This window comes from Elaeis guineensis, chromosome 7 (assembly GCF_000442705.2).
Source record: "Elaeis guineensis isolate ETL-2024a chromosome 7, EG11, whole genome shotgun sequence".
NCBI classification, from domain to species: domain Eukaryota; kingdom Viridiplantae; phylum Streptophyta; class Magnoliopsida; order Arecales; family Arecaceae; genus Elaeis; species Elaeis guineensis.
Genome location: NC_025999.2, coordinates 32,590,735 through 32,656,682, shown reverse-complemented (window position 1 = coordinate 32,656,682; position 65,948 = coordinate 32,590,735). Strand labels below are relative to the sequence as shown.

The 65,948-nt window shown below is 37.9% G+C and overlaps 1 protein-coding gene and 1 non-coding gene across 4 annotated transcripts; one reads left to right on the top strand and one right to left on the bottom strand.

Annotated features, from left to right (window-relative positions):
• Positions 1-26,304: 26,304 nt before the first annotated feature.
• Positions 26,305-39,192, bottom strand: LOC105035073 (protein kinase PINOID 2). Of its 3 annotated transcripts, XM_073260737.1 has the most exons (4): positions 38,988-39,192; positions 35,483-37,340; positions 26,843-27,741; positions 26,305-26,740 (listed from the first exon to the last, which is right to left on the bottom strand). In XM_073260737.1, exons 2-3 carry the CDS (start codon positions 37,108-37,110, stop codon positions 26,886-26,888), a joined length of 2,484 nt encoding a protein of 827 aa, XP_073116838.1. In that variant the 5' UTR covers positions 37,111-37,340; positions 38,988-39,192; the 3' UTR covers positions 26,305-26,740; positions 26,843-26,885. The 3 variants fall into 3 exon arrangements, with proteins under 3 accessions (XP_073116838.1, XP_073116839.1, XP_010908772.2); XM_073260738.1 differs by having other exon boundaries at positions 26,305-27,741; positions 35,483-37,351; XM_010910470.4 differs by having other exon boundaries at positions 26,305-27,741.
• A 12,793-nt stretch (positions 39,193-51,985) lies between these two features.
• Positions 51,986-52,092, top strand: LOC140859554 (small nucleolar RNA R71). Its single transcript, XR_012143091.1, has one exon. It is a non-coding gene; the product is annotated as a small nucleolar RNA R71 (small nucleolar RNA).
• Positions 52,093-65,948: the final 13,856 nt, after the last annotated feature.

Below are 65,948 nucleotides of genomic sequence, written 5' to 3'. Positions count from 1 at the left end.
AATTTTTTAATTTTTTTTTACCATTGTTCAAAAAAAATATCGACAACCAAAAACATGAAAATATGCAATGTTTGATTTTCTTTCTTTCCAAAGCTCATAAGGGATTTTCTTTAAAATTGATCTAATTAAAGTACGATTTAATATGTAACATGTCATGTTAATTGTTTTGTCCAAAAATATCTTGGAAGGTTGCTTTCATATAGTATGGTACGGCCATTTCTTCAAGAGTTCTATTTTTTTTTCTACTATCCCATTTTGTTAGGGTGTCCGAGGTGCTGAAAAGTTATGGTCAATATATTTTTCATCATAAAATTTTCAAAATCTTAATTTTTAAATTCGGTTCCATGATCACTTCGAATATTTTGAATTGAAAAATCTTTTTCATTTGTGACTTTTCGATAAAATTTTGAGAAAACATAAAAAGTTTCATCCTTATTGCCAAAAAGAAGATCCATGTAAAATGAGAGAAATCATCAATAATTATAAAATCATATCTTTTTCACCTAGACTAGTAGTTCTGTGGGTCCAAATAAATCATGTGCAATAGTTCTAATGGCCTAGAAGTTGAAACAATATTTTTAGATTTGAATGAGACTCATGTTTGTTTATCCCATTTGGCATGCATCAAAATTCTATCTTTTTCAAAATTTAATTTGGGTAAGTCGATAATCAATTCTTTTTTAATAAGTTTTGAAAGTGAATGCATGCTAATATGTGCAAGCCTACGATGCCAAAGCCAACTAGTCTCATTAATCTTCGCATTCAAGACACTAGCATTGCATGTTTATTTTGAAAAGATCATTCAAATCTACCATATAAATATTACCATGTCTATGCCCAATAAATTTAATGCCTTCATTAATAGGACTAGTTACTATGCAAACTGAAGATTCAAAAATGACTTTGTATCCTTTATCATAAAATTAACTGATGCTTAATAAATTATGTTTTAAACCATCTACTAATAAAATATTTTCAATATACTTGGAGGAGTGATACCAATGTTACTATACCGATGATCTTTTCTTTACCATTGTCTCCAAAGGTGACCATCCCTCCATTTTTAGCATCAAGTGTGATGAATTGGGATTCATCACCAGTCATGTATCTTGAGCATCCGCTATCAAGATACCATTCGGTTTGCTCCTTGGATGCAAGACACACCTAACACAAGATCAAGTTTTGACTTTAAGTACCAAGTTTTTTTGGGTCCTTTTTGGTTAGTCATAATGGTTCTTTTTGAACCATATTTTTTTTACATTAAATTTTCAGATTTGTTAGAAAAATATGAATAGAATTTTGTCCTATTCTATCACATTTAAAGCAAGTTATATTTGAAACTTGTTATATGATGAGTTTACAAAGATATTTTTCAGAAATTTTTGTTTCTTTAAAGGGTTATATCAAGACCGACTTTATCATAAATGGCTTTTGATTGTCAAGTATCATGTGAAGTTATTTAAACTTAAAGTAAACTTTCAACCATTGGTTTTAACTTGGCAATCTCATTTTTAAGTTCAAATTTTTTTGAGACAGGATTGATTTTTTATTTGAAATACTCTCATTTTCTTTTAGTAAAAATTGATTTTTGATTTTAATTCTTTATTCTTTACCCTAGCTTCTTTAGTTCATCAATTAGATCATAAAATGCTCATGTTTCAAAGGTAAAGTCAATAGGGGTTTCAATATTTATCATTTTCATGTGCCATAAGGCACAAGTTGGCTTGTTCATTTGAGTCTTCTTCTTCGAGCTTGACTCATCACTTTCGCTCCATATACCATCATGGCTTCTTCTTGTACTTCTTGGACCCTTCTTCAGTTGTGGACATTCAGACTTAAAGTGTCCCATTTCTTGCATTCATAACAAATAAGGATTACTCTTATCCTTCTCTTTGCTATGTTCCCTTTTGTAGGTGGCCTCTTCCTTATTCTTTCTTCTTTTCTTCAAAACTTCTTAAACCTTCTAGTAATGAGGGCATTTCTTCATCCTGCTCTTCATTTTTCGTATCATCGGATTCTTCAACAGGTTGAGCAGTGGATTTGAGGGTAATTATCCTCTTCTTTTTGACATCTTTTTTTGGTATTATTCATGCTTAGCTCATGTGTCATCAGCGATCCTAGAAGCTCCTCCAAAGGTAGGATATTCAGATCTTTAGCTTCTTAGATTGTGGTCACTTTAGCCTCCCAAGTCCTTGGTAAAGATATAAGAATCTTTCTTACGAGATCACTGTTAGAATAAGACTTATCAAGATATTTTAGACCATTAATAATATCAGTAAAATGAGTAAATATTTTAGTTATTGATTCATCATGCTCCATTTTAAAAAGTTCATATTTATGCACAAGCATGTTAATTTTTGATTCCTTCACTTGATTAGTTCCTTCATGAGTTACTTCTAATCTATCCCATATTTTTTTAGCTGATATGCATGTTGAAATATGATTGAATTTATTAGTATCTAGAGCATAATACAAAATATTCATGGCTTTAGTATTTAGTTGAGCCATTTTCTTATCAACCTCATCCCATTTATTTTCGATTTGGTTGATTTCACACCATCAATTATTCTGATGGGTGTGTGTGGTCCATTTACTATGATACTCTACATATCATAGTCAAGTACTTGAATAAAAATTTTCATCCGAGCTTTCCAATAGGTATAGTTTGACTCATTGAAAAGTGGAGGTTGGTTGGTGGACTGCCCCTCGGCTAGTGAAAGCACCAACTTGAGTTACCATAGATCTTTAGCTCTTTGATGGTTAAATCAAAGTAGGGCTAGAGCATCGAGCTCTGATATCACTTGTTGCTCAACTATGCAATCCAAGAGAGGGGGTGAATTGGGTTTTTAAAAATTTAAAAATCAACTTACAACTATGATGATTATTTAACAATGAGTAGGATAAATGTGGAGCGTAAAATTTATACAAGGTGTAGAAGTTGGATGCAAGAATGCAAGAAGATAAAAAAATTTAAAAGGAGAGCAAGTAAGCACAACACAAACAAAAAGATTTATAGTAGTTCGGTGCCAACCTTGCACCTACATCCACTTCCCAAGCTCCTACTTGGGAATTCAAATCTACTAAACTATATTCAACCCGAATACAATATCGAAACCTCCGACTCTAGCTATTCCAAGCTAGAACACTTATTTCTCGGATACAAACCAACCCAATACAATCCGATTCAAGGTTTGGATCAATCTTTTCACATTTTGGAATCCTTCCAAAACAAAAAATCAACTCAAAAATAGAGTATAATAATTAATCACACGAAAATACAGATGTAGCTCCTTTAAAGAGCGAGTAAAGCTTTAAATATACTTTACACAAAGAGAAGCAAGCTTTTCTGATTTCCCTCAAGGTGGTTGAAGACTTGAATGAGCTCTTGAGGGGTTGGTGAACTTGAAATAAAAGCTTCTTTAACTTCAAGAGGGCTCTTGTTTAGGGTTGAAATGAATGCTTGAAGAACCTTTTTTAAAACCTTATTGATTCCCTCCTTTAAGTACCTTTTATAACTTCAAATGATAGTTGAGAGTAATCTGGGCTGAAATGGAGCCGTTAGAGCACATTAAATGGGCATTAAATGCAATCAAAACGAGCTAAAAACTAGTCATTGCAGAATTTTTTCATCGCAAGGGTCGACTCATAGGGTCGACTCATGCTCATGAGTCGACTCATGAGGTCGACTTCTGTGGTATAGAATAGAAAATGACTGTTCTATAATTTTGACCTACACAGCAGCAGAGATCGACTCATAGGGTCGACTCATGCACAGAGGTCGACTCATGGGGTCGACTCACAGAGTGTGCCAGCCAAAAAATTCAACATACCGTTCAGCCCCTTTTGACATGAGTCGACTCATAGGGTCGACACAAATTTATAAACATGATTTTCTTTCAAAATACATATCCAAAAATATTAAAATTATCTTCAATAGATTACAAATCTTCTACTCTTACTCTTGAGGCTTCCGAATCAGAACTTGATAAAATTATAATTTTGCCCCTGAAATACAATAAATCATTTTTCAAGCCAAAATCATTAGTAACCCCCTCAAATATTTTGTAATCATCAAAATCAATTCAAAAAGCAATAAGGTTTAATGAATCAATTACTAATTAGGTTATGATTTTTTTTTATGCAGATATGGCCACTTCCCTATCACTCCGATCATTGTTAGACAATGATAAGTTGGTGGGACCCAACTTCGATAGCTGGTATCGAAAGTTGAAGATAGTTCTGGAGCATAAACGGATCCTATATGTGATAATAGATCCTACACCTAAGGAGCCAGCTGTCAATGCACATGGAACAGTCAGAGATACTTACCAGAAGTGGCTCAGTGATCGGACCACGGTGCACTGCATCATGCTGGCTGCCATGAGCGACGAGTTCAGTCATAAATTTGAGACGGCTCAGCCAAAGGACATACTTCAAGTGTTAGAGGATGCCTTTGGCACACCCGATGACGTGGAGAGGCACAAGACTAGTGCCATCTTCAACGCCAAAATACGGGATGGTGCCTCTGTCACTGATCATGTATTGTACATGATCGAGCTGATGGAGTATTTGAGCAAGCTCGATTTTTTCTTGCAAGAGCAGTTTGAAAAAGATACAATACTGAACTTACTGTCCAAGTCTTATCTCCCATTTTTCACTCATTATAGAATGACAAAGCCTGAAGTAAACTACCATGGGTTACTGGGATTGCTTCAAAACTTTGAGAAGTATCATCAACTCCACAAGGAGTCGGTGAACTTAATGGGAGGTTCATCTTCTGGTTCTCGATCCTTTAAGAAAGGGAAGAAGAATAAGAAGAAGAAAGTGAAGAAGGTGTAAGTTCCGGCTATGACATCAGTGCAGGGCCAGACCAAAAAGATCAAGCCCAATAAGAGTCAAACTAAATGCTTCTTTTGCAAGAAGTGGAGGCACTAAAAGAGGAATTATCCTCAGTACATTGCCTTCCTAAATCCGAACAGGCAGAGAAAGCAGCAAGCTGTTGCTGGACAAGGTATTTATATGATAACTCCTTGCAATTTCTCTATTTGTGATATAACTGACTGGGTATTGGATAACGATAGCCCTTATCATATTTGCAATTCATTGCAGGGGTTGCAGGTCAGTAGGAGATTCGAGCAAGGCGAGAGGTTTCTGAATGTTAGAGATGGAAGATCAATTCCAGTTCTAGCATTAGGAATCTTGAAACTTGTATTTGAGTCCCATACCATTATTCTTAATGATTGTCATTTCTGTCCCAGTTTCTTTTTAAATTTATTTCTATAGGCCTTCTGGCCAAAAATGATTATGAAATTTTAATAAAAAAATAAGTTTGTAATATCATTATGAATGATGTTACTATTTTTTATGGATATTTGAACAATGATGTGTATATGTTATCACAATCTGTTAACGTAGTCTATTCCACTGGCAAGCATCCTAGATTAGATAGTGTGTCAGATATCTACTTATGGCACTATAGACTAGGTCATATAAACAAAAATAGAATAAACAAGTTGACTCAAGAGAAAATTTTCGAAGTCAATGATTGTGAATCACTTCCAATCTGTGAGTTTTGTCTTCTTGGTAAAATATCAAGTCATCTTTTACTGAAAAAGGTGAGAGAGCTACTGAGCTCTTGGGCCTAGTACATACTGATGTATGCGGGCCTATGAGCACAAGTGCTAGAGGTGGATATTTCTACTTCATCACTTTCATGGATGATCTACCCAGATATGGATATGTCTATCTAATGAAACATAAGTCGGATTCATTTGAAATGTTCAAACGATTCTGAAGTGAAGTAGAAAAATAAATGAAAAGAGTATTAAAACTCTTCGATCTGACCGAGGAGGAGAATATCTTTCTGGTGAGTTTCTCACATACCTAGGAGAGAATGGCATTATCTCCCAATGGACTCCTCCAGAAACACCACAGCATAATGGTGTGTCTGAAAGGAGAAATTAGACTTTGTTAGACATGATTCGATCCATGATGGGTTTTGCCAGCTTGCCGATATCCTTCTGGGGATATGCACTCGAATCGACTTGTTATCTATTAAATAGGGTTTCAAGTAAGTCTGTAATTAAGACTCCATATGAGATATGGACAGGACGTAAGCCAGCACTTCCACACCTTAGGGTCTGGGGGGGCCGACCTATGTCAAACGGTTAGTTACAGATAAACTTGGACCTAGGTCTGACAAATGCATATTCATAGAGTACCCCAAAGAGATCAAAAGATATTTTTTCTACCATGTTGATGAACAAAAGGTGTTCGTCAGCCTTAAGGCAATCCTTTTTAGAAAAGGAGTTCCTTGGTGAAGGAACCGTTGCCTCAAAGGTTGAACTTAATGAAGTTCAACAGGTAGAAGGACCGACACCAACAGCTGAACCTGAGTCAGATTTGATTAGATCAGATCTGGAGCTCAATGTACCTACACTATTAAGACGATCCGATAGAGTATCACATCAGTCAGACAAATACTATAGTTTCTTGATTCGAGACGGTGATCCCATCGAACTCGATGAGAATGATGAGGATCCGATCACCTATATGGATGCAATGTAGAGATCTGATTCCAAAAAATGACTTAAAGCTATGAAATTCGAAATGAAGTCCATGAAGGTCAATGATGTATAGACATTGGTTGACCCACCTGAAGGGGTTAAACCCATTGGATGTAAATGGATCTTCAAAAGGAAGAGGGACGCAGATGAAAAGGTGGAGACCTATAAAGCCCGTCTGGTTGCCAAGGAGTATCATCAACATTATGGTATTGACTATGACGAGATATTTTCTCCTGTAACAATGCTCAAATCCATTCGGATAATGCTTGCAATAGCTACCCATCTGGATTATAAGATCTGGCAAATGGATGTAAAGACAACTTTTCTAAATGGAGAGCTGACCAAAGAGGTGTATATGATACAACTTGAGGGGTTTACATCCATAAATGAGTCCAAGGTGTGCAAGCTTCAGAGATCCATTTATGGATTGAAGCAAGCTTCTCAGAGTTGGAACATGCATTTTGATAAGATGATCAAAATGTATGGCTTCATTAAGAATAAAGAAGAGCCCTACATCTATAAATGGATAAATGGTTCAGTTGTGGTATTTCTTGTCTTGTACGTGGATGACATTCTCTTAATCGGGAATGACATCCCCACACTACAGGGAATAAAAATTTGGTTGTCATCACAGTTTTTCATGAAGGACTTGGATGAAGTATCCTACATCCTAGGAATGAAGATCTATAGGGATAGATCTAAAAAGATGCTTGGGTTATCCCAGTCCATGTACATAGATACTATGCTGAGAGGTTCAGCATGAAGAATACCAAGAAGGGCTATCTATCGATAAGCCATAGAATTTCTCTCTCTAAGAAGGATTGTCCGAAACTCCTAAAGAGAGAGAGCGTATGAGTAGAGTCCCATATACTTCAGCCGTGGGATCTATCATGTACGCCATGATATGTACAAGGCCAGATATGGCAAACTCACTAGGAGTAGTGAGTAGATACCAATCTGATCCTGAAAAAAATCATTGAAAAGTGGTTAAAGCCATCCTTAAGTATTTAAGAAATACTAAGGACCAATGGTTGGTTTATGGCGAGTCAGATCTAAAACTTATGGGGTTCACAGACTCCAGCTTTCAATCTGACCATGATGACAGCAGAAGCATGTCAGATTATATCTTTACTTTGAATGATGGAGCCATCTGCTGGAAGAGTTCCAAGCAGCATACTGTGCAGACTCTGTTTGTGAGGCAGAGTACATCGCAACATCGGACGCTACGAAGAAAGCCGTGTGGCTGAGAAAATTCATCACCGAGCTCGGAGTAGCACCCTCCCTCGATGGTCCGGTCCTGCTCTACTGCGACACATTGGTGCCATATCTCAGGCGAAGGAACCCAAAGCACACCAGCGGATGAAGCATATTTTGCATCGCTTCCATCTGGTCTGGGAGATCGTGGATCGAGATGATGTCAACCTTCAGAAAATCGACAAAAAGAGAACCGACCGACCCCTTCACTAAAGCCCTGGCGACAAAAGAGTTCAACAACCACAAGATGGGTATTAGATACTGTGCCGAGTGACTTTAGGACAAGTGGGAATTGTTGAAAAATATATCCCAAAAGTCAATCATCAAGCTGTTGACAGTTGAGCAACCAAGTATTGTAATTGATTTATTAATAAACAAAATATATTTTTGATATTTTTATCATAAGTTTTTATCTTCTAACGAACTCCGTTATTATGATAAAGTCCTTAGGACTATTTAAGTTCAATAAAAGAGGATTTATCGATTAGTCCTTAAAATTATTCACGACCAAATGATAGGCTATTAATAAGGATGACAACTTCTATCGAGCATAGGTCGCTGTAGGCCATATGGGTTGGTTGTCCTCTTAACCAAAGAGTGTGGAGACACTGGTATGGCATACAGGTGAGATGTAAGTGTACATCATCATTGAATGTGACCAACTCCAGAGTATTTTGCTGTCTAGAATATCTCTGATGGGATATAGGTATAAGTGTCCTTTAGATCTGAGATCACCTCAGTGACTTGCAAGCAACTCACTGTGCTTTGGTACTGGACTAACTGAATTTTTAATTTAGTAACGAAAGGCTTCTGGGCACAATCAAGTACTTGCGAAGTCAGAATATGATCAAGATGGGATTGACCACTCCAAGAGTTGGAGAAGAATGAGTCGCTGTATTTCAATTTAGCAAAACCTTGGCCAAGATAATCTATCAGATGGATTTGATATTTTGAAATACAATATGGACGACCTGATCAGAGTTGATAGTTGAACTCTAAGGTGTCCTATGATCATTCTGGTCAAGGGAATGAATTATATGGAAACTATATCTGCATGGATTCTAAGGATGTTGTTCTACACATTCGACCTATCCGGCCATCGGGTACCATTGCTAGATGGTCATTTTGATTGATACAAAAATTTATTCCTATACTATCGACTTAGGTTCAGACCTATGAGGTCAACACATTAGAGTTCACGATCTGATCGGATGGTTGATCAACAATTAAGAATCATTCTAGGGTTAAACGATCAATACGATTGATATTTAATCTAGTGCAAGTGTTCAGGAGGATCGATTAGTAATTCGATTGCTAATTGACTTAATTTGATTAAGCCAATGGATTGAGATTAAGTCTAATTGAATATTATTTAATTAGATTTAGTTTAGACTTGATTGGATCAAGTCCAATTGATTTATTGGATAAGCCAAGTGCAAGGAAAAACTAGTCCTAGTTCAATTAGGACTTGGGTCAACCTAATTTCTAATTTGATTAAAAAATTAAAATAGATTTAAATATAATTTAATCTGATTAAATTAGGTTTTTAATTGGGTTAAGATCTATTTTAATTGGGTTGATTTAATTTTGGTTTGATTTGGTTTGAGAAACCAAATTAAAACAAGTCATAAGATAGAATCCTAGTAAGACTAGGATTCTACCTTGCGCCATATAAGCTCCCTACGCCCTCTCTCTTATTTCACGCCAATTTTCTCTTATTTTATGTGACAAAAATCTTCTCCCATGTCTTCACGATGCTCAAAAGGTTTCCTCTCTTCTTTCTTACACGAAAGATGGTTGTGGATCAAATCAAAGTAGGAATAAGTTCAAATTCTATGAGATAGAGTTTTAGAAATCCAAAACTCTTTCCTTTTTGCACCGATTTTATTCAGATTTTTTTTGAGATTTTCATGGCTTTTATGGCACTTGATAGGTGCCCTTTGCTATTAGTCCATGTATAAAAAGAAGGAGAGGGTGCCAAAGAGTTGGGTGCCCCTTATCTTGCCATGTTTGGATAAATCTTGACTAGGTATTTGACCTAGATAAGGACTCTATCATATCTCTCTGTATAAAATAAATTTTTTTATAAAATTTTTGTAAAAAGTAGATCAAATAGAGACTTTGGGGCATCCAAAAATTAGAGAGAAAGAAAATCAGAGCGTGGAGATATAATAGACACAAGATAGGGTGTCTAGAGAGAGCAAAGAGAAGAAAAAGAGGGTCTTCTTCTAGGGTTGTTATGTTCATCTCTTTCCTTCCTCCATCTTGAGTTTTCTGAGAGCATCTCAGATCTAAAACTCATCCTCCTACTTTTTATCTTTAAAAGAGTCCAAATCAAGAAGAAGGAGGCACCTGATCAACCATCGAAGAAGGATCAGCACAGTACTAGCATACTATGCTGATTTTCTGGAGCAAGACTTCTGATCAGATTCGTGAGCTCGTATGGATGACTCCTAGAGGCTGGATGCATGTGCGGCTCACAATATCATTCTCAAGTCTGGATCAGTAAGGTTAGAATGTCTAACTTGCAAGGTAATAGATCTGATCTATTATTTATTACATACATTAGATATAGCATAGAAACATGTTGATATGATCAACATGTAGTTCATTCTCTATACATTTTATTTTTTGATTTAATGCCATGTAATAATCATATAATAGGATCTTAGATCTAGAGATTCTCTAATTTTATAAAATAAATTTTGATTTATTTTAGTCTTTCGCTGTATGATCTTGAAAAAGTTTCAAGATCTAACTCTGAAACCCTAGATTTGGTTCCTACATCTTCTTCAAATAGTCATCATCCCTTAAAGAAAAAAAAAATAAAAATAAAAAGATGCAAGGTGCTAGGAGTCAGACCCAAAAATTCAAGTTCAAGACTGATCAAGGTTAGGTAGAGTGCTTCTTTTGCAAGAAGTAGGATCACTGAAAAAGAAACTATCCTCAGTATATAGCTTTTCTTAACCCGAACAGACCAAAGAAAAAAAGCAATCGATTGCTAGACAAGGTACTTATGTGATAATACCTTGTAACTTCTCTCTTTTTGATACAATGACCTGAGTATTAGATATCGGTAACCTTATTAATATTTGTAATTCGTTGCAAGATCTTCAGATCAATAGGAGATTTGGAGACGACGAGAGATTCCTGAATGTTAGAGATGAAAGATCAATTCCAGTTCTACCTTTAGGAATTATCAAGCTTGTATTCAAGTCTTAATATATTGTTCTTAATGAATGTCATTACTGTCTCAGATTTCTTTGGAATGTTATTTTTGTAGGCCTTTTGACCAAGTCAAATTATGAAATATCAATAAAAAAATTATGATATCATTTTAAATGGTATTACAATATTGCGTGGATAGTTGAATAATGGTATCTATATTGTATCTAGGCCTAATATAATATATATTTTTAAAAAATATTCTAGAATAGATGATGTCACAGATGCCTACGTTTGATATTTAGACTAGGTCATATCAACAAGAATAGGATGAACAAGTTAGCTCAAGAAGAGATTCTTAATAAAAAAGATTATGAATCATTACCTATTTATGAGTCCTGCCTACTTGAAAAAAATGACCAAATCATCTTTTACTGAAAAAAATGAATGAGCCAGTGATGTTGTTATGTCTGGTACATACTGATGTTGTGGACCCATGAGTACAAGTACCAGAGGAGGGTATAGTTATTTCATTACATTCATAGATGACCTATCTGAGTATCGGTACATCTACTTGATGAAATATAAGTTCAAATCGTTTGAAATGTTCAAACGGTTTCATAATGAAGTAGAGAAACAAATTGAAATAAGTATTAAAACTTTCAATTTGACCGAGGAGGTGAATATCTTTCCTGTGAATTTCTGACATATTTAAGAGAGAATGAAATTCTCTCACAATGAACCCCTCCAATGACACCACAACATAATGGTATCTTAAAAAGGAGGAATCGAATCTTGTTGGACATGGTTGATCCATGATGGAGTTTTCAACTCTGTCGATCTTTTTTTGGAAATATACACTCGAGACAGCCTGTCTTATACTCAATAATATTTCAAGCAAGTCAATTAGTAAAACACCGTATGAGATATAGTCAAAGCATAGGCCAAATCTCACTTACTTTAAGGTCTGGGGGTTCCGGCTTATGTTAAATGATTACAAACTGACAAGCTCAGTCCTAGATTCGATAAGTATAATTTCATAGGGTACCCCAAGAAAATGAGAAGATTTTACTTTTACCTCCCTGCTGAACAAAAGGTATTTGTTAGTAGTAAGGCACACTTTTTGAAAAAGAGTTTTTTAGTGAAGGAATAAGTGCTTCTAAAATTGAGCTTGATGAAGTTTGAGAGGTAGAAGAACCGACACCAATGATTGAGTCTAAAATAAATTTAATAAGATCAAATCTGAAACCCAATGTAAAGACATCTTTAAGGTGATCCGGTAAAGTATCGCATCAGCCAGACAGATACTTAGATTTTTTGGTCGAGATGGAGATCCTGTTGAACTTGATGAGAACAATGAGGATCCTATCACCTATATAGATGCGATGCAGAGGTCTGACTCTGATAAATGGCTTGAAGCCATGAAATTTAAAATGGAGTCCATGAAGATCAATGATGTGTAGACATTAGTTGATCCACCTAAAGGTGTTAAACCCATAAAGTGTAAGTGGGTCTTCAAAAAAAAAAAGTACAAACGAAAAGGTAGAGATCTATAAAGTCCATTTGCTTGTCAAGGATTATCATCAGCAGTATGGTATTGACTATGACGAGATATTTTTTCTTGTGATAATGCTCAAGTCCATTTGAATCATGCTTGCGATAGCAGTATACCTAGACTATGAAGTCTGACAAATGGATGTGAAAATAGCTTTTCTAAATGGAGAGTTGAATGAAGAGGTGTATATGATACAATCTGAAGGATTCACATCTACAGACAAGTCCAAGGTGTGCAAGCTTCAGAGATCTATTTATGGATTGAAGCAAGCATCTCGGAGTTGAAACATATATTTTGATAAGGTAATCAGAACGTATGGCTTCGTTAGGAACAGAGAGAAATCCTACATATATAAGTGGGCTAATGGTTCAATAATTGTATTGCTTATTTTGTATGTGGATGATATTCTCTTAATAAAAAATGATATCCCTGCATTACAAAGAATAAAAGTGTGGCTGTCATCATAATTTTTCATGAAAGATCTAGGAGAAGCAGCCTACATCCTAGGGATGAAGATCTATAGGGATAGATTTAAGAGGCTGCTCGAGCTCTTCTAATCTACGTACATAGATATCATGCTGAAATAGATCAGCATGGAGAATTTCAAGAAAGACTACTTCCAATAGGCCATAAAATTTTTTCTCGAAGAAAGATTGTTCAATAACCCCTTAAGAGAGAGAGTGTATGAGTAGAGTTCCATATGTTTGGTAGTGGATTCTATAATATACGTCATGACATATACAAGATCAGACATGGCATACTCACTAAGGATAGTGAGTAGATACCAGTCTGATGTAGGAGAGAATCACTGGAATATCGTAAAGATCATTCTTAAGTATTTAAGAAATACTAAGGTTCAGTGACTTGTGTATGGTGAAACTGACTTGAAACTAGTAAGGTTCACCGACTTCAATTTTCAGTCAGATCATGACAATAGCAAAAGTGTGTCGGATTATATTTTTATCCTAAATGATGGAGCGATCTGCTGAAAAAGTTTCAAATAACATACTGTGGCTGACTCTGTTTGCGAAGCGGAATATACCGCGACATCCGATACTGTGAAGGAAGCTGCATGGTTGCGAAAGTTTATCGGTGAGCTCGGAGTGGCACCCTTCGTTGATGGCCCTGTCTTGTTTTACTGCGATAATATTAGAGCCATTGCTCAAGCCAAGAAATCTAGTTTCCATCAGCGCACCAAGCATATTCTACACTGCTATCATATTATCTAGAAAATCATGGATCGAGATGACGTCGACCTTCAGAAGATCGACGAAAAAAAAAATCTAGCTGACCCATTTACTAAAACTCTCAGAATCAAGGAGTTCGATGATCACAAGTTGAAGATGGGTATTCGATACTATACCAATTGGCTTTAGTCCAAGTAGGAGTTGGAAAATGTATCCCAAAGTCAATCGTCAATCTGTTGATGATTATGCTCATACTTGTAATTGTATATAAATTTTTATTAGTAAAATTTATTTGATTTTTTCATTACAAATTGACCATCTTATTTTGAACTTCTGTATTGTAATGAAGTCCTTAGGACTATAATTAATCGACAAAGGAGGATTTGTTGTTCAATCCTTAAAAGTATTTACGACCAAATGATATGCTGTTAATAGGATGATAGTAATATCGAGTATAGATCGTTATGTGCTATATGAATTGATTATCCTTTTAACCAAGGAGTATGGAGATACTGTTATAGCATACAGATAGAATGTAGGAGTACATTCACATCAAATGTGATCATTTGTCGAGCACTCTGCTGTCAAGAGTAGCTCATGAAAGGTAAAAATATAAGTATCCCTCAGATCTGAGATCACCATGATGATTTGTAAGCAACTCAGTGTACTTTAATATCAGACCATCTGAGTTTCTAACTTAGTGATGGAAGGACACAGGGTGCAATCAAGTACTTATCAAGTCGTTATGTGAGTCAAGATGGAATTGATCCTTCAAAATTAGTAGAAAATATGCATCAGTGTATTTTAATTTAGTAAAATCTTGGTCAGGATAATCTATGAGATAGATTTGAAAAGTTAAAATATAATATAGTTGACTAAATTAGGATTGACAGTCAAACCCTAGATCACCTTGAGCATTAGGATCAAAAGGATGAATTATACGATAATAATATGCCAGTAGGTTCTAGAATATTACTTTGCAATCCTTCGACCTATCCGGATATTGGGTCACCATTGCTAGATAGTTACATCGATTGGTATAAAAATTATTTCTATACTATCGATTTAGATTCGAACCTATGGGGTCACACGCATTAAAAGATTCGATTAGATCTAATGGTTGAAGAGTCCAATTGGATTGTGACTCTGGTGAGGAATTCCACTGGGATTGGAGCTCTAGAGGAGAGTCCCACTAGATTGAAACTCTATTATTAATAAAAAATTAATTAGTAATTAGATTACTAATTGACTCAATTTGATTGAGCAAAGAGCTTTGGATCAAGTCTAATTGAATTAGATTCAGTTCGACTTAGATTGGGTTTGATATGATCAAGTCTGATTACAAGAAAAATTTGATCCTGATTCAATCAGAGTTTGGACTCAACTAATTTCTAATTGGGTTAGAAATTTATTGAGATGATTGGGCTTCTAATTAGATTAGATTCATTTCTATCATTGGGTTCAAACCAAATTTAATTTGGATTAGAATCGAATTAGAAATGAAGAGTCCCAGTCGGCAGGGACTCTATCCTTATCTCTTGCGCCACATCTAAATCCATGACCATATCTCAACATCAAATTGGATTTGGCTTAAGCCTTTTGGCAACAAAAGAGTAGACCCAGTAAGGATGGGCGGCAATAGGTGTTGACTCATAATCTTATCTTCTATCTAATTTGAATGCGATCCGAATTAGAGATAAGGTGAAAATAAAGAAAAGGATTTTTCAAACAAAAAAAGTTGTTGGTGCCTAATTAAATTTTTTCTTAATTTTCTTGAAGAGTTTCTAGGTGTGTGAGATACCAGATCTCCTCCTCATACCAAAGAGCTCTTTCTGGAAGTTTTGGGATGCCCAAAAATTGGGTTCCGCATGGACTCTATGGCACCTCCTCCCCTTGGATGAAAACCCTAGCCCTAGTCTATAAAAGGGTGGCTCCTCTCTTTGGCATCATATATCTCTATTCCCTTTGCTAGTTTTTGTTTCTCCAAAGCTTCTCTCCTTTTCCTCTCTTCCTCCTCCAAATATCCTCTTGCTTTGGAGCATCCAAGGCATTTGAAGAAGAAGAAAGAAATCAGCCTCTAAGTTCTTTGCAAGCTAGCACTTCCAAAGATCTTGATCTGCATCGATCTTCGTGTGGACTTTCTGTAGAGGCCAAACGACTTCGTGTGGCTGCGAGCAATCTGAAGGAGAGCCTCTCTAAGCATTGGACTAGAAGAGATCAAGAGACTTTAATTTTGTAATGGTTTCTAAACTTTTCTCGATCATGTATGTTAGATCTAATGGTTAGATCTTCATGGCAGCATCGATTAGATCGACGTAAGTTTTTATGTTCAGATCTAAAATGCATCTTAGTTCATATTTTTGTCATAGCATGGTAATCTAGATTAGATTTTATGCATGTGATTTAGATTACATAGTTTAATCTTACTCTTCCACTGCATAAAAATTTTGAAATTGCATGCATAGCGCTACCTATATTTCTTTCAAATCCTTTGCCACCAACCTTACCTTGTAGGTCTCTTTATAGGTCTCTACCTTACTATCAACACCTATTTTTCTTTTGTAGATCCATTTACACCCAATGAAAATAATTTTCTTCAATGGATCCACTAAAGTCCATTTCTGATTTGAGTATATTGAGTCGATTTCTGACTTCATTGCATGTAATTATTTTTCGAAATCGATGTTAGACATTATCTCATCAAAAGTACTAGGATCATCACCATGACCCCCATCTCCCACAAAGAATGCTTTCTCTACATCCTTTTTCAATATACCCATGTATCTTTCAGAAGGATGGGAGATTCTACCCTATCTATGAGGTGGAGGTGGAATATTAACTACTGGCTCATCATGAACAGATTTCTAAGGATCTATAGCTCGTTGCTCTTTAGAGACTTTCTCATTGAGCTCAACTAACCTCCCACTACCGCCATCCTAGATAAACTATTTTTCTAGGAATATGGTATTGTGACTCACAATCATATTGTGATCATGTGGAAAATAAAAGTAGTACCCAATGGATTCTTTGGGATATCCTATAAATCGAGCTACAATTGATCTATCCTCTAACTTGTCAGCTTTCTATTTTTTAATAGAGACTAGACATCTCCAAGCCTTAAGATAACTCAGACTCGGCTTCTTACCATGCCATATCTTATATGGTATGGTAGGAATAGACTTAGAAGGAATCCTATTTAAAATATACATCATGCTAAGTAAGGTATGTCCCCAAAGATATATGGATAAATCAGTGAAGCTCATCATGGATCGAACCATATCCAATAGAATCTTATTTTTTCTTTCAGATATCCAAAAATTCAGCATTCAAGTAGTCCCCTCCTCGATCAGAACATAGGACTTTGATGAGTTTACCTGTTTGCTTCTCTACCTCTTGCTTGAATTCTCTAAACCTTACAAAGGCTTTAGATTTGTGTTTCATAAGAAACATATACCCATACCATGACAGATCATCAGTAAAGATAATGAAGTAACTATAACCATTCCTGACCTGCATATCAAATGGGCCACACATATCGGTATGTACCAAGACTAGCAACTTAATGATCCTTTTCTTTTGTCCTACAAAGGATAACCTAGCTATTTTTTCTCAAAGATATGATTCATAGGTCGGAATCAACTCAAATTTAACTAAGTCAAGGATTCCATCCTTTTTAAGTCTGTTTTTTCTGTCCTCTCCAATATGGCCAAACCTATGGTACCAGAAGTACTTATGGTTAAATTCATCTCTGGGTCTCTTTCGGTCTACGAAACTCACTACTTGCTCATTTAAGTTCACATTAGCATCAATATCTAAGTAATAAAGACCGTTAATTAAAAGACCAAATACAACCAATTTATTTCATAAATAAATAAAATAAAAATCTTTAGTAAATTAAAAAATAAATCTATCCTGTGCTAGTACAGAGATCGAAATCAAATTTTGACTAGCTACAGAAATAAAATAATAATTTTTTAAATCTAATCTAAAATCTGATGGTAATTGAAGAAGATAGGTTCCAACAGCTTTTGTAGCAATCTTTGTTCCATTGCCTACCCGAAGGGTCATGTCACCTTTCCTCAACCTCCTACTTTCATTAGATCTTGTATTGAAATATATATATATGAGCACTAGAATCAGAGTCCAATACCAACTAAAATAAAAGAAATCATTATGTTAGATTCTATTATGAGCATACCTTCAAAGGTTGATCATCCTTTTTCATCTTCAGGCTCTCCAGGTAAGACAGACAATTTCTCCTTTAATGGCCGTCGAGTTGTGGTGGAAATATTTTTCTTTCTCCACAGTTTTCTTCGGAGTGTCCTTCTTAGGCTTGCTTTTCTTCTTCTGCTTCTTTACAGACTTATTCTTTTTCTTTCCTTGAGACTTTCTCTTGGAAGGTATCCGCTCAAAAGCAAGAACAGAGCTCCTTGAACTTTTCAAGGTACCTTCAGTAATGACCAGTATATTGACCAATTCAGATAAGTTGCAACCTAATTTGTTCATATGATAGTTTACAATAAATTATCCAAACAAACTAGTCAGAGATTGGAGGATCAAATCCACCTTTAACTTTCTCAGTATATTTAGCCTGAGCTTCTCAAGCTCCTTGATCATTGTCATCAATGATCGTGGACTGACTGTCCCTCGTGTATCATCATATTAAACAACTGTTTGGATAATTCAAAGCACACGGTCCAGCTCTGCTCATCGTATAATTTTTGCAAGTGAGTGATCATGGCACGGGCAGTGGGCATGTGCTCATACTGGCTCTACAACTTATTTGACATAGAAGCCAAAACATAGTACTTCATTCTAAGGTCATCATCCATCCATTTGTCCAGAGCAACTCTTTGCTCTGTCATAGGACAGACTAGTAAGGCTGGGGCATCCTGGTCAAGTACATACCCAATCTTTTTGGATGTCAGGACTATCTCAAGATTTTTGAGCCAGTCCTTATAATTTATACCGATCAGTCGATTGGTTTCAAGGATGCGGACTAGTAGGTTAGAGGCCGACATTATTTATCTATGAGAGTAGAGATTCTAGTTAGATATTTATACTTAAAATTATATTTGCTCTAGAGACTTTTAGATGCAAATAGACTCCTACTATTTTTTTAAATTTTGATACTCCTTGGATAAAAAATAAAAATCCAACGCAACCAATATAAGGTTTCTAGTGGGTGCCGTGATCCCACCGATGTCATGCATCTCACCTAACAGTTATTGGTGACACGCACACTGATGCATAGGCAACTCTTTGTCTAAATATTTCTCTAAGCATATTGCAGCGACTTAGTCTCTAAGTCATGAGAGTTCAGATAACACATATTGTCCCATTCCTTAGTTAAACCTGACCCATCGTTTACAAACAAGTGTGAAGCCATCATTGAGTCCTTCAGATAACACATATTGGGCCCAACCCCATCTTCACCCTGGAGCAACTCTTTGCTAGTAGAGTGGTTGATATTTTCGATGTAACTGAACCATTATAACCAGTCGAGAACAATCAACACCAGTAGCACACCCACACTTCTACAATGGTGGAATACCATAAGGCTTAATATTAATTAGAAAAGTTTAGGTGAGGTCTTATCTAATCAGTCATTACATGATTGATCTAATTGACATGGGCTAAACCAAAATCTTTAGCAACTAACGAACCCAATTATCCAATTGGTCAGGTAAGTGAGACCGATAAGAGGATACGTCATTAACTCATCGTAAGCAAAATTATCTAGGTGAGTAGCCTTCCAATTAAAAATCACTGATCGAGACTTGCCTTAGATACCAAGTAGCTTATTGGTTTCAATTAATTAGCTTAGGTAAATTGGATTCAAGCCATAAAGCCGGATTAGATCCTTAGGTTGACACGATTCTACATATAGGATTTAATCAACTCAATCTACAACACTTATAGAATTATAAGCTCAATTGATCTAACCTAAATTAATACTTAACTTGATTTGATCAATAGCAACATCAATTTTAATCCAATATGATCTAATTATAACCTAAGATGCAATTCATTGACCTAATGCAAAACTATCCATGCCTAATAATTCATACACACATTAATTTCAGATCATTGAAATAAATTTTAGATCTAAATTAATTACTGTTGGGTATAAAATACCCCCCAGCCGAAGTTCGCGATGGGAGTGAGCCTCCGGGGATCCAACTGACTTTCGACCTCCGACAACGTCTCTTCAAACATCCCAGACGATCGAGCCTCCGCCACACCCCCAAGTTTTATCGACGAGTAGGACCCCGCCAGCGCCGACCAGATTCTTCGCGATGTCGGACTCCTACGGGAGCCTGATCTCGCCAGCTACAGACAGACTTCGTCCGGACTCCTACGGGAGCCGGACTCCGCCTTCTACTCCACTGCAGGAAGACTTCGTCTGGACTCCTACGGGAGCCGGACTCCGTCTTCTACTCCGACTACAGGAAGACTTCGTCCGGACTCCTACAGGAGCCAGATCTCGTCTCCGACTCCAGCCACAGGCAGACTTCGCCCAGACTCCCACGGGAGCCGGGCTCCGTCCTCGACCCCGACTGCGGGAAGGCTTCGCCCGGGCTCCTATGGGAGCCGGGCTCCGCCCACGACTTCGCTTGCAGGTAAACTTCATCCGGACTCCTACGGGAGCCAGACTTTGCCTCTGACTTTAATTGTAGGCAGACTTCGTCCGACTCCTACGGGAGCCGGACTCCGCCTTCTACTCCGACTGCAGGAAGATTCGTCTGGACTCCTACGGAGCAGACTCGCTTCTACTCCGACTGCAGGAAGACTTCGTCCGGACTCCTACAGGAGCCAGATCTCGTCTCCGACTCCAGCCACAGGCAGACTTCGCCTGACTCCCACGGGAGCCGGGCTCCGTCCTCGACCCCGACTGCGGGAAGGCTTCGCCTCCGGGGGCTCCGCCCACGACTTCGCTTGTAGGTAAACTTCGTCCGGACTCCTACGGGAGCCGGACTTCGCCTCTGACTTTAATTGCAGGCAGACTTCGTCCGGACTTCTACGGGAGCCAGACTCTGCCTTCTACTCCGACTGCAGGAAGACTTCGTCTGGACTCCTACGGGAGCCGGACTCCGCCTTCTACTCTGACTGCAGGAAGACTTCATCCAGACTCCTACAGGAGCCAGATCTCGTCTCCGACTCCAGCCACAGGCAGACTTCGCCCGGACTCCCACGGGAGTCGGGCTCCGTCCTCGACCCCGACTGCGGGAAGGCTTCGCCCGGGCTCCTACGGGAGCCGGGCTCCGCCCACGACTTCGCTTGCAGGTAAACTTCGTCCGGACTCCTACGAGAGCCGGACTTCGCCTCTGACTTTAATTGCAGGTAGACTTTGACCGGACTCCTACGGGAGCCTGATCTCGCCAGCTACAGGCAGACTTCGTCCGGACTCCTACAGGAGCCGGACTCCGCCTTCTACTCTGACTGTAGGAAGACTTCGTCTGGACTCCTATGGGAGCCGGACTCCGCCTTCTACTCCGACTGCAGGAAGACTTCGTCCGAACTCCTACGGGAGCCAGATCTCATCTCCGACTCCAGCCACAGGCAGACTTCGCCCGGATTTCCACAGGAGCCGGGCTCCGTCCTCGACCCTGACTGCGGGAAGGCTTCGCCCGGGCTCCTACGGGAGCCGGGCTCCGCCCACGACTTCGCTTGCAGGCAGACTTCGTCCGGACTCTTACGGGAGTCGGACTCCGCCTTCTACTCCGACTGCAGAAAAATTTCGTCTGGACTCCTACGGGAGCCGGACTCCGCCTTCTACTCCGACTGCAGGAAGACTTCGTTCGGACTCCTACGGGAGCCAGATCTCATCTCTGACTCCAGCCACAGGCAGACTTCGCCCGGACTCCCACGGGAGCCGGGCTCCGTCCTCGACCCCGATTGTGGGAAGGCTTCGCCCGGGCTCCTACGGGAGCCGGGCTCCGCCCACAACTTCGCTTGCAGGCAGACTTCGTCCGGACTCTTACGGGAGTCGGACTCCTCCTTCTACTCTGACTGCAGGCAGACTTCGTTCGGACTCCTACGTGAGCCAGACTCCGTCTTCCATTTCGACTACAGGAAGACCTCATCCAAGCTCCTACAGGTGCCGGACTTCGCTACCGACTCCAACCGAACTTCTGCCGGCAAGTCTGGACCCCCTGGTAGGCCACAATAATGGCCACGATTCTGCTCCACTCCCTACGGCAGACCCTACGCAGCTCCATTACTCCCTGGCAGGCCGTACTAACGGCCACGATTCTGCTCCACTCCCTGCGGCAGACCCTACCAGCTCCATTACTCCCTAGCAGGCTGTACTAACGGCCACGATTCTGCTCCACTCCCTGCGGCGGACCCTACGCAGTTCCATTACTCCCTGGCAGGCCGTACTAACGGCCACGATTCTGCTCCACTCCCTGCGGCGGATCCCGTGCGGTTCCACCACTCCCTGGCGAGTCGCGACAACGAACGCCGCTCCACCACCCGCAACTGATTCCACGTGGCGAGCCATGATGACAGCCCCGACTCCACCCCATTACTCTTCATGATAAACTCCTCCTGACCATGGGCAGCCCACTGCCAGACGGTTACAAACATCACTATCGGCCTGTTGCTCCCTCCACCTATAAAAAGGGGACCCCAGATACGTTATTCTATAAGCTCTCATTTTTACCTAGAAATTCTGCTAAAATTTTCGTTCGAGCACTCCATTCTTGTTGAGGCAGAGAACTGACTTGAGCGTCGGAGGGTCTTGTCGGAGCAACCCCACCTCCGGTTTAGACTTCTTTTGCAGGTCCCAACGGCGACCGCGACTCCTGCTTCTCCGACGCAAGCGGATTTTTGCACCAACAATTACATAAAAAGTAAATTTTTGATTCTCAAAATACTTTCAAAACGTACATACAATTATATATCATATACATGAAAAATTTTAGATTTTTCATAAATCAATTTCAAATCTAAATATACCATCATATATCACATATACAAAAAAATCAGATCGTAAAAATTTAATTTCTAATCTATGCATGCTCTCATATATCGCATATATGAATAAAAATTAGATCTAAAATATCTTTTAGATCTGAATATAAATATATACATCTCATGTATAATCTAAAATCAAAATTTTGAAAATAATTTTTAAAATTTTTATGCTACTTTCATACATATGAACCTGACTCTAATACCATTGTTGGATTTTCTATAGATACTAGTGTATGTGAATTTTAAAATTTTTTTAAATCTAAAATACAGTGAAAAAATTAGATTAAAATATTTTTAATCTAAGCATATATTCATCATATAAAAATACCTATGGATCTAGTTCATATGCTGAAATTAATATAAATTAATTTTAGGAATAATAAATAGAAGCCTATAATCAATTCACATATCTGAATCGCTTTTCTTTACTTCAAACTTATCACTATGGTTGAATCCAATTCAATTTCTAGAACTGGGACTTGAACAGGTTCTGAATCAGCAGTATAAACGTCCTGCCTCTACGAGTATCCACGAGGTCGGCCAGAATTGATCCTCTTGACTCCTGTTTGCTTGAACCAAAAGCCTGAATAGGCTTGAACCAAGCCTGGAGAAGCTTTTAATTGTGAACTCTTTTGATCTTTCTTTTTTTATTTTTGAAAAAATCAAGAATCTTTCTTAATCCCTCAATTAATCAAAAAGAACAATAACCAAGAAGTGGTTGTAACTAACTTTCAACAAACTTGAGATGGAAGGGAACAAACCAAGAAGCGAGTTGGCACCAACTATTGACACCACCGCTTTGTTGTCGCCCACCCCTCTTTTGGCTCCAAGGAAGGATGCCTAAAGAGAGAGAAGGCATGGGCTAGAGAGAGGAAGAGGAGAGAAGACATGGGCACAGTAACAAACGGTGGCAAGGAGGGAGAAGTTGATCTTATGGGAGAAGTAAAAGCTAGGATCCTTTATATAGACAACTTAAGGATGTTCTAATCAAATTAGGATCCCTCCTCCTAATCATGTTAGAAGTCTTAGCCATAATATATTTAGACCAAATAAATAGGGTACCATCCATAACTCACTCAAGTCCACACCAAATGCTAGGCATCCCATCATATGGGATCCAATTAAATGCTCAAATCAGCCCACATGGTTTCATAAATTCTCTTTGAAGGGTTCTTAATGAATAAAATCAAAAAACTCTTTCTTGATTTAATCCAAGCCATAACTTAAACATCCAACCATTGAATCTAATTGAATCAAATTCAATCAGGCTCCAATCAAGTGCAGAAATTAGTAAAAATTTATCGTATAAGTAAACCAACCACAAGAGAAATTGGATTCACCTAGGTGCTAGTAAGGTTAACATAAACCCAATAGGAATTCTCTAAATCCGTATTAATTAGTGCTTCATAAGCCCAATTATAATCAATCCAGATCTTCTTCCTTTATCTATGACCCCATAGGTTCAATTCTGTTTGGTAGTAAGATATATCATGATCTCTATCATGGGTATCACTGAAACCCTTTTCAGTGGATCGGAATAGTTTCACTCTAACTCGACAAGGATCATTGATCCAAAATGATCCTATTGAGGTCACACAATCTACCAGTGACATCTAGCAATATGTAGTGATAATCCAGCAAAATCGAAATAGAACCTCTAAGTGCAGTTAATGTATGATACAGTCCCTCTATCGTGAGTCCTGACTAAATGACAGATCATGGATAAATTGTCAAACCTCATCATCAGTCATATGATAAATTCGATCAGCTCAAGTCAAATAGTGATTCCAAATAAAATTTTTTCATCAATCATACTGCTACGGTCATAAACTTGTGGACCCAACTTCTCAAATCTCATAGGATACTCCTCTCTATCAAGATCGATAGATCCCATATAGATGCACACGTTGCTCGCATAGCTCAACCAACTGAAGCCAACATCTACTACAAAAATTCATAATCGAGTTAATATTTATGTGTAGTTAAACTACAGTAGCCTTACTGTGAGCAACTGTGACACTGTAGGTTAAAGGACCAGTCATACTACTACAGCATCGAGATAATCACTGATGATCGAATAGAAATCCATGTGATTTCTTATATGATCATGCTCAGTACTAGTTGTTCTCTAACAACTACCTACACTTTTCACTCAGTGTCTCTATACCATAGATTAGAGACTCATCTATCTTGAAGGAAGCGAACCATGCGCCGGTCTATCTAAAAAGATCACCGTCTCCATGACTATCCTATGATTGAAAGTAATTTAGGAATCGATCATACATACCTCTAATTTTCAATATTTGATAATATATATCGTAACATCAATTCTAAGGACAATTTAAAGATACATAATACTTGAATGGAAAATAAAAATTTGCTCTTTATTGATTAAATTAAGGATGGTCGACAAAGCTTGGAGTAAGGTCAATATGACGAGTAAAACTAATGACTTAAATAGGAGAATTGATAGTGAAATCAAAGGTGATTGATGATGGGACTCCAAAAGAGATAGGGCTCTCTTAAATAGAGCTAGAGGCTAGGATTTTCTAAACCTTTGGGAGCCTCTGTGAGTCCAGCTACTATCAGAGTCAAGGAGGAAGAAAACTCCCGTCAGAAGTGTGTTGCGGCTAGGCATGTGCAGAACATGTGCTCATCTTGGCTAGGGGTTAGATGATTTATCAAGCTCTATATGATCTAATCAAGTCATGCCTTCTACCACTCCCATTACCTATGGTGGAGTCCTCTTATTCTTATCACCTCATTTGCAGCATTGCCGTATGGCCACCATTTAGTCAATCTTTGGATTCCCGATATAGGTAGGGATGTTGTGTAAGCACCTGCACTTTTTACCCAAAAAAAAAATTTATTTTTCGACAACTAATATAAGGATAAACCTATCAAATAAAAAACAAAACTTATTCCCGTAAATTATCTATCAAAACAAACACCATCATAACATCATAACCCCTCAACTTACCCATCCATCCAAATACCCAAGTTTTCTATTCAATGGAATAAATCTTATTCTTCCAAACTTATCCAATATATTTTTTTCCTCCATATTTTATTCTGCAACCAAATACTACCATTAGGTTTCAGCGATCAACAAAGGCCATTATTCTCCTATAATCCTGTGTTTATGGAATACAAGTCCTTGTAGCACCATTACCAGGTCAAAAAATGAAGTAATCGGCTGTTTCACACGACCGTCTTCAGATATTCCCAATTGCATGTACAATATCATATGGTTACATCTACGAAGAATTCGATTTTGCATGAAGGGGTATTGTTTGATGTTAGGCCCCATTTCAAAAATTTTTCCAAGACAAGGCACGCCTTAAAACACACTTGTTAATATGATCTTCAACTCATTGAGAGTACCTTCCCGAACGTATATGAACCGATATTTAAATGCTTGCTTGGTTTGGCTGTAAATCTACCAAAGAGACTTTATGGAAAGCGCCTTTTGATAAAAGATATAAACAAAAGGCTTGGGAAAAACTAGTATTTTCTAAATTATGTTCAGCCTGCAAGCACAAAAAATCCATGCAAAGATAAGGACCAATGAGGAGAGGTGCAGTGGAGGAGAATGGGCGAGACAACCAAATCCTGAGATATTTTAGAATACCAAACGTTCTTTTCTTATTCTTCTATTTTTCTTCTCTGCCGTTAGATTCTACTAATTAGACATTGACCATAGAGCAACATCAAATGGGAGCCCCACACTTACTGTGAAAGATGGAGAAACACAGGCGATAGGACCTTCAGAATTGGTTGACGGAAAAGTAAAAGCCAGCATAGCTTCTATCTGATGACTCTGTCAATCCTCTGCGTAAGAGACATTTGTTACAAGGACGTCTAAAAGCTAAGAGGAAAAATCACAATAAGATTTAGACCACAAGTGGTATTGAACTTCCTTTCTAGCGAAATTGATTAGCCGATATGCTACAGTATTAATCTTTCTATTGCCATCGAGGAAACCGGATTCAGGCTCAGCAATAAGCATTGCTTTCAATTCTTTCTACCGCCTATATTAGAAAAGAAGCTTACTTCAAAGATCATGTACATTTATATAAACAGCTATCAGTTACAACACAACACAGGAAGGTGGTAGGAGAGAAGGCATGCACCTATTAGCTGACCAAGATCTTTCTCCCAGCAGCAGAAATTGTGCTAAAATAGCTCAAACTCAATATCCTCTCCATTAGTACTGAAATTAAGACATCTACCTTCCTTTTTGCTGCCCATCTCCAATGAAGTGCCAGGAAAATAGCATCTTGGTGTCTCAGGAGGTGTTGCACAACGGATCAGTGCCCAATTTATCCCCTGAAAGAACAGGTGCTGCTTGATCTCTGCTGCCCCCTTGATGGATCCAAGCCTGTTTTCTGGCTCCTTTATCAGCAACCCCCTTATCAAGTCCCTTGCGTGAGAACTAACAGCTGGGCTATTAGGGAACTTTAGGCTTTGATTGGCCACATTAACCAACGTTTCTTCGTTACCTGATCCCTTGAAGGGTGTCCTCCCAAAGAGCAATTCATATAGAAATATCCCAAAAGTCCACCAATCCACAGAACTCCCATGTCCATCTCCTCTAATTATCTCAGGAGCCAGGTACTCATGAGTCCCAACAAATGAGTTGGAACGTGCGTCAGTGGGCTCCACGACAAGCTGAGGAATTGGACTAACTCGGTCAGCCATATCAGATTTCAGCTTCTGGGTTTTCTTCATATTGGGGGATACCAAACGAGGTGTGAAGCATGATGCTTGAACCCAGGATGGCTGAAGGCAGAGTGGTTCGGCGCAGCTGGATTCAGCACGAGGTCCTGATTGCTTCTTCATGGGTTCAAATGCTCCCGATGAAGATCTGAGAAGCATGGGGCTCACTGAGCACCTGAGGGACAGGTCAAAATCTGAGAGCATAATGTGGCCATCTTCTCGAACTAGAATGTTTTCTGGTTTGAGATCTCGATACACCACCCCTAGCATGTGCAGGTATTCAAGAGCAAGCAGTACTTCTGCTGCATAAAACCTACAGAAATGATAGAAAAACCATTATTCTGTACCATGAACAGCACAAACTTGAGTAACCAAATGCAATAGAAGCAGACACGTATTCATAGTTAAAATGTAAAGATCTGCGCTGAAATACTGCACCAAAACAGATGCTGAGGTCTTTCCTATTTTTCACCCACAGCCACCACCAGAGAGGTATCCGAACTGATGTAGGTTTCCAGGTCAGGTAAGTCCAGTTTTTCATGACTGTTTAAAGTATTCAACAAAACCACAAATTAACTAAAGACATTGCTTACCACTCAATTAATGATTAGGCTTTGGTTTTCAATGTCTTTTCTATTCATGCTATTTTTTATGAATATTAAATCATATCCCTTAAATTAAAGAGGTGCAACAATGACATTTATCATGTTAACTGCTTCATCAGGTAACAAGGGGAAAAAGACAAGAAATGGTAAGAAACAGATCAGCAACTGAGTGCCTTTTACAGGATACAGGTTCCATTGCCCACGTTTATTAGAAAACCATAAGCCATTTTGGATTCATCCAGGCATATTTTGAGGCAACTGGGAGCATCCAAAACTGCAAGAGGTCTTTAGCTTACCCAAGTCTCTTGTTAAAGTAAAAGATGTGCTGGAACAATTAAATATGGCAGAAGACACAATGCTCATCGGCCATGATTTCTGTCCCCTAAATGCTTTGTTTTAAGTAGTAGAAAGATATAAAAAATAGAGTTTACATCAGTTTACTCAATAAATATTGCTGGCAAGGATCGCCAACTCGGAACCAGACCCTATGCCGGCTGGCTGACGGTATGAGTTGGTACACCCTTGTATCGGGCCCGAACCGAAAGTGAGAGGAAAAGAAAAAGAGGGTGGGGGGGGGGCAGAAAGAGGAAGGGAATGAAAGGAAGGCCAGCAAAGACACTTGCAGTGGCCACTGGAGGAATGTGGAGACCGCTGGAGGGCCGCCAAGGCCTCCCGAACTCCGCAATCCTCCATGAAAGAAAATGAGAAGAGAGAGAGAGGGGAAGCGAGTGGAGAGGATGGAGGGAAAAGAAGCAAGGAAGCCACTAGACGGTCCAAAACACCCTCGCAGCTATTGTGGGTTCGAAACAGGGGGTTCTGTTGGGCCTCATGTGGTGCTCCCAAGGCTCAGGGGACCAAGACTAAGGCCAAGGTCCAAAGTCCATAAAGTACTCATGAGGTTTCTAAGACTAGTTTGGATCCTAGGACAGCCTTTCGGATCTTAAGATTCAGGAGACTTGAGCCTCAAGGGGCTAAATTGTTTTGGGCTAGATTTGAGTCCTAGGTAGATGAGATTTGTTCAAATCATGGGTGTACATAAGTTTGGGTCAGTACAAATCTCATATCAAGTTAGTCAAGAGAGTTTTGTGGTTGGGTCACATTGACCTTGTATAAATACCTTTGTATTTAGGGTTTGTAAGAAGGGGTTCAATTAATCAAATTATTTTCTCCCAAAATTCTCTCTCTTCCTTCCTTTCCCCCTCTCTCTGGTCTTCTCCATGCCCTAGAACCAAGAAACCTAGGGTTTCTTAGCCGCCAACCCAAAAAGGAAAGAAAGGAACCAGCGCTGCCTCTTTTGCACGCCCATATTTTGAGCGCCCCCTCTTAGCCGCCCAAGAGGAGTTTCAGGTCCTAATTTTTTTGGTTTTGGAGGTTTCATCAAGTGTGCTTCTAGATCCCAAAAAGTGAATTTCAGATCTAGTGGAGAAGGGGTTCAAATCGAAGAAAAAAATCCTGCCGACAGGATTTACAAGGCTGCTGCAACTAGAAAGGCTGTTCTTCTTCAACGTGTTTCATCCCCTTCCAGGGAGTTTTCTTCATTGATCTCCTGGTGGGAAATACTCCACACACCTGAGAATGTGGCACAACAAGTGGTATTAGAGCCCGTATTGCATGGAGGGAGAACGAGATGCCAAAAAGTGAAGATCTTCAAAAACTGAAATTTCAGCAAGATCCCTGTCAAAATATTTCTCAAATCCCTTGGAGTTTTCTATTGTGATTTGGTTTGGATCCAACCATGGCAAGCAACATGAAGATCGATTTTGAGAAGTTTGATGGGAAAGAAAACTTTTCTATGTGGAAAGTTAGGATTGAAGATCTCTTGGTTCAGATAGATCTAGATCAGGCGTTGGAGGAGAAGCCTGAAGAGATATCGGATCGTCAATGGATGTCTCTGGAGAAAAAGACTTGTTCGGTGATTAGAGGATGTTTCGTGGATGCGGCTCTCTATTCGGTGTTAGAGGAGAAGACCCAAAGGGTTTATAGTCGAAGTTGTACACCATGTATATAGGAAAAAACATGTGCAACAAGCTGATGTTGAAAAAGAGACTGTACAGCCTTCGGATGCAGGAAGGCAGAGATGTCTTGGGTCATATCTACAGGTTCAACCAGATGTGCAACGAGTTGCTGAACGTCGGGATGAAAATCGAGGAGGAAGATAGATCTCTATTATTGCGATGCTTGCTGCCCCCTTCCTATGATCCAATGGTGACGACGCTGTTGTATGGCAAGGAGACTCTGGAGTATGAAGACATGGTCTTGGTGCTGCGCTCCAATGAACAGTGGAAAAAGATGACCAAGGATGGAGCTCCCCAGGAGGGCTTGGCCCTGGGGGAGTGGTTAGAAAGAGGAAAAGAAAGGGACAAGTCAAGAGGACGATCAAAGTCCCGGAAGAGTAGAAGCAAGAAAGAGGCTCGGTGCTACAAGTGCAATGAGATCGGACACTTCAAGCGAGATTGCCCACAGTGGAAGAGCAAGAAGGAAGACAAAGGAGGATCTGATGCGCTGAGTACGGTGTCTGATCAGGAGGTGGAGGATGACCTTTTGGTGGTATCTGATGGTCACAGGCGATACACAGATGTATGGACCCTAGATTCAGCCTGTTCACATCACTACACCCCAAGCCGGTCTTGGTTTGTGACATACACCAAGATTGATGATGGGACCGTGACACTCAGAGATGATCACTCATGCAAAGTTGCTGGTATAGATAGCATTCGGATGAGGATGTTTGATAGGATGGTGCAGACTCTCACAAATGTGAAGCACATCCCAGAATTGAAGAAGAATCTGGTGTCACTGGACTATTTGGAATGGAGCGGCTTCAGCTTCAGCAGTCGTGCCAGAAGTGGAGTCTTGAACATTTCAAATAAAGCCATGGTAGTGATGAGAGATAGAAGGATGGAGAATAACATCTATAGGTTGGAAGGATCTGTGATGATTGAAGAATCTTATGCAGCAGCTGCAGTACAGGATCAGCAGGGGACTCATCGGTTGTGGCACTACCGCCTAGGCCACATAGGTGATCATGGGATGAAGAAGCTGAGCAAGCATGGTCTGATTCCAGATCTGGATGGAGGTATTTCAGAGGTATGTGAGCCATGCCAGATGGAAAAGCAGAGGAAAGTACAGTTTGCCAGCAGTTCAGCCCGCAGTGCAGCCCCACTGAAACTAATCCACACTGATATGTGGGGACTGGCCCCGGTTTTAGCAAGAAATGGAGTGAGATGCTTCTTGACCTTTATAGATGATTTCTCGAGGAAAGTATGGATCTATTTCATGAAGGAGAAATCAGAAGTCTTCACCAAATTCAAGATGTGGAAAACTAAGGTGGAGGAGACAGGTCGGGGCTTGAAGTATGGTCCGACAATGGTGGAGAGTACACCAGCAAACAATTCTATATTTTTTGTGAGTGTGGCATCAAAAGACACTTCTCGATGAGAGGGATTCCTCAGCAAAATGGGATGGCCGAGAAGATCAACAGAATCCTTTTGGAAAAAGCACGATGCATGAGGCTGCAGACAGAACTTCCTAAGACATTCTGGGTTGATACAGTGGATGCAGTCTGCTATTTGGTGAATCAATCACCTCACACAAGATTAGATGGTGGTATTCCAGAGAAGAAATGATCTGGAAGAAGGATTGGGCTGAGCCATCAAGGTGATTGGGTGCACAGCATATGTGCACATCAGTGCTGGTTAGCGGATCAAGTTGGATGCCAGGTCACGAAAGATGGTATTCTTAGGGTATCCACGAGGAATTAAGGGATACCGACTATGGGATCCCTTGGAGAAGAAGGTCGTCATCAGTAGGGATGTCACCTTCAATGAAAATTCAGTTCTCCAAAGGTGAGATGGCATGGAGGAGCAGCAGAAGCAGTAGGAGGTCCAGCAAGGCAACGCTGGACAAATTACATCCTATTCTCTTTTGCCTCTTGCAGGTGCATCAAGAGGACTTGGTATTTAGGTGGAACACTCTTCAGATGTATCTCCATAGGTGGAGAGAGCTCGAACGAGTGATAGAAGCCAAGAGGTCCAGCAGGAGCAAGCTGGACGTAGGATGGACATCGGGGTTGCACTGCACAAGCCCAAAAGGAACGTCGGGCAACCGGAACGATATGGCTTCAAAGAGACATCATATGCCCTGATGACAGCGAATGAGGACCCCTACACCTACGAGGAGGCCATGGAGTGCCAAGACAAAGAGAGGTGGATCCAAGCAATGTTCGAGGAAATGCCGTCTCTCCACAAGAACGAGACGTGACGATTGGTGCAGTTGCCACAAGGGAAGAAATCCATTGATTGCAAATGAGTTTACCAATGCAAGGATGGGCTTTCGGAGCAGGCAGATATCAGGTACAAAATGAAGCTAGTGGCCAAAGGATACTCTCAGAAGGAAGGCATCGACTTCAGCGAGATTTTCTCTCTTGTCGTCAGACATACTTCCATCAGGATGTTGCTGAGCATCGTAGCAGCTCAGGACTTGAAGCTGGAGCAGATGGATGTCAAGATGGCATTCCTCCATGAGCATCTGGAGGAGAGCATCTATATAGAGCAACCACCGGGGTTCCAAGAGTCAGGAGCAGAAGAGAAGGTTTGTTTGCTGCAGAAATCACTGTACGGGTTGAAGCAATCGCCAAAACAATGATACAAGCGATTTGATTCCTATGTAAGGAGCATCGGACTTTCCATGTGCGAGTATGACTCTTGTGTTTATGTTCGATCTTTAGAGGATGGATCTAGAGTGTTTCTACTTTTGTATGTGGATGACATGCTTATAGCATGCAAGAGTAGGAAGGTTGTGTAGGAACTGAAGATAGCCTTGTCTCGAGAGTTCGAAATGAAAGATTTGGAGCCTGCGAGGAAGATCTTAAGTATGAAAATTTTCAGAGATCGAGACAAGAAGATGCTGCATTTATCTCAAGGAGGCTACATCAAGAAGATCTTGGAGAGGTTCAGGATGAAGAAAGTAAAACCGACGAAGCTGCCACTTGCCGGACACTTCAGACTCTCGAAGACGATGTCGCCACAGACTGAGGTGGAGGCTCAGAAGATGGAGAGAGTACTGTATGCCTCTGGTGTAAGAAGCCTTATGTACGCCATGGTGTGTTGTAAGCCAAATATCGCCCACGCAGTGAGCCAGATCAGTAGATTCATGGCGCAGCCTGACAGAGAGCACTGACGAGCACTGAAGGAGATCTTCAGGTACTTAGCAAGTACTGTTGGAGTTGACATCTACTACAGACAGCGAAGAGGTGCTGAGGGACTCTCCAACACGTCCAAAGAGGCTTGGGGGCTAATAGGAGGGTTCATGGATGTTGATTTTGATAGAGATGTGGACACTCGATGATTGACGATAGATTTTGTACTCAGCCTGTTTGGAAGTCCAGTTTTATGGAGATCATGCTTGCAGCCCATCATAGCCTTATCGACCACTGAGACGGAGTATATTGGCGTTACGGAGGCAGCAAAGGAGGCCCTATGGATGAAGAGTTTGGCGTTGGAGATGGACCTTGCACAGGAGGCCGTCAGAGTGCACTGTGACAATCAAAGTACACTGTTACTTACACAGAACTCTGCCTACTATGCAAGGACGAAGCACATCGATATTAAATATCACCGGATCAGAGAGCTTGTGGAAGAAGGTGAGGTGGAGCTGGTGAAAATCCACACCAAGGAGAATCCAGCAGATGCACTGACGAAGGTTCTTCCACGGGATAGCTTTCGAAGATGTATGACACTAATGTACTTGATGGACAGAATGGAGTTGGCTGAGGCCTTGGGACACCAAGGTGGAGATTGTTGGGCCTCATGTGGTGCTCCCAAAGCTCAGAAAATCAAGGCTAAAGCCAAGGTCCAAAGTCCATGAGGTGCTCATAAGGTTTCTAGGACTAGTTTGGGTCCTAAGATGAAAGACTGTCAACCTTTCAGATCTTGAGATTCAAAAGACTTGAGCCTCAAGGGGCTAACTTGTTTTGGACTAGATTTGAGTCCTAGGTAGATGAGATTTGTTCAAATCATGGGTGTACATGAATTTGAGTTAGCACAAATCTCATATCAAGTTAGCCAAGGGAGTTTTGTGGTTAGATCATATTGACCTTGTATAAATACCTTTGTATTTAGGGTTTGTAAGAAGAGGTTCAATCAATCAAATCATTTTCTCCCAGAATTCTCTCTCTCTTCCTTCCTTTCCCCCTCTCTCTCTGGTCTTCTCCACGCCCTAGAACCAAAAAACCTGAGATTTCTTGACCGCCAACCCAAAAAAGAAAGAAAGAAACCAGCGCTGCCTCTTTTGCACGCCCCTATTTTGCGCGCCCCCTCTTGGCCACCCAAAAAGAGTTTCAGATCCTAATTTTTTAATTTTGGAGGCTTCATCAAGTGTGCTTCCAGATCCCAAAAGATGGATTTCAGATCTGATGAAGAAAGGGTTCAAATTGAAGAAAAAAATCCTACCAACAGGATTTACAAAGCTACTGCAACCAGAAAGACTGTTCTTCTTCAATGTGTTTCATCCCCTTCCAGGGAGTTTTCTTCATTGATCTCCTAGTGGAAGGTACTCCACACACTTGGAAACATAGCACAACAGGTTCGCCTCTATTCATCGGATTTTTCAAAAAAATCTGATGAAACAGAGGTGAAGCCCCTGTTTCGAATAGCAGCGGCTGTAGAGGTATTTTGGGCCGACTGGTGGCCATCCGACAGCCTCCCCACCACCTTCCCCTCCATTCTCCTCTCTCTCTCTCTTTCTCTCTTTCTCTTCTCGCATCTTGTGGAGGACTAAGAGAACCAAAGGCTTGATGACCCTTTAATGGCCTCAACGGGGCCACTGCCGGCCTTCCCCTCCCCTTCCCTCTCTCTCTTCCTCTCTTTCCTTCTCCCTAGCTCTGTTTTCGCCGGCGTTCCAAATTGGACATCCGAACTGCATCGGTTAGCTGCCGGTACGGTTCAGCATGCCCAAACCAGAGTTTAGCAAACCCTAATTGCTGGTTTCTTAGCATTGGATTTAGTTTGTAAAATAACAGCCTGAATATAGCACAATCACAAGGATACATATAGAATAGGCTCCACATTCTGCTAAGAAAATGCTAAAAAATGTGCTGAACTCATCAACTCAAGCATGATAACTTTATCAATGCTTAAACAGAAACAAAAGCCATTCAAATTTCATTAGAATACTAAAAATTCTAGACAAAGGTTCAAAAGAGTTGAATTGCTGATCTAAGTAATCTCTGAAATATTTCTTTTCATAAAGAAAAGACAAGTATCAAGGAGCAGAAGAACCTGACCCTGCTTTTAAGTTTCTCAATGCAATTAATATTTCAAAAATATGTCCTATTCTTCACACTATAAGTCTTTGGACCAATAATTTGATTGTTAAAATTGGGTTCGTGCCAACTCTGAATGAAATTTTTAAATGTAGATTTTCATGGATTATTGTAAATCTGAAAACTACCTAACTGCTGATTCTGGAAAACTTTTGCCAGGTTGCTTCTGCCGGAGAACATGCAAATCACCATCTGGACAGTACTCCATTACCAAACACGAGAGATTGTCTGTTGTAAAATGGGTGTAGAGTGTTGGAAGAAACGGATGATCCAGCATCTGCAGAATCTCTCTTTCAGTTTGTGCCCTCAACATCTTCTTTCTACTCACCAAGAAATCAACATCCATGACTTTCATGGCAAATAAGCATCCTGTGCCATTTAGCTCAGCAAGATAAACGGTTCCAATATCTCCAGAACCAAGTCTTTTGAGAAGTTCAAAGTTCTTTAATCCAATGCTTCCTTGTTGCACCAGGACATGGCGGATCGCTTCCCATCTCACATCCATAGACATGTGTGGCCTATTGCAATGACTGCTAGAGCTACTCTGACTGCTTCCATCACTGATGATTGTGCTGCTGCCGTAATCGCCTACACTACTCTTTGAGCTTTGGGAAAGCTGTCCCTTCCCTCTTGATTTTGAACTTCCACTCTTTGAGCATTGGGAAAGTTGTCCCTTTTCTTCTGATTTTGAACTTTCAGTCATCTTTATTCTGACACTTTTAGAACCACTAGAGCTTGCTAGACTAAAATTAGCACTTCTACCGCTGTCTTTGTTTTGGTTCCTGAACATGACATCAGGACTCATTCTGCAAGACGTAGGAGACATATACTCATTCTTGCAACTCATTTTAGGTTTAGGAGTAATTGAACCAACTTTATCAACTTCAGTAGATCTACTAAAGCACCCAGGAGAAGATACTGGTTCCTGTTTTCCTTGCCTTCTAGAGCATCTGTTGTCTCTAAATAATGGCTTGATCAGGCGAGGACTCAAGATATGCTTGCTTGATTCAGCAAAAGTCCGATGACCAGATATGGGGGTTTCAACATTTATTCCTTTCATTCTTGACTTCACAGTAAATGATGAATCATTTTCAGCTTTAGCTGATCCAGGAGACATCACATCCTTGATTCTGGTCATCTCTAGCTTTGGTTTCAAAGTTGCATTATGTGATGAAGAAACCACCTTTTTAGAAGATAGATCCACATTGCACCGTTTAGTAGCATTTTTAGATGAGTTTGTGGCATTTTTCACAGGCATGAGGGATGTTTCCACCAAATTTGGTTTCTTAACTACCTGTGAAAGACCAGGCTTGCTAGTTTCAATTACCACTGATGCATATAACCTTTGAATTTTTCCAGCTTCAGAGACACTGGATAAGCCTAGTAGCTTTGATGACCTCTTTAGAGCAGCCATCTCTGATGCTTGAGAGATGCATAGCTTTCTTAGTGCCTGCTTCAGGGTTACAGAATCAGAAGTTCCAATTCCTGATGCTTGAGATAAGCCAACTTTCTTCTGCAGCAAGTCCACACCCTTGGGATGAGAAGATTTAAAAACCCTAGGAGTGGTTCTGAGATCAATTGCCTCAATAAATCGGTCGATGTTGTCTTCAACAGGACAAACATGAGACTTTCTATCCCTTTCACCTACTTTCAACTTAATACGTAATAGATTTGGTTGATTAAAATGATGAACCAGGTCAAATTCATCTTTCAATTCAACAATCTCAGAAGTACCAGCATCTGAGCCCATTTCCATGATTAATAGCTATCAAGCTCAATTAACTTCACAGCAGAACTAACCCATCTCTGGGGAAGCAATTTGAGAACATTGAAGCACTAAAGTGTAAAAGAAAATGCATTTTCGTCTGTATCTTCAAGCTCATTGATTCCAAGATTTGAAAGGTCTTTGCATAATTAATTCTGCCCAGATCAACAGCCAAACCTCACACAATCACCAAATTACCTTATCTTACACAATTCGATAACCTGCATTAAAACTTTACAGATAATCAGATTGGGGGAAAGATGTAAATGCAAGATGTATATGATTCAATGAATCATCCTGAAAATGATTCAATTGTAATGTTCCACAAAGCAGCTCCTAACTGAAAAGTTGATATTCTTGTAACAGTTACAAGCTCACAGGGAATCACCTAGATCTCCAATACTCGAACACATATCAACTCATGACTAGGTAATCTATGTTTTTGAAAAGTACATCGAATCAAACTCACAACTGAAGAGTTACATGCTTTCTGGTCAACCAACTACCTTATTAGTACTATAAAATTAAAAAGGTAGTTGCTTGTAATGAATGAATGAATGACTCTAAATTTTCTCGCATTCTGAAACAAACAATGTATATACCCCTGCTCTTCAAAGAAATGAATTGATTCTAAATCTCAACTTGAGATATAAAAATGGGCAGTGTATAACTGCCCATGCTAGATACCACTATGATGCAAAGTCTCATCCATCTACATTAATTTACAACATGGAGTCAATAATTACTTCACAGAAAATATATGTACTTTTGAAGCATCTAAAAGCGTACCCAAAAGTCTAGCAACTCAGCATAAAACCTAGATGGTGAGACATGAAAAAAGCTAAAAATTTTGATCAACCAGGATTTCTTGAAGTTTGAAGCGGGAACAAGTGTTCCTCAAATTCTAAGAGCTATCCTAGCACCTCTGAAGTCAAGTCAACTCACCAATTGGAAATGACCAAACCAAACTTCTAGACATTTGAGATATTAACAGCTAAGATTACAAAATTTTGGTCTTAGTTGAAGATAGAATCAAATAGTTGGACTTGAAGTGAATGCATTTCTGGACTAACTCATGATACCGCTGCACTTTAAAACATTATAGATAGCAAATGCTCGGGACTACTACAGTCAAGAGGCATTTGGTTCGTAACCGGAATCAAAATGAGAATGGGAATGGGAATGGCTTAGAATCGGAATGGCCAAATCCCCCCGAAGCGTTTGGTCGTGACCAGAATCGAAATCGAAATTGAAATGAAAAATTGAATCCATAGAGGAGAGTAGGGATTGATTTCTATATAGATTGACCCATTCCCATTCTATCCTGGAATCGAAATCGGAATGGGACTTCTTCCAACCAAACGGTTGGAATGGGAGTCACCCATTCCGATTCCGATTCCAAACCCCTACTCTCCCCAACCAAACACCCCCTAGTGTATATTTGCACTCCACAAATTCATCCAATATAAAGATAATGCAGCTGATACTGAAAAGAAAGATTTTCTTCTGCAAATGCAATTAAGTATGATGGTGTGAGCAGCTCATTGATTTATTACAAACAACACAACTGGTTAAAATTGCAGACTCTTGATTTAGAATTTCTAAAACAAAAAAAAAAAAAAAAAATCAAGGAGATACTATCAGGATTAAGTTTTTTTTTAAAGAGAGAGAGAGTGGGGTGAAAACTGTGAAGAAGGGCACGAGAATTGAAATCATCCTCTGCACTAAATACGATAAAGTAACATTCTTTTCATCAATCTATACAGCAAAAGCAATGCTCAAATAGAAGGTTAATAAAATATGGATAAGAACAGCATGGAACTAAGACAAGTCTAGCATAGATGTCAGCATTTGGAAGACTGAAGAACCTTAAGCGAGGGTTGAAAGGGGGCTCGCCGCTACCAACACCGAATCGGATCTGAAGACCGGTTGGAAGAACAGCCAGAGATGGGAGAAGCGAGAAATTATTAGGGTTAGGGTTGGGTCGGGAGGTGGAGTGGAGGAGGCGGTGGAGGAATGCAGCTCACGGGTAGTGGCGTGGGTTCCGCCGAATAAACCAAAAAATTGGAGGAAAAAAAGTAGAAACAAAGAGTGAAATAAATTAAAAAAAGGCAAAAGAAACAAAGAGAGGTGGATCGATCCGGTGGATCCACGTCAGTTTCCGTGCAATCACAGGAGAGTGAAACAGGGTAAAATGGTCGCTGATTCCTAAAAGTTACGTCATGTGACACCGTCTCAATCATCATTATTATTATTTTTAAAAATAAAATTATTATTATCATTATTTTTATTTTTTTATTATAAATATTTTATTTTATTATTGTATCCGTTATTATTGTCTTGATGTTATTTATTATTATTTAGCGGTTCACAGGCCCCGCGGTTCCGTTGGAACGATACATGCTAATTGGTGGCCGAGTCAGATTCGGATAACCCATGATCAATATTAGCACGAGAAATTCTTTATGCACGGTGCAGAACGTAGATGATTGATTCATACACAAAATTATAATATAATATATAATATATATATATATATATATATATATATATATATATATATATATATATATATATATGAGTCAATCATCATGAATAATACGTATAATTTTGCATCATTTACGATGTACAAAAAATTTCTCAATTAGGGCAATCCAATTTTTGAGCCTACTTTTCAGGCCCAAGCCCAATAGCTTCAGATCAATCTCAAATATTGAAAAATTTTTTATACATCGTATACAGTATAGAAAAAATAAACTGCTCCATCTAATAGAGCTATATAGTCATCAACTCACCATTTTTTAATATATATTTTAATACTTGTAATTTTTTTTTATTTAAAATTTTGAATAATAAAAATACTCTTTCTTTCTTAAAAAATTATAACATCTTACGGTGATATTATGATATCCTATAGTGAAATTATAACTTTTTACATAGAATATCATAATTTTTTCATAGAATTTATGAAAGGGAAAGATTTTTTTCATTGAAAAATTTATAAAAATTTTAAATGATCAAAATATCCCTACCAAAATTATGATATTCTTGTTAGATGTATGCCCTATAAGCCAATTATTGGCTGACACATTTTGTAATTTTAAAATAAAATTTATATTTATAAAATATTTATTATTAATAAAAGATAATTTTTTATTTTTAATCATATTTTATATGTCTATAATTTATCCTAAAAATTAACAGATGATTTTGTATATTCTCAAGATGTTAAGAATTTGAGATATACATTATTAATGATTGATTTTTGAATACTTCCGATCGTAAGATTATCATAGAGGATAGTAATCGATCCACTTAGATCGATATATAGATCACCTTCCTTCCGGACAGATAAGTCTCGAATCTGTAGTATGGAGACACTGAGGTGAAGTGCAAGTGGCTGTTAGAGAATAACTTGTACTAAGTGTGACCAACATAAGAAACAACTTGAATGACTACTCACTCATCGGTGGTCTTTCGATGCTGCAGTAGTGTGAGTGGTCCTTTGATCTGTAGTGTATTGGCTATTCGTAGTGAAGCTATTAGGTTTGACTACACTTAAACTTGGACCCTTAGCTATTTGGGTCCTTGCAGTTTATGTTAACTTCAGTAGATTCATGTTCACTGTTAGAAATATGATGTATCTAAATAGAATCTATCGATCTTGGTAGAAAAGGAGTAGTCCTATGTGATTTGCAAGACTGAGTTTAGAAAGTTTTGGCTGAAGCATATGTGAATATTGAAAAAAAAAATTCATAGGATTCACAAGTGAACTCGAGTCGAGCCAATCTGATATATGACTGATGTTGGATTTGATGATTTTTCATGATCTTCATCAAGTCAAAACTCATGATAGAAGAACTGAATCACACAATAACTGCACCTAGGGGTTCAATATTTTCATTCAATTATGTTGCCACTGCATACTGCTAGGTATCACTGGTGAATTATGAAACTCATCGAACATCATCTTGATAATCGATGATATTTGAAGGACAGAGTTGGAATTATTCCAATCCATTGAAAGAAGTTTCGATAATATTATGATGGAGATCACGGTATATCTTACTATCAGATAAAATAGAACCTATGAGGTCACATATAAAAGAGGTTCTTATCTAATCAGATAGTTGATCAATGATTATGAATCATAGAAGGGTATAATCGTTGATGTGATTGATGATTAACCTTATACAAAAGTTACAATAAAATAATTAATAAGAGTTAGTAAATTATAGAAAGATTAATTAGCAATCATATTACTAATTGGTTCAATTTGATAGAGCAATGAGATTCGGATCAAGTCTAATTGAATTGGATTCAGTTTGATTTGGATTGGGTTTGGCTTGATTGAGTTATGAGATAACTCAATTGCAAGGAATTCGATTTCTGATTTGATCAGGATATGAGTTCAGTTAAATTCTAATTGGATTAGGATCTGATTTGATATCTAATTTGATTAGATTCATTCGTCTATTTGGGTCTAACTAAATGAGATTTGGTTTAGACCAAAATTGGATGAACCCTGAGTCTAAATTGGATTGGACTCATCCCATGCGCCAACTACCCAAGTCCCCACCCCAACTCCTCATGCAAATCTGATTTTGGCACGAGGATTTGTATGCTAAAATGAGTGTTGTCACCCACTCCTTTCTCTCCTCTTGGATAAGGATAAGGTTGGTTTTATATTTGAATTCAAACTTGATTTGAATTCAAGTTTGAAACCTAATCTTTATCAGTATGAGAATTTATTCTCATCCAAACCACCTTGGACACAGACCATAAAGAGTTCTCTCTTTGGCACTGAAATATAGAGAGGATTATCATGAAATATGAGATATCCCATCATGTTTTTGAAAGAGAAAATAGGGTTTGGCATGTACAAGGGTTGGGCGACTCCATATTGTCGAGAAGAAAGTCTTTGGGTTCTAGGACTTTAGTCTACGCATGGGTTTTGGGAGAGAGAGAGCATTCTCGAGAGTCTTCCTCTACCTCCTCTCCCTCCAAGTCCTTCTTTATCTCCTGGAAGAGTCTGAGAGATTTGAAGAAGGAGCTAGATCAGCCATCAAGAGAAGATCTCTGCAAAAGAGCTAGCACCTCAGTGAGATCGCCATACCTCTAGTCGGATCAGAGTTTCGTATGGATATTTGTGGAGGTCGGATATGTGTGTGACTTAAAAAATCTTCAAATCTATGATCATCAACTATGGTGTATTTCGATCTGTGCAAAAGCATTGAGATCTGATCTCAGTTTCTTCGTAGATGTGATCTACACCATAGATACGATCTATGGATTTTAAATTTCATATTTTGTATGCTATGTTTCATGTCATAAGATCTATGTATGAATAGTTTATAGATTTAATCTAATGCATGCTAGATTAAGAGTTAATATAGATCTCTTCCACTGCTTCTGATTTGAAAAAAAATTGAAATCTATGTATGAAACTATCTGAATTTCTAATAGTGGTATTAGAGCCCTGATTTTTAACATGAATGTTCAGATCTGATTTTTTTTCATACATATGATATGTGAAGTATGTTTAGATCTAAATCTAATGTTCATATATGCGACATATGTTTAGATTTGAATTTTATTCATATATGAGATATATGAAAGCATGTGCAGATCTAAAATTTATTTTAAATGCATATGTGATATATTGATTTAATGTTTTAGTAGCTTAGTACTCGGAATGGGTATATCACCATGGCCGTCTAATCATAAAGGAAGCAGAGATTGAAGTCTCTCTCTTACACAGTCGATGAGTTCTCTTATAGCATATAGAGGTGCCGTTTGTGATGTCTCATGAAGAAGAACCACGAAACGAAGAAAACTTAATTTTCTGCAAAATTTAATCCAAAAATCTTAAGATCTATTTATGTATGTTACATAGTAAAGTTGTTTAGATTTGAAAATTATTTCACATCTAAATTAGAACTTTTGATGATGCACATAAAATTTGAAACTGTGGCTAGCACGCCTATCGAGTCGATTCGATTTCTATTTGAGTCAACTCGAGTCCCTAGTGAGTCGACTCATTTTTGTTGGAGTCGACTTGAGACCCTGATGAGTTGGCTCAGTTTGTAAATGAGCTGACTCAATGTGCAGGCTGAGGCTTACATATTTTTGTTCATCATAGTTGAGTCGACTCGGTCTCAAAGTCGAGTCGACTCACTGTGATGAGTCTACTCAAGTCCAAGATGAGTTGACTCTTTTTTATGGATAGAATATGTAGAGATACAATCCAAACTAGTTTAGATTCAAATTGTTTCAATATCTAAATTTAACCAATGTTCATAATGCACTTAATTAAGAATTAAGATGTGAAATTAAAAGATCTAAAATTGAGAACTTAAGATCTAAATTTCATTGCATAAAACATGAGGTTTTGGATATAGGTTGAAAAATTGGGTTTGTGATTACACTACAATTGGATCTTTGATTAGATCAGATTAGAACCTATCGTCGATTTTGAGCAGTTGATCGAACCTAATCAATTATAGTTAGGATTAGGTCAAAAAGGTTGAAAATCGAGTTTAATTGTAGTTGATCGCATTGATTCACATTGGATGTGAATTGATTGTTTCAAAATCGAATTTGGCTCAGTGATCCGAGCTTGAGTCACTAGGCTGACCTATTTGATTCTAATTGACCAATTGTATATAAGGTAAGTAAGACAGCTTGACTAGTGGTTTTTAATTGGACTATGCTTATCTGGCTAGAAATGGTGTCTAAGGCAAGCATCAGTGATCCTCCCACCGATCTCACTTACTTGGCCAATTTAGTCGATTAAAGATTGAATAAGGTTGCTTGATCATTCATGTTCACCCATGCTGACTAAGCTAGTCAGACATGAGATTGTACTGATCTAAACCTGATCAGTCATACATCAAATATGCTGACTTTGATGAGATCTGAATCTAAATTTTTTCATTAAATATTAAGTCTAGCATCTTCTACAGTTGTAGAGATGTAGGTGCCTTCCGAGCATTGATTATTCTCGATTGGTTACAATGATTCAGTTGTATCGAAAAGATACAACCACTCTATTAACATTAGATGTCCCGGGATAAAGATGGGATTGGGCTCAATAACTATTAGGTGAGAGACCCAATGACGGCTTTGCGCCCACTAGTGAATGGTGGGTCTGATTTAACTAAGAAATATGCAATAATTATTAGGTAGGTCAGTGGATTAGAGACCAAATCCGTTACATCTTGCTTAGTGAAGTAATGGATAAGGTATTGTTCACTTTTTGGTTTGTGCATCATCAATAACTATTAAGTGAGGTGTGCGTAGATCAGTGGGAGTGTGATGTGCAAATCTTAAAATTTGTAAATAAAATTGCAAGCGCACAGTGTGCAGAGTAGCACGACAGCGAGTACGGATCGATCCCACAGAGACTTGGTTTAAAAATAATTTTCAAATCTATGCTCAAGCGAGCTTTAACGAAAATCGAAAATCGAAAGTTGTTTGCTAAAGACAATAAGACTAAGGATCTAGGGTTTTTGAATCCACTAGATCTAGATTAGGAATTCTACCTAGAATTTTTCTTATTGATCCTAACGACTACTCCTCTTGTCTTTCCCAAGCATAGATTATGAAGGGACTAAGGCCCAACGATAACCCATCAAGATTCTTTACAGGGGAGTAGTAACTAGGATCCTTAGGGTTTTCTCCTCCTATGCACTGAATCAAGCATGAACTATGAAGGGACTCTGATCCAACTGTAGTTCATCAAAAATTCTTGGCAAAAGAGGAAGAAAAAGAAACCCTAAGAAAAAGAAAGAACCCTATGTAAAATTCCTACTCATGATCTAGCTTCATCGCAAACTCTAGAAGGGATGCTTAGCTAGACATGATCTAAATCTACTTGCAAAATTTAAATCAGAAAAATAAACTACCTAATTTATAAATTAAACTATCCTAATTGCATAAATTTAAACTGCATAATTTAAACTAACCTAATTGCATAAAATTAAATTGCATAAATTAAACTATCCTAATTGCAAGAAAAATAAATTGCATAATGTAAAGAGATAAAATTGCATAAAAATAAGATTTTATATAAAAAAATTTATTACAAAAATTTCAAAGCTCGAGGCTTGAGAAGAAAGCTAAAAACCCCACTATCTAGGGTTACAAGCCTGATCGGAAGGCCAGAATCCTCCCAAAAAAAATAAGGGCCTTTGGGGGCTTTTTATAGGCATTTGGGGGTTATAAGATTTTCAAAACTTTAGATGTGGGACTAAGAGATTTTAGAGGACTGTTAGGGGGGTTTAGGGGCTCAAATCTCGCTCAAAAAGCACTTAAATCCATCAAGAAACCCTAGAAATTGTTTCAACCGTTCGATCTTATCTAAAGGACCCAATTCATCTAATAAATCAAGCCGGAAGCGATTCTGGGCTGTCCGATGACGATCTGGGTGAAGCACTGCGTTGGATCGTGCTGCAGAGATGGGATCAGGTCGGATGCATCGCGGACCGTCCGATCAAGGTGTTGGAAGATTTCGTCTGTTGGATCGCGCTGCAGAAGGATCCCGTGTTGTCCTAGTGTTTATTGATTCTTGCAATTGCCTTGATTACGGTTGGATCTTGATCGGCTGCGATGGTGGCCGTCCGATGGCGCAAAAATATGGAGCGTTGGATCTTGATCAGAGAAGATCGGACCATTGAGTGATGTGAAGTTACCAGGTTGCCCTTCGGACCTTCTTCTCTCTCCTCATGAGCCCTGGACCGCGTGCGTGGATCGGGCTCGCGATGCATTGCGGTGAGCCGAGACTCGCTGATTGGCTGGTTTATGGTGCGCCGATGGGTCCATGGTCCAGGCGCCTGTTGTTGTGGACCAGCGGCTAACCGATCACCAAATCAGTTGATTTTTGACCAATTTTGACCTGATTTGACTCGGGTTTGACCCAATTAAGTCTTCTTTCTTCATTCTTCAATTTCTGGATCAATTTAACTCCGTTTTGCATAAAATTTAGCCATTGGAATTCTCTTTCGTTGTTCTTTCTATTGATAACTCTTCTTCTATAAAATATAATAAAATATCAATTTTCTAATAAATTTAGATAATTTAGATATTAATTGATACTTTTTATGTCAATTTGTGACATAAATCACACCCCCCAACTTAATCATTGCTAGTCCCTTAGCAATGTACCAAAATAAGATCATATTCCAAAAGATCCTTCCTTTGCAAATTAATTTAAGATCAAAATTCAAGAAGTTTTCTAGTATTACTAAGTAATGAGCTTCGAATTAGAATCGGTAGTCAGTCTACTTAGGAGCTTTCTTAGAGTACACTTAAAGTTTTATAGCACTTGTGTGAGTGATAACTAACTTAGTATTTCAGTATTAACTTGTACAGGCCAATTGTATCATTTTTCATAACTTAGTTCGATTAATTTTCTATACACCCCAGATTAAACAAAGAACTAAGGTAGCTTTCACACTTTTTTTTTTTTTTTTTTTTTTTTTGTTGAGCATCCTGCCTTCCCACCACCGTTTGATGCGAATCTCAACACTTGACTTAGGTGAAGAGACCCATTATTAGGCTTAGGGCAATCCACATTTACTCTGTGTTTTGCATTTTATTTCAGGCAGGTAGCTCTTTCCTTAAATTCAAATTTCTTCAATTGGGATGTAGAGAAAATTATCTAATTTAAATAATACTTAAATCCTTAATTGGCCTTACAATTAACACCTACTTTACCTTATTAGTGTGCATGTGCAATTGGAAGTGCTAATAGTCTTTAAATGACCTAGGCCACCAAGAGTCTAACCAGCTAATCTTCTCCGTGACTCACTACATTTATTAGCAAATACTTTCTAACTTACTCTTATTTTTTTCTAGATTAATTTATTTCAATTTTTTTTTTAATATATTAAATGCAAGAAATAACTCATAGTGGAAGGAAAAAGAAATGATAACACCTGATTTTGTTCACGCTCTCCCCCCAACTTGACCGACATTGTCCCCAATGGAGTTTATCTAATTTATTTGTCCTAAGCAAACTGAAAACAAAGAAAGCATTAGAAATTAAATAAGCTGGGTTGCCTCCCAGAAGCGCTAAGTTTTATGTCTTCAGCCAGACCAAACCTCGAAGCAATTTAATCAGAATAAGTTGGTTCATAAAGAACCATGGCATCTTCAACAGTCTCGACAGGTAATTCCAAGAATGGTTTTAATCGTTGACCATTAACTTTAAAGATAATACCATTACTTGGATTTTCTATCTCAACAGCTTCGTGCGAAAAGACTTCCTTTACTAAAAATGATCCTGTCCATCTAGACCTAAGCTTTCCTGGAAACAGATATAATCTAGAGTTATATAAGAGCACCTTTTGCCCGATATTGAAAGTTTTTCTCATAATTGATTGATCATGAAATACTTTGGTTCGTTCCTTGTATATCCTTGCATTTTCATAGGCTTCATTTCTAAGTTCTTCTAATTCATTCAACTGAAGCTTCCTATAGTTTCCAGCGTCGTTCAAATTTGTATTTAGTTGTTTGATGGCCCACATGGCTTTGTGTTCTATCTCAATAGGCAAGTGACATGGTTTACCAAACACAATCCTATAAGGAGACATTCCTAGATTGGTCTTGAAAGCTGTTCGGTATGCCCAAAGTGCATCAATTAATTTCAAAGACCAATCCTTTCTATTGGCACTAACAGTTTTTTCCAGGATCTGTTTGATTTGTTGGTTTGACACTTCAACTTGCCCACTAGTTTGAGGATGATATGGTGTGGCCAATTTATGGGTGACATTATACTTTTTCATCAATGTTGCAAAAGGTCGGTTACAAAAATGGGTTCCCCGATCACTAATGATTGCCCTAGGAATACCGAAACGGGAGAGAATATTTTTTTAAGAAACTTAATGACCATTTTGCTATCGGGTGTTCTACATGAAATTGCTTCTACCCATTTTGAAACATAATCAACGGCTACTAGAATATATTCATTTCCAAAGAATTTGGAAATGGTCCCATGAAATCGATCCCCCAAACATCAAAAACTTCAACTACCAAGATTGGGTTGAGTGGAATCATGTGTCGCTTGGTGATTCGACCCATTTTTGACATTGAGCATAATTTTACAATATTCATGAGCATCCTTAAACAAATTGGGCCAATAAAAACCACATTGGAGAACCTTAGCAGCAGTTTTCTTAGACGCGAAGTGACCCCCACATGCTTGATCATGATAAAAAGATAAAATATTCATGACTTCGTTATCTGGGATACACCTTCTAATAATTTGATCAGGACATTGTTTAAAAGATAAGGATCATCCCAAATGAAATACTTCACTTGGGCAAAGAATTTATATTTATCCTGCTTAGTCCAATGAGAAGGTATCTTACCTATGGCTAAATAATTTACAATATCAGCAAACCAAGGTTCAGTAGACACAGACATGAGTTGCTCATCTGGGAAAGATTCATTGATGGGTGGTTCACTAGATGGTGCGACTGGAAATTCGGGACAAATGATCTGCTACAACGTTCTCAGTGCCTTTTTGTCCCTAATTTCTAGATCAAATTCTTGAAGGAGCAAAATCCATCTGATTAAGAGTGCCTTGGCATCCTTCTTTGCTAGGAGATGTCTAATGGCTGAGTGATCGGTGTAAACAATGGTGTGGGTCCCAACCAAATAAGATCTAAATTTTCTAAAGCAAAGACAACGGCAAGGAACTCCTTCTCAGTTGTGGTGTAGTTAAGCTGTGCATCATTTAAGGTTTTACTTGCATAATATATCACTCTAGGCAGCTTATTTATCCGTTGACCTAAGATTGCGCCCACAACATGATCGGACGCATCACACATTAATTCAAATGGTTCAGACCAGATAGGAGGATGAATGATTGGAGCTAATACAAGTGCTTTTTTTAGAAATTCAAAAGATTCCAAGCACTCATGAGTAAATTCAAATTTGGTATCCTTTGCCAAAAGATTAGTCAGTGGACGTGCTACTTTGCTAAAGTTGGCAATAAACCTTCTATAGAATCCAGCATGACCTAAAAATGAACGTATTTCTTTCACAGATTTAGGTGGTGGAAGACTTGCAATTAGATTTATTTTGGCCTTGTCTACTTCAATCCCCTTTTTAGAAATGACATGGCCAAGAACTATTCCCTGTTTAACCATAAACTGACATTTTTTCTAGTTAAGAACTAAGTGCTTCTCCTTACATCGTTCTAGAACTAATTGCAGGTGATTCAGACACTCGGAGAAGGTTAGGCCAAAAACAGAAAAGTCATCCATAAAAATTTCTAGAAATCATTCTATCATATCTGAAAACATGCTGATCATGCATCTCTGGAAGGTTGCCGTGCATTACATAGTCCAAAGGACATTCGTCTATAGGCAAAAGTATCAAATGGACAGGTGAATGTAGTTTTTTCTTGATCTTTAGCGGCTATGGGGATCTGGTTGTAACCGGAGTATCCATCAAGAAAACAGTAAAACTCTTGTCCGGCTAGTCTTTCCAACATTTGATCAATAAATGGCAAAGAAAAGTGATCTTTCCTTGTCGTAGCATTCAACTTTCTATAGTCTATACAGACCCTCCATCCCGTTTGGGTCCTAGTTGGGATAAGTTTGTTTGCATCATTTTGGACCACTGTTACCTCAGATTTCTTGGGTACTACTTGAACTGGGCTTACCCAAGAGCTATCAGAAATAGGATAAATTATTTCACTATCTAGGAGTTTCAGAATCTCCTTTTTAACTACATCCTTCATAGCTGGATTAAGCCTTCTTTGGGCTTCTCTTGTTGGTTTAGCCTCTTCCTCTAAGTATATTCTATGTTGAACTATAGAAGGGCTTATTCCTTTGATATCTGCTATGGTCCAACCTATTGCTTCTTGATTTGCTTTTAGAACTGACACTAACTCCTCCTCTTTCTTGGGATCTATGTCTGATGCAATAATTACAGGCAAAGTTTCTTTGGGTCCTAGATATGCATACTTGAGATGTTCTGGGAGGGGTTTCAGTTCTAAAATGGGTGCTTCCTCTATCGATGGTTTAGGTGATGATTTCACCATCTCAATGATTGGTTCAGTAGGAAGTGTCGATTCTTGATTAATCTAGTTTTCTTTAAATATTTCATTGACATCCTCAGACTCATGGATTAACCAGGGGTTAGACTCTAGGTCGACTTCATCATCACTAATGTCAATGGATTCATAAATACCATCTTGGACTACATTGACATCAGCATGAGAAGAGGATTCCTGTTCTAAGTTAAAAACATTAAGCTCAATGGTCATATTCTCAAAGGATAACTTCATTAGACCATTTCGACAATTGATTTCAGCATTGGCCGTAGCTAAGAATGGTCTTCCTAAAATGACAGGTATATGTCCTTTAGGATTCGCAACTGGCTCAGTCTCTAAAATAATAAAATCTACAGGAAAAATAAAATTTTCAACCTTTATCAGAACATCCTCGACCATTCCCTTAGGGATCCTGAGAGATCTATCGGCTAACTGTAATGTGATCCCAGTAGGTTGAAGTTTTTCTAATCCTAGTTGCTCATACACCGAATATGGAAGGATATTCACACTAGCTTCTAGATCTAGCAAGGCCTTTTTTATATTGGTTTCTCCAATAACACAAAAATTGTTGGAGCTCCAGGGTCCTTATATTTAATTGGCACATGGCTAGATAGGTATGAACTGACACTTGCAGCCAAAAATGCTTTCTTTGGTACATTAGTGGTCCTTTTCCTAGTGCAAAGATCTTTTAAAAATTTGGCATAAGTTGAAACCTGATGGATTATATCCAAAAGAGGAATATTAACTTAGACTTGTTTAAATACCTCTAAAATTTTGTCTAAATGTTCAGATTTATTGGATTTCAGTCTATTTGGAAAAGGAGCTCTAGGACTTTTAAGTACTGGACTAGGTGAATTTTCAGTTTCTGGTGCTTGAGGTTGAAAGGTAGTAGTTTTAGAAGGTGACTCGGCAGATGAGTCCTCTATATCATCAAGTGCAACTACCTTATTGTCTATTTGTTTTCCCGATCTTAAGGTATGAATGGCATTTACACCATTAACTTGGTTTCCTTGTTGGGGTCGTGGACCATTTTGATTCCTAGGATTTGGCTCAGGTTGGCTAGGTAACCTACCATATTCTCGTTCACTAATGGTCGAAGCCAGCTGACTTACTTGCATTTCCAGACGGGCTATAGCTTGGGTGTTATTATTTATGAATTGACCCGTGGTTTGCATAAAGCTGGTATGTGTCTTCATCATGGCTTCTAGGCTTTTCTCTAAAGAGGTAATTTTCTTGTCATTATCATGGAAGCCTGGCGGGTTGTTCATCACTGGGTTGGACCTTAGATTTTGCTGATTGAAATTTGGATTGCCTACATTAGGATTCTGGGACCATGAGAAATTTGGGTGATTCCTCCAACCTGGGTTATATGTGGGTGCATAAGGATTGTTCAATGGTCCTTGATAGGTGGCATTCACCTGTGCACACTCATTCGAGTAGGAACATTCTTCTAAGACATGGTCTGGTGCATTGCACCCTTTACACATGGGTGCAGATATTTGATTTACATTGGCTGGTCTCTGTAATTCTAAGGCTTCCAATCTACGTGTTAAGGTTACAATCTTGGCATCTGATGCTAGGGTTGGTTGAATTTGATGCATTCCTCCTCTTGAAGGTGTAGCTTTATCAGGTTCCCTAGTTGTTTCCCACTGTAAATTTTTCTCGGCTAGATCTTCTAAGAATTGCCAAGCTTCAGTAGTTTCTTTGTCCATAAATTAGCCTTGGCACATGGACTCTAGCATGGTTCTTGAGTTTGAATCTAACCCCTCATAGATGATCTGGCATAGTCTCCAAGTTTCTATTCCATGGTGTGGACATTGGGTCAAAAGATTCTTGAAACGATCAAAGTACTTCCAAAATGATTCACCAGCTAGTTGGTAAAATTGATTTATTTCATTCCTAATCCTAGCTGTTTTATGATGGGGAAATACTTTTTCAAAAATATTCTCACAAAGCCCTCCCAGGTAGTGACAGAATGGTTTGGCAGACTATAAAGCCACTTCTTAGCATTATCCTTAAGGGCAAAGTTGATTAATCTAAGTTTGACCTCATCCTCTGTTAATTGCAGTTTCATAGTTGCACATACCTCCTCAAATTCTCTAATAAATATATACGCATCCTCTAATCCAGTGAATTTTGGAAGCATATTTATGATTTGAGGTTTGATTTCAAAATTATTAGCTGTGGGTTGTGGCAACCTGATACAAGATGGTTGGATGGAGCCAACTGGATAACACAAATCCTTAAGGGTCATGGGTTGGATTGGTTCAGCCATTGGAACAACAGGAATTGACTCAATTCTAACTAGACGACCCGACACTCTTCTCCACACACGAGGTGTACGGTTCTCAATGTTTATATAATTTTTTTTATAAAAATTTTTATGTATAAGAAAAAGAAAGAAAAGAGAAAAAGTTCTAAAGAAAAGATCCTAAGGAGTCCTAAATCTAAAGAAAAGTAATCAAATTAATTTAAATTTTAATAATTTTTTTTTTATTTTTCAAACAAGTGAAACAATAAATTAAACTCAATCTATCTTAGGGTTAACCTAAATCTAGACAGCTCCTAACTATTCCAAGATGACCCTTCAAGCCTTCCAAGTGGAGATTGATCAACTAGTTAGCCAGATAAGTATAAGAGGTGGGAGGTTTACTCATCGTTACCTTTCTAGATACCAAACGAGTTGGCCAGGCCAGCAACTGAACCAATTTAACAAATCATCCTCAGGGACTTGCCTAGACACCAACTAATCAAACAACTCAAACTTGGTAGAACTCTTAGGGTTCCTTGTCCTATTGAGCTCGAATTCCTTAAGGTTGACGTCAAATTGATTTTAAGATTAAAGGTCTAGGTAATGCAATATGATGGAGATGGTTTTTGGGCTAAGGAAGGGTAATGAAATCCCCACCTTATCTTGTTAATGGGTTGATGCCCTTAGATTAATTATGAAAATGTAAATACAAATAAATAAGATGAACAAGAATGTAAAAGATTTTAATTTAGAATTTTTTTTATTTTGATATTTTACTTCATGATTATAAAATGTTTTTGTTTTGTTTTATTTTTTTTTGTGATTAAGTAAATTCAAATGATTAGGTCTAAAAGGAAAAGTAATTAACTAAAAATAATAAAAGAGAAATTAGAAACATACCTGAGTTTTTCAGCAATCACCAACTAAATCTAGAAACCTAAAGGAAAAAGAAAGAGAGTTATAAAGCACGAAGAACAAATATTTGAAAACAATTTAAAACGCCAAATCCCCGGCAACGGTGCCAAAAATTTGATGTGCAAATCTTAAAATTTATAAATAAAATTGCAAGCGCACAGTGTGCAGAGTAGCACGACCAGCGAGTATGGGTCGATCCCACAGAGACTTGGTTTAAAAATAATTTTCAAATCTATGCTCAAGCGAGCTTTAACGAAAATCGAAAATCGAAAGTTGTTTGCTAAAGACAATAAGACTAAGGATCTAGGGTTTTTGAATCCACTAGATCTAGATTAGGGAATTCTACCTAGAATTTTTCTTATTGATCCCAACGACTACTCCTCTTGTCTTTCCCAAGTATAGATTATGAAGGGACTAAGGCCCAACGATAACCCATCAAGATTCTTTACAGGAGAGTAGTAACTAGGATCCCTTAGGGTTTTCTCCTCCTATGCACTGAATCAAGCATAAACTATGAAGGGACTCTGACCCAACTGTAGTTCATCAAAAATTTTTGGCAAAAGAGGAAGAAAAAGAAACCCTAAGAAAAAAAAGAACCCTATGTAAAACCCCTACTCATGATCTAGCTTCATCGCAAACCCTAGAAGGGATGCTTAGCTAGACATGATCTAAATCTACTTGCAAAATTTAAATGCAGAAAAATAAACTACCCTAATTTCATAAATTAAACTATCCTAATTGCATAAATTTAAACTGCATAATTTAAACTAACCTAATTGCATAAAATTAAATTGCATAAATTAAACTATCCTAATTGCAAGAAAAATAAATTGTATAATGTAAAGAGATAAAATTACATAAAAATAAGATTTTATATAAAAAAAATTTATTACAAAAATTTCAAAGCTCGAGGCTTGAGAAGAAAGCTAAAAACCCACTATCTAGGGTTACAAGCCTGATCGGAAGGCCAGAATCCCTCCAAAAAAAAACAAGGGCCTTTGGGAGCTTTTTATAGGCATTTGGGGGTTATAAGGTTTTCAAAACTTTAGATGTGGGACTAAGAGGTTTTAGAGGGCTGTTAGGGGGGTTTAGGGGCTCAAAACTCGCTCAAAAAGTACTTAAATCCATCAAGAAACCCCAGAAATTGTTTCAGCCGTCCGATCTTCATCTAAAGGACCCAATTCATCTAATAAATCAAGCCGGAAGCGATTATGGGCCGTCCGATGACGATCTGGGTGAAGCGCTGCCGTTGGATCGCACTGCAGAGATGGGATCAGGTCGGATGCATTGCGGACCGTCCGATCAAGATGCTGAAAGATTTCGTCCGTTGGATCACGCTGCAGAAGGATCCCGTGTTGTCCTAGTATTTATTGATTCTTGCAATTGCCTTGATTACGGTTGGATCTTGACCGGCTGCGATGGTGGCCGTCCGATGGCGCAAAAATATGGAGCGTTGGATCTTGATCAGAGAAGATCGGACCATCGAGTGATGTGAAGTTACCAGGTTGCCCTTCAGACCTTCTTCTCTCTCCTCATGAGCCCTGGACCGCGCGCGTGGATCGGGCTCGCGATGCGTTGCGGTGAGCCGAGACTCGCTGATTGGCTGGTTTATGGTGCGCCGATGGGTCCATGGTCCAGGCGCCTGTTGCTGTGGATCAGGCGGCTAATCAGATCACCAAATCAGTTGATTTTTGACCAATTTTGACCTGATTTGACTCGGGTTTGATCCAATTGAGTCTTCTTTCTTCATTCTTCAATTTCTTGGTCAATTTAACTCCGTTTTGCATAAAATTTATGTCGTTGGAATCCTCTTTCCTTGTTCTTTCTATTGATGACCTCTTCTTCTACAAAATATAATAACAAGTATCAATTTTCTAATAAAGTTAGATAATTTAGATATTAATTGATACTTTTTATGTCAATTTGTGACATAAATCAGAGTGCAATGCCTACTAGAAACTAATCGCATATAGATTTTTGTTTCTCCACTCGAGGAGTGTGAGAGATTTAAAAAAATAATGAGAGTCTTGTTTGTTTTTAAAGTTCTTAGAATAAATATTTTTCAAGTACAAATCTCTAATTAAAAACTGTTCTCTCTACAGATTATCATGTCGAGTTCTAACCCTCTAGCTCGAACCTTTGACACCAATAGGTTGATCGAGATCAATTACAACGATTGGCTCAGAAACTTGAGAGTTATTCTCAGTTCCAAGAAATTAACCTATATCCTTGATCAAGCTGTGCCTTCTGAAGGTACATCTAATTTACTCTAATCTAACGATTTTTCTTCTTCTAATTGAATTTTAGATTCAAGTTCGAGTGCACATTTTTGTACTTCTATATAGGGTCTAGAGAAAGTTAGAGAGTTGAAAAAAGGTGAAGTTACTCTCCAAGTCGATAATAGATAAGAGTTACTGCTATGACCGTCGGGACCTACTCTCTGTGACTACCATTAAGATTTAGTTTAATTTTAAAGAATTATTATTTTGTACCTATAGTTAGTAAAAATTTAATTTCTATATCTGTGCTAGCACAGGATAATTATAATTTTTATTTTAATAAAAACTTGTGTATAATTTATTTTAAAAATAAAATTATTGCACATGCCTTTTTAATTGATGGAGTTTATCATTTGCATGTGGATGCGAGTGCTAATGTTAATGAATAAATTATGAATGCCATAGGGTCTAAGAGATCTAAAGATAGGATTAGCCAAAAATATCTGTGGCACCTTAGGCTAGGCCATATAGGAGAGGACAGACTTAACAAACTGGAGAAAGATAGTCTTCTGGGGCTATTGACTTTCGAGTCTTATCCAATTTATGAGTCTTATCTTTAAAAAAAGATGGCCAAACTATCTTTTATGGGATATGGGGAAAGAGCCACTGAGATATTAATCCTGATGCATACTGATATGTGTGGTCTATTCAACATATAAGCTAGAGATGGCTATCTCTACTTCATAGTCTTTACTGATGATTACTCACAGTATGGATTTATGCATCTGATGCGATATAAGTTTGAGGTCTTTGAAAAGTTCAAAGAGTTCAGATATAAAGTAGAGAAGCAAATCAAAAAATCTATAAAGATTTTTTGATCAAATTAAGGAGGAGAATACTTTAGTGGAGAATTCCAGGTCTATCTTAAAGATAACGGTATAGTCTCATAGTGGACACCTCCAGGGATACCTCAACTCAATACGATATCTGAGAAGAGGAATTGGATCTTATTGGATATGGTTCGATCCATAATGAGCTACACGGATCTTCTTTTTTTTTTTTGAGGGCATGCATTACCTTCTGCTATTCATCTTTTGAATAGGATTTCCTCTAAATCCATTCTTTCCATACCATATGAGCTATGGCATGGTAAGAAGCCAACTCTATGTTACCTCAATATTTAGAGATGTCCAACCCATATCTAGCGACAACAGATGGACAAATTAGAGGCTAGGTCATTCAGACTCATTTTATAGGGTATCCTAAAAAATTCATGGGATACTATTTTTATCTTCCTGAGGATCATAATGTAATTGTGAGTGATGAACACTTGAATTAGGTCACTAGAGGTACTAAATATTATAATAATTGATGTTATTCTATAAGAATTTGATGCTCTCTAGTCTATTTTGTAGGTGTTTGGAAGTTTGAGTTCATATGATTTAAATTAGAGTCAAATCGAATCAAATTTGAGTGAACCAGACAACCAGCTCCCATTTTAGTGTAAACGTGACTTAAAGATCAAAGATCAGAAAGCAACCTCTTCAATCAAGGGTCCAGATTAGAAGATAATAGAACCAAGTATGAAAATAATTTAATATTAAAGGCTCAGATTAAAAGATCACTCTTCATAAAAATCCAGTATGAATGTGACTTATTGATCAACAGAGGAGAAATAATATGAACATGTAAGGGTCCTTATTCATTCTCCCACCTCTTTTCTCATGAAATCCAAGAGTCTCCAATGTCTAAAATTCTCTTGAAACTCTAGCCTCTACTCTATAAATACACGCCCCCTTCTCTTCCAAAGAAACATCGGCCCCCTTATGGGGATCATCCCCAACTCTTCTCCATCAAGCCAAAGCCTAAAGTTTCTTTTCAAGTTGCTCCCCTCTCTCTCCTTCTTTCTCTTTTCTTCATAATTCTAGGAGAGGTACTAACCCTAGCATACCTCTTCTTTTCCTTACTCTATCATATTTTTCTATAGTTCCCTTCTCCACATTTCAAGAAGTCTAGGGGAAGTCCTAACCCTAGCATACCTTCCATCAAATCTAGAAGAGGTCCTAATCCTAGTGCCGCTATCCTTTCTTTTTCATATTTCTATACTTCATCTACCATTCTTTCTTGGAGTTTCTGTACCAAGCATTCTAGCCATCTTGCCACTATCTGTACAGAAGAAGACAAAAGGATTCAAGGGAGTGCATCTATCATCGGGTGTAGCGAGAAGATCAACTTGATTTTATTGTCTTGTATCATACTTTTAATTCTTTTCCATTATATATGCTTCTTTATTTGATTAATAAAAAATATTTTTATTATAATTTTTTATTTTTTTAATTTCTTGCAATCTTTATTCTTTTTTTTTTTATTTTAAAATAATCGATCTAAGATCCCTATGGATACGATCCTGACTCACCCTATCTACATAGTAGTGAGTGTTAGAAAATGAGTAGGGTTGCATGCATAGATTTCAAAATAATTTTGAATAGCAGTGAAAATAGATCTAGATTAAACTATTTAATCCCACATGCATATCAAATTGAATACTACCTATGCCCAGATCTAAAACATGCATATAATCTAAAAATTAAAAATTAAAAATATTGAGATCGGATCTCAATACCTTGCACAGATCAAACTATACTACAGTCGATGATCGTAGATCTGAATGATTTCTCTAGCCATGCACATGCCTGGCCTCTATAGGTATTCATATGAGGATTCGTTCCAATCAGAGGTGAGATGATCTTTCCAGGATGCTAGCTCTCTGGCAAAGATTTTCTCTTTGATGGCTGATCTGGTTCTCTCTCAGATCTCATAGACTCTTTTGAGAACTAAGAAGAATGGGAGGAAGAGGAGGAAAGAGGCTCGAGTTTTGAGTAGAACTTTTTCTTCAAATTTTTCTTTATTTCTCATGTCCTAGGCCTCCAAGTATTGGAGCTTTTTTATAGGGAAGAGGGATTAGGGTTTTGGAAAAAAGGGGGTGCCACACCATGACACACCATACCAATAATGGCGTCCAAAATAATTTGTGCCAAGTACTAAGAAGTGGCATGAGAAATCAGATCTGATTTCTCACGCTACTCCTTTCTCAATGCCCATAAGGATAGGTAGGTTGGCGCCACTTTATTTTCTACAATACCTTATTTATTTCCTTTTTATCTCCATCTCTTGATTTGAATCAAATTCAAAATAGGAAAGAGATTAGGAGATATGATAAATGAGTCTCCAAGCATTGCTGCCTACCCTTACTGCACCCACTCCTTTCTCACACCAATATTATTCATGCCAAATCTCTTTTAGCATGAAAAATATCTCATGGAAACTAGGGCGTGTAAGGGAGAGAGAGAGTCCTAAGGAGATGAGACTTTAGTGTTGCCCAGCTATGCAACCCAAGAGGGGGGGGGGGGTGAATTGGGTTTCTAAAAATTTTAGGCTTAATTAATTACTTATGATGAATGAGAACAAAGACTTTAAATCAAGATTAATTTCCTAAAGCAAGAATGCAAGGATATAATAAAGAAATAAAGAGAAACAATAAAGCACACCACAAACACAAGGATTTATAGTGGTTCGGTGCCAACCTTGCACCTACATCCACTCCCCAAGCTCCTACTTGGGAATTTCAATCCACTATACTTGTATTCAACCCGAATACAAACGTCGGAAACTCCGACACTAGCTATCCCAAGCTAATCCACTTATTTTTCGGGTACAAGCCAACCCAAAACACTCCGATTTCAGGTTCGGATCAACCTTCCCTTGTTTTGGAAATCCTCCAAAAACAAAAACAAATACTCACAAAGAGTAAAGTAGCTTAGAGCACAAATTAATACAATAACAGCTCCTTAAATGAGCGAATATAACAATAAAAATACTTTACTCAAATGAAGAATCCCCTTTTGAATTTTCTCAAGGTGGATGAACGCTTGAATGAATGCTTGAGAAGAAGATGATCTTTGATTGAAGACTTCTTGAAGGCTTTGAAAGATCTCTTGATCAAGGTTGAACAATAGGCGTGAGAAATCCTCTCTTTGAATGCTCTTGAATCTCTTTCACAATCTCTCGTGTATATTGTGAATCACTTATCTCTCTCGTGCAGATTTTGGATCCACTTTTCCTTTTCTCTAGAGTATCTCGTTGATCACCTCTTGTATTTTGGATCCTCTCAATTGTATTTCTTTTGTGTCTCTCGATCCTCTTATTTTCTTTCACCTTTAGAAACCATTTTATAGCAATAAGAAACAAGAGAAAACATATTAGGCAGATAAAGAGCCGTTAGAGCATTTTTAAGAAGCATAAAAGGTAATTAAAACGGGCAAAAAACTAACCGTTGCGGACATTTTCCGTCGCAGGGGTCGACTCATGCTTCAGGGGTCGACTCATGAGTCGACCTCTGTTGCAAAGACCAGAGATTTGGTTTCTGGAAATTTTTGGCTCAAATCAGCAGAGGTCGACTCATGAGTCGACTCATGCCTTGTGGGTCGACTCATGAGTCGACTCACAGGTCGTGCCAAGCCAAAAATCCAGCATGCCATGGGTAATTTTTGCGTGCCAATCAGCTCATAGTGTCATGAGTTGACTCATACACTTCAAACCTTCATAACTTCAAAAATATAAGTCCAAAAATAATGAAATTTTCACCAATAGATTTCAAATCATTTATTCTACCAAATGATATTATCAAATCAGGATTTTAGCAAAATTATGATTTTGCCCTTGAAGAGCATAAGGACTTTTTCAATTTAAAATTATTTGTATCCCTTCAATCTGCTTTGTAATCATCAAAATCAATCTAGGAGCAATAATCTCTCCCTTTTTGATGATGATAAAATATTTGAACAAAAGCATTTATGTGAAACACTAATTTCAAAAGAATGCATTATAGATGTATATGCTTGAAAAGAGTATGATTCTTTTGGCATGTAATATAAATGGTCATATACAAAAATAATTTATCCATTTGCTTAAGGATTTGATGATATGCTCATTGGATTATGTGATTTTGGTGTTAGAGCGAAAAACTTATTTTTGTTATCAGATTAAGCTGTATTTTGAAAATTTCATTTTCATTTGATTTTAGTTTTAGCATCAGAGCAAAAAATACTTATGTACTTTAATTGCTTTTTGATACAAGAAAAATAATTATGTATGCCAAAGCATGTTTAAGAGTTGATTTGGAAACTGTATTAGATCATTTTGAGTTTAAGATGTATCAAAGCAAGAGAAAAATAAATTTTACAATGTATCAGAGCAAGAAAAATAATTTTACAAAGTTATCAGAAGAATTTTACAATGTATCAGAGAAAATTTTATAATGTATCAGAGCAAAATTTTATAATGTATCAGAGCAAGTTTTTATAATGTATCAGAGCAAGTTTTATAATGTATCAGAGCAAGTTAAAAAAAATTTTAAGATGTATCAGAGTAAGATAAATTTCTTAAGATGTATCAAGATAAATAAAATTTCAAGAGATGTAACAGAGCAAGTTGTAATTTTGAAGTATATCAGAGCATATTTAAATTTTTAATGTAAATCAGAGCATATATAAAGAAGTAATTTAAAAGTTACTTATTTGCATTGTACTTAGCATTGTATTTTTGATATTGTTCTTTAAATTTTCAATTCATTCATTAATTTCTCATAATTTGTGGTTTTGATTGCTTTTTCTTTAATTGCTCATAATTTATGGTTTTGCTTTTGATGGATGGCTTTTTGTTTAATTTCTGTCTGATACCAAATTTCTCTTTAATTTTTGTTTAATAATTTCTTCCCCTTTTTGACATCTGTTGCTCCTAGATTGATTTTGATGATTACAAAGTAGATTGAAGGGATACAAATAATTTTAAAATGAAAAAGTCCTTATGATCTTCAAGGGCAAAATCATAATTTCACTCAAATCTTGATTTGATAGTACCATTTGGTAGAACAAATGATTTGAAATCTATTGGTGAAAATTTCATTGTGTTTGGACTTATATTTTTGAAGTTATGAAGGTTTGATGTGCATGAGTCGACTCATGAGTCAACTCATGGCACTATGAGCTGATTGGCACGCAAAAATTACCCATGGCACGCTAGTTTTCTGGCTTGGCATGACCTGTGAGTCGACCCATGAGTCGACCCACAAGTCATGAGTCGACTCATGAGTCGACCCCTGCTAATTTGAGCCAAGAAATTTCAGAAAAGCATTCTCTGGTTTTTGCAACAGAGGTCGACTCATGAGTCGACCCCTGAGGCATGAGTCGACTCATAAGTCGACCCCTGCGACGGGAAATGTCAGCAACGACTATTTTTTTGCCCATTTTAATTGCCATTTATGCTTCCTAAAAATCCTCTAACGGCTCTTTATCTGCCTAAATTGTTTTCTCTTGCTTCTAATGCTACAAAATGCTTAATTTGATGAAAGAAATTGCAGATTAAATAGCGGATCAAACGTGAAATCAAAAAGAAGAGAAGAAGAAGAGAAAAAGAGGAAAAAGAGAAGAACAGAAGAGAGGATCCGAAATTTGCAAGAAAAAGCCTGAGATCAACGAAAAATCCAAAGAGAAAAAGAGTGAGGATCCACAATATACCAGAGAGATTGTGAAAGAGAAAAGCAAGATCTTTCAAGGAGAGAATTCTTCACGCCTATCGTTTCAACCTTGATCTAGAGATCGTTCAAAGCTTTCAAGAGATCTTCAATCAACAATCAACCTCTTCTCAAGCGTTCAACCATTCATTCATCTTGAGAAAATCTGAAAAAGGGGTTCTTCATTTGAGTAAAGCTTTTATTGTTATATTTGCTCATTTAAGGAGCTGTTATTATATTAATTTATGCTCTAAATTTTTTAACTCTTTGTGAGTTTTTGTTCTTATTTTTGGAGGATTTCCAAAACAAGAAAAGGTTGATCCGAACCTGAAATCGGAGTGTTTTGGGTTTGCTTGTACCCGAAAAACAAGTGTTCTAGCTTGGGATAGCTAGTGTCGGAGTTTCCGACGTTTTGTTTTCTAGCTTGGGATAGCTAGTGTCGGAGTTTCCGACGTTTTGTATTCGGGTTGAATACAAAGGATAGTGGATTGAAATTCCCAAGTGGGATCTTGGGGAGTGGATGTAGGTGCAAGATTAGCACCGAACCACTATAAATCCTTGTGTTTGTGGTGTGCTTTATCGCTTTATCTTATTTCTTTATTATATCCTTGCAATACTGCTTTAGTTAATTAATATTGATTTAAAGCCATTGTTTTGTTCTTCATAAGTTATCTGTTGGGCTTAAAATTTTTAGAAACCCAATTCACCCCCCCTCTTGGGTTGCATAGCTGGGCAACAAGTGGTATCAGAGCCGGTGCTCTAGCCCTTCTTTGATCTAACAATCAAAGAGTCAAATATCTATGGCAACCCATGTTGGTACTTCTCTAGCCGAGGGGCAATCAACAAATCGACCTCCACTTTTCAATGGATCTAATTACACCTATTGGAAAGCTCGGATGAAGATTTTCATACAAGCACTCGACTATGATATGTGGAGTATCATAGTGAATGGTCCTCACACACCCACCAAGATTATAGATGGTGAGGAGTCAACCAAACCCGAGAAAGAATGGGATGAGGTTGACAAGAAATTGGCACAATTAAATGCCAAAGCTATGAATGTTCTTTATTGTGCACTAGATGCTAGTGAATTTAATCGCATTTCTACTTGTGCATCTGCTAAAGAAATATGGAATAGGTTAGAAGTCACCCATGAGGGAACAAATCAAGTAAAAGAGTCTAAAATAAACATGCTTATACATAAATATGAATTGTTCAAAATAGAGCATGATGAGTCCATAACTGCTATGTTTACTCGTTTTACTGATATAATCAATGGTTTAAAGAGTCTTGGCAAATCTTATACTAACAGTGAACTTGTAAGGAAGATTCTCAGGTCACTGCCAAGAACTTGGGAAGCCAAGGTGACTGCCATCCAAGAAGCAAAGGACTTGAACACTCTACCTCTAGAAGAGCTTCTTGGATCCTTGATGACTCATGAACTTAGCATGATGCAACATCAAGAGAATGAAGTCAAAAAGAAAAGAACCATTGCCCTCAAATCCACAACTTCACCTGATTATGAAACGGATGACTCTGAAGATGAAGATCAGGATGAGGAGATGGCTCTCATCACTCGAAAATTTAAGAAGTTTCTAAGAAAAAGAAAACAGGGGATGAGAAAGAAATTCACAAAAGGGGATCAAAGCAAAGAAAAGGAGAAAGATCAAACCCCTATATGCTACGAGTACAAGAAGCCAGGACATTTCAGATCCGAATGTCCACAATTGAAGAAAGGTCCAAAGAAGTTCAAAAAGAAGGCAATGATGGCGACCTGGAGTGCGAGTGATGACTCAAGCTCCGACGAGGAAACCTCAACAGAACAAGTCAGTCTGTGCCTGATGGCACATGAAAATGAGGTAACTTCTGAATCCACTAGTGAATTTACTTTTGAAGAATTGCATGAAGCATTCTATGATTCAATTGATGAATTAAAGAAACTAGAGAAGAAAAACAAAGAGCTGAAATTGGAAAATCAGTCCTTAGTGAAACAAGCTGAAAATCTTTCAATTGAAAAATTCACCTTGATTCAAGAAAATCAAAACTTAAAGGATGAAATGAACAAGCTAAAATCTATAGTAGATAAGTTCACCTTAAGTTCAAACAAGCTAAATATGATCCTTGATAATCAGAAAGCTATATATGATAAGGCTGGACTTGGTTATAAACCCCTGAAGAAACAAAAATTTCTGAAGGATATTTATGCAAATTATTTAAGCAAAAAGTCTACAAATATTACTTGTTTTAAATGTGGAAGAATAGGACATAAATCATACACATGTCTTATTAACAAATATGCAAACACAAAGAAAATATGGGTTCCAAAAGGAACCATTCTGACTAACCTGAAAGGACCTAAGAAAGCTTGGGTACCTAAGACAGAAACTTGATCTGTGCTTGCAGGTGTGTCTAGCATCCCAAGAAGGAAACAGGAAATGGTATCTTGACAGCGGATGCTCGAGACACATGACTGGTGATGAATCACAATTCATCACGCTTGATGCTAAGGATGGAGGGATGGTCACCTTTGGAGATAATGGCAAAGGAAAGATCATCGGGATAGGTAACATTGGTATCACTCCCTTCAAATACATTGAGAATATTTTACTAGTTAAAGGTTTAAAGCATAACTTACTTAGCATTAGTCAATTCTGTGATAAAGGGTATAAAGTAAATTTTGAATCATCTGTTTGCATTGTGACAAGTCCTATTAACGATGGTATTAAATTTATAGGACATAGGCATGGCAATGTTTATATGGTAGACTTGAATGATTTAACTAAATTAGACATGCAATGCCTAGTTTCCTTAAGTGCTAAAATAAATGAGACTAGTTGGCTGTGGCATCGTAGACTTGCACATATTAGCATGCATTCTCTTTCAAAATTAATTAAAAAGGATTTAGTTCTCGGTTTGCCAAAACTGAATTTTGAAAAGGATAGAATTTGTGATGCATGCCAATTAGGCAAACAAACTAGAGTTTATTTAAATCCAAAAGCACTATTTCAACTTCTAGACCTTTAGAGCTCTTACATATGGATTTATTTGGACCAACAAGAACCACCAGTCTAGGAGGAAAACAATATGGATTTGTAATAATTGATGATTACTCTCGTTTTACTTGAGTTTTCTTTTTAGCTCACAAAAATGAAACCTTTCAAATTTTTACTAAATTTCATCGAAAAGTCACTAATGAAAAAGGGTTTTCAATTCAAAATATTAGAAGTGATCATGGAACAGAATTTGAAAATCATGACTTTGAAAATTTTTGTGATGAAAATGGAATTGGCCATAACTTCTCTGCTCCTAGGACACCCCAACAGAATGGGGTAGTTGAAAGAAAAACAGAACCTTAAAAGAAATGGCCCGTACCATGCTTTGTGAAAGCAACCTTCTAAAATATTTTTGGGCGGAAGCTATTAACACAGCATGTTACATTTTAAATCGTGCTTTAATTAGATAATTTTTAAAGAAAACCCTCTATAAACTTTGGAAAGGAAGAAAACCAAATATAGCATATTTTCATATTTTTGGTTGCGATGTTTTGTATTAAATAATGGCAAAGAAAAACTTGGTAAATTTGATGCAAAATCAGATGAAGCAATCCTTCTAGGTTACTCCTCACTAGTAAAGCATTTAGAGTGTTCAATAAAAGAACCTTAGTAGTTGAGGAGTCCATACATGTTGTTTTTGATGAATCTAACGATCTTCCTTCAAGAAGAATGAGGGTATTGATGATACAGATCCACTAATAGAAGGTATGAAGGAGATCACTCTGAAAGACTCAGCAACTCCAGAAGACAAGGA

Coding starts and splice junctions, on each gene's coding strand:
- LOC105035073 (XM_073260738.1), bottom strand. CDS start 37,110: ATGGAAATGGGCTCAGATGCTGGTACTTCTGAGATTGTTGAATTGAAA. Junction 27,742..35,482: donor TTTCCAGAATCAGCAGTTAG/GTAGTTTTCAGA, acceptor TCATTTCTGTAG/GTTTTATGCAGCAGAAGTAC.